This window comes from Equus przewalskii, chromosome 8, assembly GCF_037783145.1.
Source record: "Equus przewalskii isolate Varuska chromosome 8, EquPr2, whole genome shotgun sequence".
In the NCBI taxonomy this organism is placed as follows: domain Eukaryota; kingdom Metazoa; phylum Chordata; class Mammalia; order Perissodactyla; family Equidae; genus Equus; species Equus przewalskii.
In genome coordinates, this window is record NC_091838.1 from 42,954,409 (window position 1) to 43,026,497 (window position 72,089).

Here is a 72,089-nt window from a genome sequence, read left to right on the forward strand (position 1 = left end):
GGAAGGTGCCTTTTATAGCCTAATCTCAGAAGTGGAGTATCATTACTTATGCTGGGTTCTCTTTGTTAGAAGTGAATCCAGTTCACACTCATGGGGAGGGGAATTAAGCTTAATTTCTTAAGGAAAGAGTATCAAAGAATTTGTGGACATATTTTTAAAACCACCATATTAACTAACGATAATGGTTACCTAGTGGTTGTGGAGGAGTAAAGGGATAGGCAGATGAGCAATGGGTAGGAGAAATTTTTTCACTTGTATCTTTAATTGTGGTAAAATACAAATAAAAATTTTTACCATCTTGGGACCAGTCCAGTGGTGGAGAGGTTAAATTGGCGCACTCTGCTTCAGCGGCCCAGGGTTCATGGGTTAAGATCCTGGGCACAGGCCTACATATCACTCATCAAGCCAGGCTGTGACGGCCTAGCTTAACAACAGGGATACACCCTGAGAAATGTGTCATTAGGTGATTTTGTTGTTGTGCAAACATCATAGAGTGTACCTACATAAATCTAGATGGTATAGCCTATTACACACTTAGGCTATATGGTACTAATCTTATGGGACCACTGTCGTATATGCGGTCCATTGTTGACTGAAACATTCTTATGCAGCGCATAACTTAACATTCACATTGTGCAACCATCACCACCATCTACCTCCAGAATTCTTTTCACTTTGCAAAACTGAAACTCTGTACCTATTGAACAATAATTCCCCATTCCTCCCTCCTCCTAGCCCGACAACCACCATTCTACTTCTACTTCCATGAATTTGACTATTTTAGGTACCTCATATAAATGGAATCATTCAGTATGTGTCCTTTTGTGACTGGCTTATTTCACTTAGTATTTTCAAGGTTCATCCATGTTGTAGCAAGTGTCAGAATTTCTTTCCTTTTTAAGGCTGAAAAATATTCCACTGTATGTACATACCACACTTTTTTGTCCATTCACCAGTCAGCGAACATGTGGGTTGTTTCTACCCCTTGCTTACTGTGAATAATGCTGCTGTGAACATGGGTATACAAATATCTTTTCGAGTCCTCACTTGTATATCCTTATATTTAAAATCTTTTGCACCATTTAAATTGTATTAGTAATGAATTGCTGCATAACAAACCACCCCAACACTTGATGACTTATACAACACTGATTTATTATTTCTCCTGGTTCTGTGGGTTGGCTGGGTGGTTCTTCTGTTTGTTTACCTGGCCTCAGTCATGTGGTGGCATTCAGCTGAAAGATGTGGTGGGCCCAAAGGTCCAAGTTGGTCTCATTCACATCTGGCAACTGGTCTGGGCTCTTGCTGAGTTCTTCTCTACATGAACTCCTATCCTCCAGTAGGTTAAACAAATTTCCTTACATGGCTGACTCAGAGAAGTGTTCAAGCTAGGGGAACCAGAAGCTGCACGGTTTCTGAGGCATCGGCTCTGGAAGTGGCACAATGTCACTTCTGTTATCTTCTTGTGGTAAAAGCAAATGTCAAAGACAGCTCAGATTCAAGGGGTGGGAAACAGATTCCACCTCCTGATAAGAGTTGTGCAAAGAATTTGTGGCCATAGCCAATCTCCCACAGGAATATATTACCTACTCAAAAATATTAAATAAAAATGTTTATAAATAAATCTTAAGGAAAAATGTTATATTTTAAAAAGCAGAGAGCAAAATTGTATATGAATTATTATTTATATCTGTATCAGTATTGTTTTCTGGCTGCCTCCTTGATCACTCTGTTTTCAGTGTTTATTCCTGTCTCCACTGGAAATAATGGCTCAACTCAAAACGGCTTAAACGGTAAGGAATACGGATTATTTTACATAACACAAACATTTTCAGGAAGGATAGCTTCAATGGCTAAAAATGCATCTACTGATTAATGTCAGCAGGGACCTAGAGTCAGTCGGCACTTCAGCTTGATCCTCAGCCTAATCTCCCTCATGGCTGCAAGATGGGTGCAGCTGTTACCAGAGTCACATCCCGAAATGACAACATCCAGAGGAAGAAGAGTATGCATCTTCCTTGTGTCTCTCTGCCCTTCTCATCTTTTTATTTTGAAAAAATTTAAACTTACAGCAAAGTTGAGAGTGGTGACTAACTGTATACGCTACACCTCGATTCAACAATTGATAACATTTTGTCACATGCCACAATTGTTTAATCTCTTTCCATCACTCAGTGTGATGTATATATGAATATATGTATTTCTTCCTGTATCATTTGAAAGTAAGTTGCAGACATCATGACACTTTACCCCTATACAATTCAGCCTATCTTTCCTAAGAATAAAGATGTCTCTTATAGAACATCATCATCATCACACTTAAGAAAAACTAACAGCAATTCTCTAATATCACTTAATATTTAGTCCAAGTTCAAATTTCCTCAGTTGTCCCTAAAATGTGTTTTATAGCTCATCTTTTGCAAACCAGAATCCAATCAAGTTTCATACATTGCATTTGGTTTTATATTTCTTTGGTCCCTTTTAATTCAGAACATTCCCCCCATTTGTTTTCTCATGAAATTGAGTTTTTCTTTTGAATTATTCTGATTTGTTTCCTTATGATATCATTTATCTTGTTCCTCTTCTTTTGTGTTTCTTATAAACTTCAAAACTAGATTTAGGGGCCGGCCCCGTGATTGAGTGGTTAAGTTCACATGCTCCACTTCAGCGGCCTAGGGTTTTGTTGGTTCGGATCCTGGGTGTGGACATGGCACTGCTCATCAAGCCATGCTGAGGGGCCAGCCTGGTGGCTCAGCGGTTAAGTGCACACGTTCCCCTTCGGTGGCCTGGGGTTCGCCAGTTCAGATCCCGGATGCGGACATGGCACCGCTTGGCAAGCCATGCTGTGGCAGGTGTCCCACATATAAAGAAAAAAGTAGGGGCCGGCCCAGTGGTGCAGCGGTTAAGTTTGCACGTTCCACATTCCACTTTGGGGGCCCAGGGTTCGCCGGTTCGGATCCCCGGTGCAGACATGGCACCACTTGGCAAGCCATGCTGTGGTAGGCATCCCACATATAAAGCAGGGGAAGAGGGGCACAGATGTTAGCTCAGGGCCAGTCTTCCTCAGCAAAAAGAGGAAGATTGGTAGCAGTTAGCTCTGGGCTAATCTTCCTCCAAAAAAAAAAAAAGCCATGCTGAGGCAGCATCCCACATGCCACAACTAGAAGGATCCACAACTAAAAATATACAACTATGTACCAGGGGGCTCTGGGGAGAAAAAGGAAAAATAAAATCTTAAAAAAAAATCCCAAAAAACAACTAGATTTAGAAGCTTAGATTTATGGTAAACCTTTTTGGTAAGAATATCTCACAAGTGGTGTATTGTACCTTGTATCTCCTTTTATTAGTGAGGCAACTTTCTCAGCAGCCCCATAGTGTACTTTTCCACAAGCGTTGTTGGCCAGAGCAGGAAAATATGCACAGTCCTGGACAAATCACTGCTGATAGGAGTGGAAATACCACGCTGAGGTTCACTAATCGGAAGTACGTCTGTGGGCTGGGGATGGTGCCCGGCTCCTCTAGAGAAGGAGGGCAGATACCTGAACAAAAAGGGTTCTGCCAGGAAGGAGGAAGCAGGCAGCATCTTCTCCCTGACCCCTTCTGTGCAACAGCAAGTTCTGTTGGTACTACCTTTACCACATGTCTGATATTCACCACTTTTCTCCATCCCCACTACTACACCTCTACAAGTGACCGATAACTCTGGCCTGGTCTCCAGCCATAAGCTCCTAAATGGTCTCTCTGCTTCCAATCTCTTCTCCCAATAAACACAAGAGTTGTCCTTTAAAATCGAAGTTCGATTATACCAAACCCCTGCATTAATTCCTCCAATGGTTTCCCAGTGAACTGAAGATAAAATGCTCAAATCTCAACTTAGCCTACAATACATCACACAATTTGATCCCTGCTTACCTCTCCAGTCTCACGTGCTCCAGCCTCCTGTACACTCAGTTAGTGCCAGCTTCACAGGCTTTCCCTCTGTTCTGTGAATGTGCTGAAAACTTGACTGACTCAGGGCTTTTGCACATGCAGTTCCCTCTTGTAGAACACTATGCTCCCCCTCAACTCTTTTCCAGGCAGTAGAATATAGTAGTCGTTATGGGCTGAACTTTGCCCCCCTCCATTCATATACTGAAGTCCTAACCCCTGCACCTCAGAATGTGACTGTATTTAGAGAGAGGGTCTTTACAGAGGTGGTTAAGGTAAAATGAGGCCATCAGGAGGGGCCTTAATCCAGTATGACTGGTGTCCTTATGAAAGATGAGATTAGGACACAGACACAGAAGGAAGACGATGTGAAGACACAGGGAGAGGGCGGCCATCTACAAGCTAAGGAGAGAGGCCTCAGAGGTGACAACCCTGCTTGAACAGCTAGCCTCCAGAATTCTAAGAAAATAAATTTCTGTTGTTTAAGCCACTCAGTCTGTAGTACTTAGTTATGGTTTCTCTAGCAAACTAATACAGTAGTTAAGCAGGTGGATTCCTAGGTGTAAATCCTGCCTCTGCCAATTACTAGCTGTGTAATTTTGGGCAAATTACTTAACCTTTTCATGCCTTGTTTTTCTCTTCTGTACAATGGGGATGATAACAACAGTACCAACAGAGTGACAACCATCCGGTTTGTCCCAGACTGAGAGGCTTCCTGGGATACAGGACTTTGAGTGCTAAAACCTAAACAGTCACCCTAACCCAAAGGTGGTTGTTGTGAGATTGAATGAATACCCATAACATAATAGAAGAATACCTAGCACATAGTAAGCACTCAATAAGCAACAGGTATTATTACTATTATTATTAATTATATTTCAGATCTCAGCTTAACTATCACTTTCTCAACTACTTTTCCTGACTCCATAATCTAAATCAAGCTCTTTCATAACATCTGGTTCTTTTCTGTTAGTTGTTCCCCAACATCCATTCTCCTCATTTTCAATAATAATAGGACCCCCGACTTTTAACCGGGCACACGGATACCTGGAACAAAGACTATTTCCCAGCCTTCCTTGTAGAAGACTAAGTTCTGACCTATGGGATGTGAGCAGATGCAATACGTGCACATTCTGGGTGGTGTCCTTAAAGTAGGAGGTTCTTAACCTGAGAAGCCTGTGGATACAATTCAGGTGATCTGTGAATGTGAATGGGAAAAAAAAACTACACCTGCATTTTTACTAACTGCTAACTGAAATTTAGCCCTTGCTTTAATTATGAATATAGACAACAAAGCTCAAAACTATTAGCAGTAACTGTGATCTTGTTGCCAAGTGAACTGACATTTCACATCTCACAATAGCACTGCAGACGTCTAACATACTGTTACGTTCATCATCACTGTGAAATTTGAAATTAGACTCAGTGCTAGACCTTATTATTTCATGTTTAAAGAAGTACACATATTGCTATATGCCATGGAACAAAAATGGTTAGGACTCCTGTCTTAAAGAAAAGGGCCATGTCTTGCCTCTTACCCTCCACTCTTGCTGCTAGCTGGCAAGTGGAACTAACAGTGGGCCATCGTGGATATGAGTGCTATACTCTTCACGTGATGGAACTACCAAACTGAAGGAGTCTGGGTTCCTGGGACCTGGGAGTCTCCAGGAAACTCTAAATTACCCAGGTAGCTTACACCAAACTGCTACTCAAAAGAGGAATAAATGTCTACTTTGTTTACATCACTTTATTTTGTGTCTTTATTTGAGCAGCTGAACCTATATTCTTATTAATATAATAGCAGTTATCACATTTTTGTAATTATATATTTATTTGTGATGATTTTTGTTTAAGTATCTTTACTACTAAAGAATAAGCTCTTTGAGGACACGGAGTATATCTATTTGATCACTCTGGAATCCTAGCAACTGGTACAGTGTATGCAGAGTAGACTTTCAATAAATCTTTTAAAATGAATGAAATAATAGCATAAGAAAATGTTTATATCATGCTAGGCTAATCACATAATACTGTACAGGCAATATGTAAAAACAATCAAAAAGCCTATGCCTATAAAAAGGATGGAAGAAAACACCAAAATGTGAACAGTATCTATTTGAATTATAGGTTTTAGCACGATTTTTTCCTACATTTGCTTATATTTTCCAGATTTCCTTTAATTAGATTTAAAGTAGATTTTAGTACTCAATAGCATGCATATAATGAAAAACATGTAATGAAACAAAATGGACCAAGGAGAAGTCAGTTGATCCTTGAGGGCCTTGGAGAAGGAGGAAGAGGTATGTGGAGTATCTTGTCCAGGGAGGTTTAATAAGTTGTGGTCTGGTGTAGACCCTCTCAGACCCCTTAGATATTCAAGGTGTCATATAAAGCCAACAGGCCAGCCTGACTCTTAACATAAGGAATGAAAACTCGCTTTTTTTTTTTTTTTAAAGATTGGCACCTGAGCTAACAACTGTTGCCAATCTTCTTTTTCTTTTTCCTTCTTCTTCTCCCCAAAGCTGCCCCCTCAGTACATAGTTGTATATTCTAGTTGTGAGTGCCCCTGGTTGTGCTATGAGGGACGGCGCCTCAGCACGGCCTGATAGGTGGTACCATGTCAGCGCCCAGGATCTGAACCGGCAAAACCCTGGGCTGCCGAAGCAGAGTGCGCAAACTTAACCACTCGGCCCTGGGGCTGGCCCCTGAAACTCACTTCTTTTTTCTCCCCAAAGCCCCCCGGTACATAGTTGTATCTTCTTTGTTGTAGGTCCTTCTAGTAGTGGCATGTGGGACGCTGCCTCAGTGTGGTTTGATGAGCAGTGCCATGTCCGCGCCCAGGATTCGAACCAATGAAACACTGGGCCGCCTGCAGCGGAGCGTGTGAACTTAACCACTCGGCCACGGGGCCAGCCCCCTGAAACTCACTTCTTAACAGAGGCGATGAAAAAAATAAGAGGTGGAACAATATTCTGGAACATTTTAAGGCATAACTCCTTAAAACGTAGCAATCAACCAAAGGACAGTTTTTATTCGGCTAAAGCTTGGAAAGAAATCTTATTATATTTCATCCACAGTTACACAGATGGATCAGTTATAATCATCATGGAGAGAGTCATATACTCAAAGAAGACAGTAAGCAAATGCCACAGCTAAAGGCCAAGTTAACAAGTCATGCTTCTGTGGTCATTTATTTCTTACTGTTAATTTTTTGGTTAAGTGCTGAGCTTCTGCCTTGACTATAACCCTGGTTGAATAAAAGTGTATGCATATTTCAAATATATTGGTTTTGATATTCATGTGCTCATAGTTCTAAAAAAAGACGGCAGTAGTATCTATAAAAAAATTAATTTCAAGATTAGCAAATAATAGATGTTTAAATAATGTTAGTCGGTGACGGTGTTATCCATAGCATAATTTTAAAAGTTCTTAATTTTTCCTTTATTGCTATTAATTGGAATTCTGTCTTCAGGTTTATGTATCTACAGGCTCATAACACCTTTATAATGCATTTGTGATAACTAGAAATGGCTGTATTTTTCTTTTTCTTTTTTTTTTTTTTGGAGGAAGATTAGCCCTCAGCTAACTACTGCCAGTCCTCCTCTTTTTGCTGAGGCAGCCTGGCTCTGAGCTAACATTCGTGCCCATCTTCCTCTAGTTTATACGTGGGACGCCTACCACAGCATGGCTGCCAAGCAGTGCCATGTCCGCACCCGGGATCCGAACCAGCGAACCCCGGGCCGCCGAGAAGCGGAACGTGCGAACTTAACCGCTGCGCCACCGGGCCGGCCCCTTCTTTTTCTTTTTTTAAAGATTTTATTTTTCCTTTTTCTCCCAAAGCCCCCTGGTACAAAGTTGTGTATTTTTAGTTGTGAGTCCTTCTAGTTGTGCATGTGGGATGCCACCTCAGCATGGCTTGATGAGCGGTGCCATGTCTGTGCCCAGGATTCAAACTGGCAAAACCCTGGGCCGCTGAAGCAGAGCACATGAACTTAACCACTGGGCCACAGGGCCAGCCCCTGTATTTTTCAATACAGATTGAGTGGCCTGGAGACAAGAACAAATGAAATAGGTCCATCAGAAAGATGTCAACCTGGGTACTGGAAATACAATGGAAGAGAAGTTATAACAGCTAATGGTAGCCATTAAAAATAATTTTTAACAAAACCGTATAATCACGACACTCATACAGATATAAAATGAACACATGTCAAAAACTTCACTTAATTCATTAATTGAGAGAACCAGGAAGATGCTACAACCAGTTTGAAGGAGGATTCAAAGTACCAGACATATACAGGCAGTCAGGAATGCTTAAGTAAAACTGCTTAATAGATCCCAAACTGGCAAAACTGGTCGATATCCAAAGAACAATAATCAACTGAATCTCCTATGGACACAATTCACATATTTAGAACAAGAATCATCTGCATTACTGTCAATATTCTGTAACTTACAGAATTGTAAAATAGCTCAAAGACAATGAAAGGCACAGAGACCTCATAGAATCAGATAACCTGGACAATGTCTAGCTTTCCACTGAGACAACAGCAATGTTTTTGGTCCTTTTAAAAGTCTTCCTTAAAGTTTCCCCTATATAGATGACTTGTGTTGAGCACTTATTATGGGCCAGATACTGCCCCAAGTGCCTTTAACGTATTAATTCATTTAATTCTCACAAGAACCTTCGTAAGTAGGTTCTATTATTATTTCCATTTTATAGGCAAGGAATCTGCAGCACAAAAAAAGGTAAGTCTGTCACCCAAGGTCACAAAGATAGTAGGAGCTGGTGCCAGGATCTGAATCCAAGTAGTTTTGCACCAGCTATGCTGCCATGGCTTTGAGTATGTGAAGGAAAAAGAATTGATAGGACCAGCCCAGTTAGATATATTAGATATAGAAGAGAAAAGAGGTAAGGATGACTCCAAAGTGTTTCGCCCGGTTGACTGTGAGAAGGAGGACACTGTTCAGATAAATAAAGAGACTAAGAAGAGGAGCTAGTTTGGTTTGGTTTTTAGACATGTGGACTTTGAAGTAGTGGCAAGATGTCTACATGGAAAAGTCCAGCTGTGCAGGAGATCAGAACCGGAGATGAAGATGAGTGATTTCTTTTTCCTTTTTTTTTTTTTTTTTAACACATCAGGTTTAAACTGTGGTATCGAAAACACCAGTGTGTGTCTGTGATAGCTGAAGGATAGAAGCCCACAGGAAAGAGAGGATATTATGCAGGTGGGACTGAGGTCCTGCTACTGCATAGGCCACAGAGAGGCAGTCTCAGGGAGGAAAACCAAAGCAGGGTGAATCGGCCACAGTTCTTTAGTCCAGACAACAGGGCACTCTCCCTTGGGTTAAGGAGAAACATTAAACTGGAGTCACAAATGCAAATGGCCAGAGTTGAGGCTGAAAGGTAAATAGAGGCCATTATCAGGGAGAAGCATTATCCAATACTGCGCAGGAAAAGTTGTCAAAGCAGGAAAGGGTCATGATCAGATGTACATTTTCGAAAGAACCCAGTCTGGCTGCAGCATGAACATTTTGGGCAAATCTGGGCAGGAAGTGTCACTGGGATCCAGATATAGGCAGCTGTTGGCTTAGACGGGGTGGTGGCAACAAGACCCAACTCTAATATTTGACGGGTCTGAGGGTAAGAGTACTAAAAGAGGCTCACATACTGTGAGAACAAATATTTAAAAGTTATAAATCAATCTAGTAAACTGTCAAAATTTACCCTCCTACCTTGATAAATACATCGTCATAAGGATCTGGAAGGGAGGGGGAGAGCCTGGCGGGATCGACTGAATTTAGGCGGGGCTTTCCTGGAACCAAGGGGGAAAAGCACGGCGGCGGCCCAGATGCACAGGGCCACAGCGACACCTGCCTCTTCTCCAAGCGGCGTCCGGAGCCTGCCTCCCGCAGCCGAGAAGCGCGCGGCGGGACCTGCCGGGGGCGTGGCGAGGCGTGCTTGCGCACCGCAGGCGCGGGGTCGGAGGGCATGCGGCGTCCGTGTCATGGCGGTCTCCGCTCCGGGTTCGGCGTGTGGCCCCCTGCGGCTCGGCGTTCCGGGCCTGTGGGCGCGCGGGCGGCGGGTCCCAGGTCTCGCGGGCCCTGGACGGAACGTGGCGGCAGCCAGCGGACTGGGCGCCTCGGGCACTGACGCCTACTGCATGGAGCTGCTGCGGTGAGCGAGCCGGGCCTGCTCCCGACGGGAGGTCGGGGAGCAGCCGGAAGGGGCCCGCGTGGGCGCGGCGGGGCTCGCGGCCGGCCGGGGCGAGCGGACCGGCGCCTTGCTGGCAGCCCTCTGCGTGTGCGCTCAGGTGGGCTCCGGGCGGGGGGCAGTGAGGCAGCAGGAACTTTCACACGGGTCACAAAATAGTGGTAAACATCCTTGTCTGTCACCTTGCCTGAACCTTAATTTTTACCTAATTAAACGTTTTGCATGCATAGCATTTTTAAATTTGAAAGACGAGTAGTAATTAGTTTTAATTACAACAGTAGGTCACTTTGAGTCCTTCCTGTTTGTCAGGCATTATACAAAGTAGTTTACAAGTCGTTTGCTTAATCTTCCTTGCCAATTGTGATGGGCAAAGGTAGACTTGCGATTTAGAGTCACGTGGATTAAAGCATTTAGAACCATGTGTGGCACAAAGCAAGGGCACAGTGAGTACAGTATAAGCCACAGTATCTCATTTAATAAACGAGGAAATGGAAGTTTAGAGAGATCAGGGAATTTGCCTGAGGTTCAGTGGAATAGCCTCATAAAGTCAGGGGCTTGAGGACGGTTTTGTTCGCCCTGGTGACACTGGAAAGGCCTGGCACATGGGAGTCGCTGTTAATCGTTTGTGGAGTCGAGTTGGATGGATCCGGTCCCCCGGCACATCTGGGCAGGGGCCTGCATTGGAATCCAGGCCTGACTGCGGAGACATGACTCAGCCCTCGCTGCCCTTTTGCTGCCCTTGCTTCATAACTGTGGTAGAAAGGCTCCAAGTACTCGGTCTCCAGGACTTCGGAGAAGTGCTAGAATAAAGTACCTTGGATTTGATTGGGCTAGTAAATCCAATGAATTCCATTGTAGCATAACAATGTAAAATTCCCATGCATTTCAGTGTTTTGTTTTGTTTTTAATCTCTCTTTCATGGTGTTCCTCCCCCACCTTGTTGTTGATTATAGCAGAAGTAGAAATCAGGGCATTAAGAATTGTAAAAGCCCAAACTGCTAAAAGGTTGTAGTCATTTTTATATATTTTAAAGTTTTTTTATGATAAAAAATTGAAGTTACCAAAATGTATACCACTCATACCCACTTTTCGAGTGCAATTTTTCTCTGACACCAGTAGTATCCTGACTTTCCTATCCAGAGGTAAATAATCAGAATAATCACTCTTATAAATTTCTTATGTATTCCTCCACTACTATTGTATGGATATCACATGACAACTTTTATCAAATATATGTATTCACACATGGCCAGATACTTTTTGTTTGTTTGTTTTTTGAGGAAGATTAGCCCTGAGCTAACTGCTGCTTATCCTCCTCTTTTTGCTGAGGAAGACTGGCCCTGAGCTAACATCCATGCCCATCTTCCTCTACTTTGTATGTGGGACGCCTACCACTGCATGGCTTTTGCCAAGTGGTGCCATGTCCGCACCCGGGATCTGAACCGGTGAACCCCCAGCCACCGAAGAGGAACGTGCAAACTTAACCACTGTGCCACTGGCTGGCCTCATGGCCAGATACTTAATCTGTCCATGTTGGTATTTGAGTGGAGTGGAAGCTATTGATTTTAGAGGTTTATTAAAAAGCCTGGATTTTGCAGGCAGACTTGATCTGAGTTTTTCCTCCCAGCTCTGTCACTTGGAAGTTACTTACTTTAAGATTTGGCTGTTTCCTCATTTGTGAATTTCTACTGCTTTATAGCCTAGTTGTCAGGATTAAATGTGCGATGGTGTATATGAAAATGCTGGCACATAACAATTGCTCAGTGAGTAGTTTTAAAATAAAAACAAAATGAAATTTGAAAGGAAGATTAAAACTTTTAGCTTCTAACTGTCCATTGATCTTTGCACGCTTTGGCCTCTGAAATCACTTGTGCAGAATTGTTTTGGACTTATTACACAAAGCCTCCAAATGTCAGCAAAGATACCAGGCCATAACTTCAGGTTAGCCAGCCAGAGCTATCCTAGGAATCTAGGTTCCTGGGAAAATCTCACACGTAATCTCTCACATAGGCTTGTTGGAGTTTGGTTTTCAGGAACACTGCCTCAGGCTTTGGGATTAGTGCTATAATAAGGAGGTGAGGAGATGCTGGTGGTCATATCTGGAAGTGCAGTTGTTTTCCATCTTCCTCCAGCTCCACTGGGGAACCACTTGTTTCTTTGCGCCTTGATGCCACAGGTCTGTGGAACTAGCACAATTCTAACACCAAATATGCTTATTTCTCATGTCTGTCTCTCCCTACTAGACTGAAGTCTATACCTATCTTCAGTGTCTAGCACAGTGCCTGGCACATAGTAGGCACTGAATAAATGTTAGAATTAATGAATGAAGGTTACTGGCCCCATTGCTGTATAAAGTCATCATAATATGGCATTTCTTACTATCTGGAGCAGTTCTCAGGTAACTGGACCTTGGTTAGCCACTTACATATCCTTGTATACCAATACACAGTGATCCTGAGTGATGAAGAAATGGTTAAATGATCAGTATATCCCATTTAATGTAAAGAAATGGGTAATATTGTTGAGAAAAATTTCCAACCAAAAATTTTTAAAAATTGTTCACAGGACAACTCTTAGCTGTATAGAATATCTTATTTCCCCAGAGTTGTTACAGTTCTATTATGTCTTCATTTCATTTTCATTTCCATGCAAGAAACTCGAACTACTTCACATCTTGGTTATTTTTAGGAGATATGAAACAGGTAGCTTATCAAGCCTAATTTTGCAAATTAGGAAATAGACTTGGCTGGTATCATTTCTGTCAATAACTAGTGGAATGATGGAAATGAAGATTGTAGTTTTGATTCCTATTCAGTGTTTTCTCACTGTTTCATATTAACTTTTTTTTTTTGAGGAAGATTAGCCCTGAGCTAACATCTGCTGCCAATCCTCCTCTTTTTGCTGAGGAAGACTGGTGCTGAGCTCACATCCGTGCCCGTCTTCCTCTACTTTATACGTGGGACCCCTACCACAGCATGGCTTGCCAAGCGGTGCCATGTCCGCACCGAGGATCTGAACTGGCAAACCTCGCGCAGCCGAAGTGGAATGTGTGCACTTAACCACTGTGCCACCGGGCCAGCCCCCTCATGTTAACTTTTAAATGTTTTAAACACTTTTGAAGTTGAGACTTTTTATAGTAATATAAAATTTAAAAATATTTTTCTCTCTCTATATATTAAAAGTATAAACTCTAGAGCTGTTTGGCCTGCACTGTCCATTTTGTAGCTGAAACCGCTAAAGGTGAGATTTTTTTAGTAGAGCTGTCTTGTGATAGCAGGGTTACTTTTCATGATCTCTTCCTTTTGTTTGTGTGGAAGTTGGGAGAAATTGTGAAGGGAGTAGCTAGAAGGGCTTTAAGTTCTTTGTTAGGCACATGACAAAATGTGAACCACTTGAAAAGTGGGAGTAGTCTGAATTTCAGTACCTAAACTCCATGGAATGAGATTGGACCCATTTTATATTGAATACTCTTTTATAGGAAATAACGTTATAAAGTTCCAGTATATTACAATGAAAGTACTCTTGTCGTTAGGCAGTTTGTTAAGTACCTTATATTTAAGTCATTCTAGAATGTATATAGTAAAGATTGTATATTTTTTTAACTTTGTATTTTGAAGTAATTGCAAATTTACATGAAAATTACAGAAATAGTGCACAGAGCTCGAATACACTCTTCATCCAAATTCCCTCATTGTTAACATTCTGAACCATTTGAGAATAAGATGTAGACATGATGCACTATTACCTCCGTTAATATTTTGGTGTGTATTCCTTAATACACAAGGATTCTCTCTCATGTAACCATAGTACAACCAAGAAAATCAAGATATTAAAATTGATTCAGTATTATATCTCATCCAGAGATTCCATTCAAATTTTGCTGGTTATTCTATTATGTCTTTCATATTATCTGGGATTTTGTGGTGCATTTAATTGTCATAACTTTTTTCTTTTGGAGGAAGATTGGCCCTGAGCTAAAATCTGCTGCCAGTCCTCCTCTTTTTGCTGAGGAAGACTGGCCTCGAGCTAACATCCGTGCCCATCTTCGTTGATTTTATATGTGGGACGCCTACCACTGCATGGCTTGCTAAGAGGTGCCATGTCCGCCCCTGGGATCCGAACTGGCGAACCCCAGGCCACCGAAGCTGAACGTGTGCACTTAACCACTGCGCCGGCCCTAATTGTCCTAACTCTTTAGTTCTCTCCAGTCTGAAACAGTTTCTTAGTCTTTCCTTATCTTTCATGAGCTTGATGTTTTTTGAAGAGAAGAGGTCAGTTACTTTGTAGAATCTCTCTCAATTTGGGTTTATTTAATGTTTCCTCATGATTTATACGTTTTTGGCAGGAATATTTACAGAAGTGATGTGCTTTTATCAGTATCATATCAGGAAGCACATGATGTTGATTTATACTATTAGTGTGCTGTGAACTTTTTATTACTTGGTTGAGAAGGTGTCCTTCAAGTTTCTCCCCTCTAAATTTAATTAATAACAATTTTCATTAGTTAGTAATGCATATTTTGTGAGGGGATACTTCAATACTGTGTAAATATCCTGTTCCTATCAAACTTTTACTCATTTAATGTTTTCAGACTTTTATTGATGATTTTTGCCTGAATCAGTTATAGGTATAAAATGATAATTTTTTAAAAACAATTCCATCATATCTTCTAGATTTATCAGTTGGCATTGTACTGGTTCTCAAGTTTTTCCTTTTCTTCCTATTTATTTATTCATTAATTTATATTGGTATGGGCTTATGGAGTCCTGCTATAGGCTGGTACTATCGTTTTTTTGATGCTCAAATTGTCCCAGACTTGGCCACTGAGAACTTTGTCAAGGCAATTTCTTTGTCCTTTTGATAAGTCCCTCCATTCTTTGTTTCTTTACTTGCTGCTCAAGAAGATGTTTCAGACTTATCTTGTATTGTCTCTGCCCCAGTCCTGGAGTCAGTCTTTCCTCCAAGGAGTCCTTCTTTCAGAGGAGAATGGTGTTTAGAAACCGGAATCTAGGTATTAGGTGTGTTCACTGATTCTGGGGTTTTAGGGGAGTATCATTGCTTCTAGGCTCTCTCAGCAGATGCTGTGAGGAAACATCTGTGCAGGTGTGTGCACATTCACACCAGCACACCACCCCACACACCCCCTGTATTGTTTTTTCTCTTTATGTCTTATATATGTATTTATCTGTGTATTAAAAACTGTGAGTTCATACCAGTACTTGCTGGAACTATTTTCTTGATTTCTACTTCTGTAGCTCATTTGAATTCTTTTTTCCTTCCTCTTCTCCCCAAAGCCCCCCAGTGCGTAGTTGTATATTCTAGTTGTAGGTCCTTCTGGCTCTGCTGTGTGGGATGTCCCCTCAGCATGGCTTGACGAGTGTTGCCATGTCCACACCTAGGATTCGAACTGGCGAAACCCTGGGCCACTGAAGCTGAGAGTGCAAACTTAACCACTTGGTCACAGGGCCAGCCCATCATTTGAGTTCTTATTAAAACCAAAGAGATCCTGAAACAATGAAAACTATAAGTACTTTATAAGTCAAAATAAATTAATAGAGATTGATTATTTCTTCTTTTTAACTGATCTGGGATTGGGGGCAGATAATGTTTTTTATAATTGTAGAAAAACAGGTATAAAATATAAGAAATTTCAGGGCTATTTTGATTTGAAGCCTTGTTGTTTGTAGTTCATTTTGGTCAGTATTTTTTTGTGTGCAGTTTGGAAAGTAAAAAGTAACTATCTTTTTTTGCCTATTTGTTATAGGAAACGAGATTATGAAAGCTATTTATGCTCCCTGCTGCTCCCTGCAGAATCCAGAAGCTCTGCTTTTGCTCTGAGAGCCTTCAATGTGGAACTGGCTCAGGCTGGTATTAAAATACCTTAAACAATTGTTTGCAGAAATGGTGATATAATGTGTTTAATGCTGAACAATGAAGACATATAGTTGTAATTTGTATGTTAGATGTGTTTAAGGTCTCTGCTGATGATTTCTTTCTACTTTTTAGGCTTAACAATTCAATTCCAAAAATAAAATTAGCTAATGAACTTAATGTTTCTGGAAATATCATTCTGGAATTTTTTATTTCTTCTTCTTTTTTTAAAGAAAAATACGCTTTTATTGAAAATGCATTTGCTTAATGAGAGGAATGAAGCTTTTTCTCCCAATTATGCCCATGTATTTGTGTATAGATATTACTTTTTGCTGTAATGAAGTAGAATACCATCAATTTTACTGCTATTTTTCTTTTTTTAAAAAAAAGCAGATTGAACTCTCGAGAAACCTTGTCTGTATGAAAAAGGAGAGAGGCATTTAAATCTTGTTATAACAATGTCACTCAACTCCTTGAATTGCTTTTGGGTTATGTGCCAAAACTTGTTTAGTAATTTACAATTAAAAATATTTTCAACGATCTATCAGCTAACACCTCCATTAGGGCCTCCTCCAACTTTTACGAGAGAATTGAAAAAAAAAACACACTGGGTCTGTCACTCAGATATTACAGCCATTAGCTCTCAATGCCCCCATCTCTTTGAACGATTGTTCCATTGTTCACTGTTCGACTTGGCCAGTGAAGCTTCCACAAGAGTCCAAGGTGGGGTTTTTTTTTCACTTCTTCAGCAGACGGGGCACCAGTGTCCATGTTCAGAGAACTAGGCTGGTGTTACCAAGCCTCGAACGCGCGCCACGATTGGTGTCTCCTTGCTTGGTGATGCTGGCCTTGGAGTGTGGTGGGCATGGCACTGGCTTAGCCTCCGGGCTTATTTCTTTTTCTAAGGATATTATAAAACTATGCAATTAACATTGTCCATTTATCTGTTAATTGAATAAGTTAATCAGTTTTATTGCTTATCCTCTCCAACATTCACATAATTTACATGTATATAGCAGTTGTTCAAAGCACTTTTTAAATTGAGTTTTTAGCTTTAATGTGAAATGGGGAATGGAAGCAATTATATAGCAAACCTAGATCTTAGATCATACTCACTTTTGTCTGAAGAATTAAAAGAAGGAGAGACTCTTCTTTTTCTTAGTATGGAAAGAATGTGTGCTGATACAACACAAATTGAAATGGAGGATGGACATGAGAGAGTTGAAGTAGAGTGGCCTTGATTTTCTCAGGAGGGGTCAGTTATTGACAGTGAGGTGGCAGAGGAGGGTTTGGAGTCTTGAAGAGGGTGGCAAGTTTTGGCATGGCTTCTGTGGTGAATATGATAGGAAGTGAACTAGGGATAAAAAAACAGATCTGAGGATAGCACTGAGGCACAGCTGCAGTTAGACTATGAATAATCTGCAGAGTCTAATAGACTCTGGCTATTTTTCCTTGGTGTGCTTCTGGAAGTCATGGGTCCATACTTTTTTACCTCGTCTTTTTTCAGATATAAACTACACGTCAGCATGTTAGGTTAATCCCAATTTAGCAGTAAAGAGTCCCCATTGTGATCTTCCATTGTAATTTTAAAATGATTAAAATTCCTGGTTTTTTTTTTTTTTTGAGGAAGATTAGCCCTGAGCTAACATCTGCTGCCAATTCTCCTCTTTTTGCTGAGGAAGACAGGCCGTGAGCTAACATCCATGCCCATCTTCCTCTACTTTGTATGCGGGACACCTGCCACAGCATGGCCTGACAAGTGGTATGTAGGTTTGCACCCAGGATCCAAACCTGTGAACCCTGGGCCACTGAAGTGGAATGTGCGAACTTAACTGCTGCACCACTGGGCTGGCCTCTAAAATTCCATTTTTAATAAATAAAGCCTTAGGGTTCTTCCTGAATTCTCTCACTTTGTAGGAGTATCTTGTTGGTTTTTTATGCACACAGTCTTACTTGTTCCTTCACTCAATGACCATTGTCTAAAATGTGCCAAGCATTGTCTTAGGTACTGGGTGTAGCATTGGATAATGCATCCAAGTCCCTGCAATCAAGGAACAAACAAGTACTGTGTAATGTTTCAGGTGGAAACGAGTCCTGTGGAGAAAAGCTGAAGGGATAGGGAAGGCTGGGTGTAGCAGGGCTTCCTATCTTATGTAGGGTGGTCGGGAAAATCCTCACTGAGAAGGTGGTATCTGAACAAAGATTTGAAGAAGGCAAGGGGGTGAGATATGTGGGCAAAGAGTATTCTAGACAGAAGTAACAGCAAATGCAAAGGCTCTGAGGTGCAAGTGTGTCTGATCAAAGAAAAGGCCAGTGGTACAGAAGAACGGGGGAAGTAGGGTGTGTAGGAGGAGATTAGGTGGAGTTACCTGGGCCAGAAAGGTAAGGTCTTGGAGACCATTGCAATCCCTTGGCTTTTACTCTGAGATGGGAGACCATGGCAGGGTTCTGAACAGAGAAAGGCATTATCTCTTGGCCATGTTTTAAAAGGATTACTCTTTTTTTTAGATTTTTATTTTATTTTATTTTTCCTATTTCTCCCCAGAGCTCCCTGGTACATAGTTGTCTATTTTTAGTTGTGGGTCCTTCTAGTTGTGGCATGTGGGACGCCGCCTCAGCATGGCCTGATGAGCGGTACCATGTCTGCGTCCAGGATCTGAACCTTCGAAACCCTGGGCTGCTGAAGCACAGTGTGCGAACTTAACCACTCTGCCATGGGGCCAACCCCAAAAAAGGATTACTCTTGATGCTTCACTAAGAATAGACCATATGGGAGCAAAATGGCAGGGTGAGCTGACCCGGGATTCTCTCCCCTCCAAAATACAACAAAAGATTGGAAGAACTGAATTTCAGAGAATAAACATAATGCCAGCTCGTTAGAGACCTACAATACCAAGAAGGCGGAGATCATAAACCTTGCTTACAGCCTCGGAGGCTCTGGAATGGGTAGGAGAGAACATTGCTCCCTCCCCTAGAGTCTGTGATTGCTGTGGCGCTGGTCGGGAAGGAGCGGGGGAGGGGCCGCGCGACCAGGGGATCATCCAGGACTCCTGCCACTGATTCAATGGAGACCTGCTGACGGGGGGAAGCTTCTGTCCACAGGGACCCCATAAATCAAGGGCCTTGGGAGACCAGAGAACAGAACTGATCTGAACCCTGACCGGCGCGTGTGAGTAACAGCCCCTTCCAGCACACCCACTGGCGCAGCCATCTTGCCCCAAGGTGGAAAGCTCATAACGCGCGGCTCTTGACCCCCATCTAGAGGCAACAGGCTGTAACTGCAACTGAATTCTACCACCATGAGAAAAAACCGCTCCTCTACCATCCAGCAATTTATAAAAGCCCCAGACCAGAAGGAAAACAATAAAAACATAGAATTAAGTCCTGAGGACTTGGAATTAGGTAAACTAAGTGATAAGGAGTTCAGAGCAGCTATAATCAAAAAACTCAATGAGGTAGAGAGAAAGATAGAGAAACAAGCCGAGTTCTGGAGTTACTTCACAAAAAAGATTGAAATCATAAAGAAGAATAAAACAGAATTACTTGAGATGAAAAACACAATGGACCAGATAAAACAGAATACGGATTCCCTGAATGCCCGTGTAGACAACATAGAGGAGAAAATTAGCATAATCGAAGATAGACAGGCTGAATGGCCCGACAGAGGAAGAAAGAGAACTAAGAATTAAAAAAAATGAGGAAAATCTCCAAGAGATAATGGATTCAATGAGCAGTAAGAACATAAGGATCATAGGAATTCCCGAGAATATGGAAAAGGAAAATGGAGCAGAAAGTGTGCTTAACGAAATTATTGAAGAGAACTTCCCAAATCTAGGGATCAACGGAGAAATGTGTGTAGAGGAGGGTTTTAGATCTCCTAGATTTGTCAATGTAAAAAGACCTACTGCAAGGCACATAGTAGTAAAGTTGGCAAATAGGAATGATAAGGAGAGAATACTCAGGGAAGTAAGGAAAAAAAGAGAATAACCTATAAAGGAGCCCCTATCAGACTGTCAGTGGATTTCTCTACAGAAACCCTACAAGCTAGAAGAGAATGGAGTGATATATTCAAAGCTTTAAAGGATAAAAACCTTCAGCCAAGGATACTCTATTCAGCAAGAATTTCCTTCAGATATGAGGGAGAAATTAAATCTTTTCCAGACAAACAAAAGTTAAGGGAATTTGTAACTAAAAGCCTTCCATTACAAGAAATCCTCAAGAAGGCTCTCATACTTGAAAAAAGAAAAAAGGGAGAAAGGGGACACAATCCACAGACTAGGGAGACCGATGGATAGAACCAGAACAGGATAGCAAATATTCAATTATAGCATTAGGGTAAAGATATTGAAACTACCAAAACAAGGATGATCTTAGCACTCTAACTACCAATTAATAAGACGAGTTGGAATAAAAAATGAAAATAATTATTTAGGAGGGGAAGAGCAAAGGGTCTAAATCAGTATTGGTCAAGTAAGTAAGAGACCACCAGAGAATAGACTATATTATACACGAGATTCTAAATACAAACTTCAAGGTAGACACTAAAATAAAGTACAGAACAGAGTCGCAAATCATAAATAAGGAAAAATCTAAGAAACCCAGCGTAAGAAATTGCAGTATTAAATGGGTAGTCTAAAGCAAACAGGAAAAGAAATGCAGGAAAACAAGATAATGAGCGACAGATTAACAGCATTAAGTCCACATGCATCAATAATCACTCTCAATGTGAATGGATTGAACTCACCAATAAAAAGACACAGAGTGGCAAAATGGATTAAAGAACACGATCCAACAATTTGTTGCCTCCAGGAAACACACCTCAGCCCCAAGGACAAACACAGACTCAGGGTGAAGGGGTGGAGGACAATACTTCAAGCAAATAGCAAGGAAAAAAGGGCAGGTGTTGCAATTCTCATTATCAGACCAAGTGGATTTCAAAATAAGACAGGTAAAGAGAGACAGAGGGACAATATATAATGATCAAAGGGACACTTCATCAAGAAGAAATAACGCTTATAAATATCTATGCACCCAACACAGGAGCACCAAGATTCATAAAGCAACTATTAACAGACCTAAAGGAAGATGTTAAAAACAACACAATAATAGTAGGGGACCTCAACACCCCACTCACATCAATGGACAGATCATCCAGGCAGAAAATCAACAAGGAAATAGTGGAGCTAAATGAAAAACTAAAACAATTGGACTTAATAGACATATATAGATCACTTCACCCTGAAAGAGCTGAATACACATTCTTCTCAAGTGCACGTGGAACATTCTCAAGAATAGACCATATATTGGGAAGCAAGGCAAGCCTCTACAAATTTAAAAAAATTGAAATAATAACAAGCATCTTCTCAGATCATAGTGCTATAAGGCTAGAAATTAATTCCAAGAAAAAAGCTGAGAAAGGCACAAAGATGTGGAGACTAAACAACACACTACTGAACAAGCAGTGGATCATTGAAGAAATTAAAGAAGAAATAAAAAAATACCTGGAAACAAATGAAAATGATAGCATGCCATACCAACTCATATGGGATACAGCAAAAGCTGTATTAAGAGGAAAATTCATCGCAATACAGGCACATCTTAACAAACAAGAAAAATCCCAAATAAGCAACCTTAAAGCACACCTAACTGAACTAGAGAAAAAAGAATAAATGAAGCCCGAAGTCAGCAGAAGGAGAGAAATAATAAAAATCAGAGCAGAAATAAATACTATTGAAACGAAAAAGGCAGTAGAAAGGATCAATGAGACAAAGAGCTGGTTTTTTGAGAAGATAAATAAAATTGACAAACCACTAGCCAGACTTACAAAGAAAAAAAGGGAGAAAGCTCAAATAAACAAAATCAGAAATGAAAGAGGAGAAATAACAACAGACTCTGCAGAAATACAACAGATTATAAGAGAATGCTACAAAAAACTATATGCCAACAGAATGGATAACCTAGAGGAAATGGATAAATTCTTGGACTCCTACAAGCTCCCAAAGCTCACTCAAGAAGAGGCAGACAGTTTGAACACACCAATCACAAGGAAAGAGATTGAAACAACAATCAAAAACATCCCAAAGAATAAAACCCCAGGACCAGATGGCTTTCCTGGGGAATTCTACCAAACTTTCAGAGAGGATTTAATACCTATCCTTTTCAAGCTATTCCAAAAAATTAGGGAAGATGGAACACTTCCTAACACATTCTATGAGGCCAACATCACGCTGATACCAAAACCTGACAAGGACACCACGAAAAAAGAGAACTACAGGCCAATATCACTGATGAACATAGATGCAAAAATTCTAAACAAAATATTGGCAACCAGAATTCAGCAATTCATCAAAAGAATCATACATCATGATCAGGTGGGATTCATACCAGGGACACAGGGATGGTTCAACATCCGCAAATCAATCAATGTGGTACAGCACATCAACAAACTGAGGAATAAAAACCACATGATCATCTCAATAGATGCAGAGAAAGCATTTGAAAAGATCCAACAGCCATTTATGATAAAAACTCTGAACAAAATGGGCATAGAAGGAAATTACCTCAACATAATAAAGGCCATATACGACAAACCCACAGCCAACATCATATTCAATGGGCAAAAACTGAACACCATCCCCCTGAAAACAGGAATTGAGACAAGGATGCCCTCTATCACCACTCTTATTTAACATAGTACTGGAGATCCTGGCCAGAGCAATCAGGCAAGAAAAAGGAATAAAAGGAATCCAATAGGGAGGGAAGAAGTGAAACTCTCGCTCTTTGCAGATGACATGATCTTATATATAGAAAACCCCAAAGAATCCATTGGAAAACTGTTAGAAGTAATCAACAACTACAGCAAAGTTGCAGGATATAAAATCAATTTGCATAAATCAGTAGCATTTCTATACTCCAATAATGAACCAAGAGAAAAAGAACTCAAGAATACAATGCCATTCACAATTGCAACAAAAAGAATAAAATACCTTGGGGTAAATTTAACTAAGGAAGTGAAGGACCTATACAATGAAAATTACAAGGCCTTTCTGAGAGAATTGGATGACGACATAAGGAGATGGAGAGACATTCCATGTACATGGATTGGAAGAATAAACATAGTTAAAATGTCCATTCTACCTAAAGCAATCTACAGATTCAACACCATCCCAATCAAAATCCCAATGACATTCTTTACAGAATTAGAACAAAGAATCCTAAAATTCACATGGGGCAACAAAAGACCCTGAATTTCTAAAGCAATCCTGAGAAAAAAGAACAAAATGGGAGGCATCACAATCCCTGAGTTCAAAACATACTACAAAGCTACAGTAATCAACACAGCATGGTACTGGTACAAAAACAGGTGCACATATAAATGGAACAGAATTGAAAGCCCAGAAATAAAACCACACATCTATGGACAGCTTATCTTTGACAAAGTAGCTGAGGGCATACAATGGAGAAAAGAAAGTCTTTTGAACAAATGGTGCTGGGAAAACTGGAAAGCCACATGTAAAAGAATGAAAATTGACCATTCTTTTTCACCATTCACCAAAATAAACTCAAAATGGATCAAAGACCTAAAGGTGAGATCAGAAACCATAAGGCTTCTGGAAGAAAACGTAGGCAGTACACTCTTTGACATCAGTATTAAAAGGATCTTTTCGGACACCATGTCTTCTCAGAGAAGAGAAACAATGGAAAGAATAAATAAATGGGACTTCATCAGATTAAAGAGCTTCTTCAAGGCAAATGAAAACAGGATTGAAACAAAAAAACAACCCACTAACTGGGAAAAATTTGCAAGTCATATATCTGACAAAGGCTTAATATCCATAATATATAAAGAACTCTCGCAACTCAACAACAAAACATCAAACAACCCAATCAAAAAATGGGCTGGAGACATGAACAGACATTTCTCCAAAGAAGATATACTGATGGCCAATAGGCACATGAAAAGATGCTCATCATCACTGATCATCAGGGAAATGCAAATCAAAACTACACTAAGATATCACCTTACACCCGTTAGAATGACAAAAATATCTAAAACTAATAGCAACAAATGTTGGAGAGGTTGCGGAGAAAAAGGAACCCTCATACACTGCTGGTGGGAATGCAAACTGGTGCAGCCACTATGGAAAACAGTATGGAGATTCCTCAAAAAATTAAAAATAGAACTACCATATGATCCAGCCATCCCACTACTGTGTATTTATCCAAAGAGCTTGAAGTCAGCAATCCCAAAAGTCTTATGCACTCCAATGTTTATTGCAGCACTGTTTACAATAGCCAAGAGGTGGAAGCAACCTAAGTGTCCAGCAACAGACGAATGGATAAAGAAGATGTGGTACATATATACAATGGAACACTACTCAGCTGCAAAACAGAACAAAATCATTCCATTTGCAATAACATGGATGGACCTTGAGGGAATTATGTTAAGTGAAATAAGCCAGCTAGAGAAGGATAATCTGTGTACGACTCCACTCAAATGAGGATTTTAAAATTATGGACTAAGAACAGTTTAGTGGATACCAGGGGAAAGGTGGGGTGGTGGGGGTGGGCACAGGGGGTGAAGTGGTGCACCTACAACATGCCTGACAAACATTAATGTACAACTGAAATTTCACAAGATTGTAACCTATCATTAACTCAATTAAAAAAAAAAAAAAGAATAGACCATATGCCACTGGGATCTGAATACTAAACATTGCTAAGAGACCCACCCAGCACCAAGACCGATAAAAAAAAGACTTTTTATTTGGAAATAATTTCACACACAAAAGAATAGTACAAAGAATACTCATATACCCTTTTGTTAATGTTGTGCCCCATTTGCTTTATCATTTGTCTCTCTATACGTATGTATGTATATATATATATATATATATACACACACACGTTTTTCTTTTTATGAGTCATTTCAGAATAACTTGATTATACTATGGCCCTTATCCCTATAAACTTGAGTGTGTATTTCCTAAGAAGAATAATATTCTCTTATAACCATAGTACAGTTAGCAATTTGAGTAAATTTGACTTTGTTAGAATGCTTCAATCTACCATCTGCTTTCTAGTTTTGTCAAATGACCGAATAATGTCTTTTTTTTTTAAGATTTTTTTTTCCTTTTTCTCCCCAAAGCCCCCCAGTACATAGTTGTGTATATATTTTTTTAGTTGTGCTTCCTTCTAGTTGTGGCATGTGGGATGCCGCCTCACCATGGCTTGATGAGTGGTGCCATGTCCATACCCAGAATCTGAACCACTGAAACCCTGGGCCACTGAAGCAGAGCACGCGCACTTAACCACTCGCCACGGGGCCGGCCCCCGAATGATGTCTTCTATGGCATTTTCTCCTCTTCTGTACAGGATCCAATGTAGCATTATGTATTGCATTTCGTTTTCATTAGTTTCCTTTAATCTGGAACGTGTCCACAGTCTTTCTTTGTCTTTTTGACAGTCACAATTTTTTAAAACAATACTGTTCCTTTTTAAAAATAGAATGCTTCTCATTTGGAGTTATTTTTTCTCTTGATTGTATTATGCATTCCTAGCCTAATGTTTACTGCCTAAGTGGGGTATGTCCTTTTCAGGTGATCGTAAGGAGGCATGAAATGTCCATCTGCCTCTTATTGGTGATACTAATTTTGGTCACCAGTCAAGATGATATTTTTTTCCTTGCTACTAATAAGCAGTCTGAGGAGACATTTTAAGGCCATAGTCTCCATCAAAATTTACCTCCTAGATGTCCAAGAAGTACATGAAAAGGTGTTGAATATCACTACTCATCAGGGAAATGCAAATCAAAACCACAATGACACACCACCTCACACCTGTTAGTATAACTTATCAAAAAGACAAGAAATAGCATGTGTTGGTGAGGATGTGGAGAAAAGGGAACCCTTGTGCACTGTTGATGGGAATGTAAATTGGTGTAGCCACTATGGAAAATATTATGGAGGTTCCTCAAAAATTAACAATAGAATTTCCATATGATCCAGCAATTCCACTTCTGGATGTTTACCTGAAGGAAATGAAAACACTAACTCAAAAAGATATCTGCACCCCCATGTTCCTTGCAGCATTATTTACAAGAGCCAAGACATGGAAACAACCCAAGTGTCCATCAAGAGGTGAATGGATTAGGGCTGGCCCCGTGGCCGAGTGGTTAAGTTTGCGCGCTCCGCTGCAGGCGGCCCAGTGTTTCGTTGGTTCGAATCCTGGGCGCGGACATGGCACTGCTCATCAGGCCACGCTGAGGCAGCGTCCCACATGCCACAACTAGAAGGACCCACAACGAAATATACAACTATGTACCGGGGGGCTCTGGGGAGAAAGAGAAAAATAAAATCTTTAAAAAAAAAAAAAAAAGAGGTGAATGGATTAAAAAAAATGTGATGTATAGATAACAGTGGAATATTATTCAGCCATAAAAAAGGAAATCCTGTCATTTGCAACAACATCAATTGACCTTGAGGGCATTATGCTAAGTGAAATAAGTCAGACAGAAAGACAAATACCTTATGATCTCACTTATATGTGAAATCTCAAACAAACAAACTCCTGAGCTCTTAGATAACAGAGAACAGATTGGTGGTTGCCAGAGGTGGGGATTAGAGGGTAGGTGAAATGGGTGAAGGTGGTTAAAAGGTACACACTTCCAGTTATAAAATAAATGGGTCCTAGAGATGTAGTTAGTATAGCATGGTGACTGTAGTTAATAATACTGTATTTGAAAGTTGCTCAGAGAATAGATCTTAAAAGTTTCATCACCAGAAGAATTTTGTAACAATGTGTGGTGATGATGTTAGCTAGACTTATTGTGGTGATCATTTCATTATATATATATTATATCCCAGTTAAAAAAATTTTTACCTCTGAGGGGGCTGGCCTGGTTGCACAGTGGTTAAGTTTGCATGTTCTGCTTCCACAGCCCAGGGTTCGCCAGTTCAGATCCCAGGTGTGGATATGGCACTGCTTGGCAAGCCATGCTGTGGTAGGTGTCCCACATATGAAGTGGAGGAAGATGGGCACAGATGTGCGCTCAGGGCCAGTCTTCCTCAGCAAAAAGAGGAGGATTGGCAGCAATGTTAGTTCAGGGCTAATCTTCCTCAAAAAAAAAAAAATTTTACCTCTGAGATTTAGCACACATTGGTGATTCTTGCCTGAACCTGACAACACCATTCATAATCAGTAGTGAGGGAGGGAGACAGTGTAATAATCTTTTTAATAATTACTTAGTGAATGAATGAATAAATTTATTTAAAGGTACATATAGTAAAATTCACTTTTTGTGGAGTACTGTTCTATAGGTTTTGAAAAATGCATGGTTGTGTATTCACCAACATAGGCCACAGAACAATTTCATCAACCCAAAAAAATTCCCTCATGTACCCCTTTGTAGTCAACTCCTCCCCTCCCCTGTAATCTTTTGCATATTCTTCTGGTTACATTATAAGGGCTGTGAGTATGCAGAGCATGGGATAAACTACTGCCTTTTTGAGCCATAATTTCCATATTTGTAAAATGGGTGTATTGGTGTAATGACCCCGTGAGTTCGTGAGGATTGTGATCAGATAATCTCTGGGGCAGTACCTAGCACAGGGCCTGGCAGACATTTGATAAATTTGATAAATGTTGGTTCCTTACCTGCTTCCTCTCAAATCTGCCGGTTCTATTTCCTAGGTTATCTTCAGACTTGAAAATATTTTTACTATTACTAACCTATTAAGGATTGTTTTTCTTCTCTTCTACTTATTTTTAAAAAGCTTTTTATTACGGAAAATTTCAAACATATATAGAATTAGAGAGAGTAGTATATGAACCGCCATGTGAGCCATCACCCAGCTCCGACTGTTCCTGACTCATGGCCAATCTTGTTTTTCCATCTCTATCCCCACCCACCCCATCCCCACTTCCAAGTTATTTTGAAACAAGTCTCATAACTCTTTCCATTTGTGAATATTTCAGTATTTATCTCTAGAAGATAACTCACTTTAAAAAAATAACCACAATACCATTATCATACATTAAAAATTTAACAGTAGTTCCTTAATATCATTAAACATCCATTGTTCACATTTTCCAACTTGTATCTCTCTCCAAATCAGGATTCAGAATAAGGTCCACATGTTGCACCTGGTTGATCTCTCTCTTAAATTTCTTTTAATCTGATTATTCTCTCTCCCTCTCTTTGTTTTGTTTTCTTGCAGTTTATTTCTAGAAGAATATCTCCTATTTTTGAATGCAGACCTTGCAAAAATTTTTGAATAAGCACCAAATAATTTGCAGCTTTTACTTAGGAAATTCATAGTGCCAATGATTTAACTGATGTATACCTTCAAGGAAAAATTAAAATACATGTATAGAATTAAGCTTTGTTTTTGACTGAATTATGTGATTATGAAGTCACAAATACTGATTTTTTGAGACCGTAAACAGCATTTATTGAAGTTTTTTGTTTTAAAGTTTTTCTTTGTTTTTCTTTATCTTTTTTTCTTTTTTGAGGAAGATTAGCCCTGAGCTAACATCTGCTGCCGATCTTCCTCTTTTTGCTGAGGAATATTGGCCCTGAGCTAACATCCATGCCCATTGTTCTCTGCTTTATATGTGGGACACCTACCACAGCATGGCTGGCCAAGTGGTGTGTAGGTCCTCACCTGGGATCCAAACCAGCAAACCCTGGGCCACTGAAGCGGAATATGTGAACTTAACTGCTGCACCACTGGGCCAGCCCCTTATGAAAGTTTTTAAACCCTATTTACAGGTTAAGGACTTGGTCTCTGAGAAAACAATTGGACTGATGCGAATGCAGTTTTGGAAGAAAACTGTGGATGATATATACTGTGACAATCCACCACACCAACCTGTGGCCATTGAACTATGGAAGGTAAAAAATAAAAAATGCTACTTTTAATTTGTAAGACTGTTATTTGAGCATAGTTTTGATGCAATTTGGATAGTGGTGATGGGGGAGCTATCCTGAGAATATTCTTAGGCTTGTGTAATGTTCAGATCTATGTTAGTTTTTAAAATTTTATTTATTTTTATTATTTATTTATTTATTTTTTTTGAGGAAGAGTAGCCCTGAGCTAACATCTACCACCAATTCTCCTCTCTTTGCTGAGAAAGACTGGCGCTGAGCTCACATCCGTGCTCATCTTCCTCCACTTTATATGTGGGACGCCTACCACAACATTGCTTGCCAAGCAGTGCCACGTCCGCACCCGGGATCCGAACCGGTGAACCCTGGGCCACCAAAGTGGAACATGCAAACTTAACCACTGTGCCACTGGGCTGGCCCCTGTAAATAGTTTTACATTAAAGCAGTTGTATGGATCTCTCATTCATAAACAGCCATGCAGAGTTTAGAAATATGCTAAAACTATGAAAGGAGGAAGGGAATTAGGTGCTGTTAGTCTCTGATCTCTGTCCCCATTGTAATATGTTGAGTGCCAGAAGACAGTTTCTGTAACAGGAGCCACTGACAGTCTTGACAGTGGTACACCTCTTCTCAGGTCTGCATACCAGCAGAGGCAGGCCCTGTTTCTGGGCCCCAGATTGACTTCACAGAGCCCCAGTAAGGATGGAAAGCCAGGCTCCCCCGCGACCCCCACTGGGGACTGAGAAGAAAAAGTGGATGGGAAGCTGTGAGTATTAGATTAGTTGTTTACCTCCATTCATCCTACTTCAAGAACCTTGACCTAGGTGACTCAGTTTAGAGAAAGTTTCTCTGAAATCCAGAAACCTGTTTATTTTTTTATACACAAACTTGGCTGCAGTAGAGGTTTGTGTTAAGACTTGCATTGAAGGTTCTGGCCTTTGTCAGGAAATATCATGGAAGATCTGAGATTCCTTTGACACAGATTTATCTTGCCTTGGCTTCTCTTAAAAAAACAAGATGACATATCTGAATTACAGAATGTTTAGATATATGCCAGTTTTTCCAATTTTAATAGCTACTTAAATTTTGATTTTGATGTTTTCCAGCTTTCTGATATGACTGGTGTTGAAGGTTAATATGAATATTTGAAAGAAGCAGGTGGTGTTCAGAGCAGTTGTCCCTATTGCCTGTTCTCTGTTCTGCTGGAGCATATGCTCTTGTGCCACTGTCCACTAAAACTTTCCACTGGTTCTTTGAAGGCTGTCAGGTTCTTAAGAGGATTAAATAGGGAACCAGTGACAATGTGTTGTCCAGAGGGCACTTTCCTGCCACCTTGTTTCATTGGTGCTTTTTGGTAAAAAATAGTTGAATATCTGTAATTTCTTATACCTATCATATGGGCTTCTCCATTTCTCTGTGTATTAATATTAGATGCAGTTTGAATATATGTTTATAGCCAAGGTTTTTATTCTATTTGACTTCTGTTTTCAGAGTTCTTGATGTTTTATTCAGCAGGTTTGCAGCTGCTTATATATGTTTATTTTTTCCTTGATCTCTGATTTCCTTCAGAATCAGACAGAAGAACTACATTTTGTGACCAAGGAACCGCAGCCATTATAGCCTCAGCCTTGAGTAAATAGGAATCTGACTTTTTAATGATTAAGTATTTTTTAAGTACTTTTATGTTCCAGGAATGGTGCTTGATGTGTGGTTACAAAGATCAAATGTGCTCTTTGCCACTCAGACACGTAAAAAATAAAACATGATCAGAACTGTGTAATGACTGAGGAATCTCAGGCTGGTTCCTGGGACTGGGGAGAGGAGCCTGTGGGGAGTCCTGCTATGTAGTAGTCATAGTGCTGGGAGCACCTCAGAACCAATTCCACACTGCCCTTTTAGCTTCTGTTAGATTTCTCCCAGGCAAAGTGGGCTCCGCTCTCCATGCTTCCACCCTTTGTTGCATAAATGTGCATTGATGAGCATGCTAGACTTTACATTTTATTATCAATCACATCTTAGAGTCTTAAAGTATAGGATATTCCTAAGACTTTGTTTCACTACCATATTTATTTACTGTGAGAATATTCTTAGTGTTGGCAAGAAAACTGTTTTTAAAACTTACTTGGAAATAATTTCAGACTTTCAGAAAGGTTACAAAATTTAAAATAGTACACTTCTTTACCCTTTATCCAGATTCACCTATTGTTAACATTTTATCCTATTAGTTAATCATTTGTGCAGTGTTCACTCACATGTGCATATGTGCTCGTGTGTGTGTGTGTGTGTATTTTCACACTCATAATTTTTCTCCTGAATAATTTGAGTATAAGTCACATACATCATGGCCCTTTATTCCTAAATACTTTAGTATTTCCTGATGTTCTCTTATATAACCAGAACAGAAATTGACTTTTGTAAATTTAACTTTGATAGGACACTTTTATCTAGTTTTCCATTTATATTCTAATTTTGTCAGTTGACCCAATAAGGTCCACTATAGTATTTTTCTGTCTGGTATAGGATCCAATCTCGGGTCAGGTGTTTAATTGTCATGTCTCTTTGGCCTACTTTAACTTGAAACATTTCTGTAGCTTCTCTTTGTCTTCTATAACATTGATAGTTTTGAAGAGTATAGACCCTCACTTTTTCTTTTAGAACAGTCCTCATTTTGGATTTGTCTGATGTTTTCTTATGGTTAGATTCAGTTTATGCAATCTTGGCCAGAATACCACATAGGTGATGTGTTCTTCTCAGGGTATCACACCTGGAGGCACACTTTGTCCATCTGTCCTTGCTTGGCATTGTTAATTTTCATCACCCAGTCAAGATGTTGCCTGGTTTTCCCACTGTAGAATTAGAATTCCCCTTGCAACTAATCAACTTTAAGACTATGCACGTATCATGCTCCTCTTCAGTATCTCCCTAAACTTAGCAGTCATTGATGGTTCTTATCTGATTCAGTCTTTACTATTATGACTGTAAAATGATAATTTCCCAACTCTAGCACTCTGTCCACATTACCAGTTGGTTCTTGACATTCTGCTATGAGCAAGAGCTCTTAATCTCCTGTATTTATTTGTTTGTTAATTATTGGTGTGGACTCATGAATTCCTGTTTTTTCTAGTAGTTTGTAGTTTGTTACTATACTTAATTATTTTGGCTTCAGATTGTCCCAGATTTGGACAGTGGGAGCCCCTTCAAACTGGCTCCTGTGTCCTTAAGCCATGCACCCCTGTCATTCTTTTGAGCACTTTCTATTTTCTGGGATAGTGAAATATTCTAGTATCATCTTGACTCTCCCCTGCCCCATCTCTGGAATCACCCATTTCTCTAGCGCCCTGTTTGCTTTGGGGAGAATGGTGTTAGAGACCAAGATCTGGGCACTAGATGTGCTCTTTCCTTCTGGAGCGTCTTACTTGTTAAGAGAACGCTGCACTCTGCAGATTATTTTCTTTGGACTTTTAGTTACTCTTTTCATTTTTGGAGAAGTGGTTATTTTTGCTAAATAGAATCTTTATCCTATGGAAAAAAGTTTGTGTGTCATACGCATAGAAGTCAGAATGCATCACCTAACAGAAGCTCGGTATTTAATTCTTGATTGAAAGTGGAATCATTGAATTACTAATAGTATAAGAAGAAAAGCTTAGTGGAAAAGTTTTGGATATATTATCTTTACTTGGAAATGTTTTGAAATGTTTTGTAGGGACGTTTTCTTTTTCCCTGATATTTCTTTAACACAACTGTCCATCTGGTGATGAGTTATTACAAATGTTCCCTTACTTAGTTTTGCATTGGTTTGTTTATTTTATTCAGGTCTCCAGAAGTCATTTCTAGTACTTGCTAAAAACTTACAACACTCTTGTTTTTTTAGGCTGTCAAAAAACATAATCTGACTAAAAGATGGCTTATGAAAATCGTTGATGAAAGAGTAAGTTGAAATTGCTCAAGTCTTAAATTTTTTCTTCCTTTTTAGTCCTTAAGCTAATTCTCCAGGGAGGAAGTGTTTTAATCTATGAATTATATTTTGGAGGAAGGAAAGTTTTAGAGAACTGTGCCATTTTATCCATTCTCTATCACTGTGTGCTGCCCACCTTAGCCACCTGCCCCTGCACCTTGAGACAGATAAGACAGAGACAGGCACCCAGGCAGAGGTAGGTGTATGCACACCCATACTCTACTGTTTTGGTTTTTTTAAATGGAAGTTTTCAGACTTATTCAGAAGTAGAGAGAAAGTGTAATGTACTTTGATGTACCTGTCACCCAACTTTAACAGTGATAAACATATCTAATCTTGTTTCCTAAATATTCTACCAACTCCCCTCACCGAGCCCCATTGGATTATTTTAAATTAAACCCCACACATCGTATCATTTGATCTGCAAATATATATGTATCTTCAAAACATAAAAACTTTTAAAAACATAACTACAATACAATTATCATACCTTAAAAAATTACAGGTAATTCCTTAATATCATCAGAACTTGAGTAGGTATACACGTACCCTTATGTATACCCAATACTTAGATCTCTGTCCCAATAGTAGAGGGAACAAAGAAAATCTGATGGTTCTAGTGAGGAAACCTAAACCAGGTTCTTGGAACTGAGTTCTAGTTCCAACCAAGCATGCAAATTGCTCTGTGGCCTGGGCTAACTTGTATCATCTTTCTGACACGTTGTTGGCTCAGTGTCCTCATTGGCCTGATATTGATCACCTACTGTGTCATGAAAGTGTAAGTTTAGTTAGTTTATTTGGATACAATCTATTAATAACTATAGGCTATAGTTATAATAATACAAGCCAAAATGAGAGAGAATGATTTCAATATTTAAAAAAATTGCTTAGTTGGCCTATAGAGTTAATTAGCATTAAGAAGATCTGTTTTTTCAGGTGTCTTCTGTTTTTATGAGGTAAAGAAAATTAGAGCACTCAAGACAGAGATAACTTTTTTGTTTAAGGGAAAATAACATTTGGCATTTGTAGAGAGAGGTGTTTAACAGTAAAGGACTGGGCTCAGTCTCCCCGCATTGATCTGTAGATTCATTGCACTCCCTATACAACTTCCAGCGGCCTTTTTCTGCAGAAATTGAAAAGCTGATCCTAAAATTCATAATGAAATGCAGGGTACCCAGAATCACCAAAACAGTCTTGAAAAAGAACAAACTTGGAAGACTCTCATTTCCTGATTTCAAAGCTTAACTGCAAAGTTACAGTAATCAAATTGTGTGGTATTAGCATAGCATAGACATATAGATCAATGGAATAGAATTGAGAGTCCAGAAATAAAACCATATATTTATATTCAGTTGATTTTTGACAAGGGTGTGAAGATAATTCAATGGGGAAAGAATAGCCTTTTCAATAAATAATACTGGGACAGCTGGATACCCACAAGCAAAAGAACAAATTTGGACTCCTACCTCACACCATATACAAAAACTAACTCAAAATGGATCAAAGACCTAAATGTAAGAGTTAACACTGTAAAACTCTTAGGAGAAAATGTAGGTATAAATCTTTGTGTCTTTAGGTTAGGCAGTGATTTCTTAAATATGATACCAAAAGCATAAGCAATTAGGAAAAAAAATAGATAGGGACTGGCCCTCTGGTGTAGTGGTTAAAGTGCAATGCACTCTGCTTCGGCAGTCCAGGTTCGCAGGTTTGGATCCTGGGCGCAGACCTACATCACTTGTCAGCCATACTTTGGCGGCAGCCCACATACAAAATAGAGGCAGATTGGCACAGATGTTAGCTCAGGGTGAATCTCCCTCAGCAAAAAGAAAAAAAGAGGTAGTTGGACTTCTTCAAAATTAAAAACTTCAAGAAAGTGAAAAAACAATCTATAGAATGGGAGAAGATGTTTGCCAGTTATATATTTGCTAAGGGTCTACTAGTATCTAGAATACGTAAAGAAGTCTTGCAGCTCAACAATAAAAAGACAAATAACCCAATTTAAAAATGGGAGAAGGATTTGAGTAAAGATTTCTCCAAGGAAGATCAACAAATGACCATTAACCCCCTAACAAGATGCTCAACATATTTTCATTAGAGAAATGCAAATCAAAACCACAATGAGCTACCACTTCATACCCCTTAGGATGGCTATAATAAAAAAGACAGACAATAAAACGTTTGTGAGGATGTGGAGAAATTGGAAAGCTTCATACATTGCTGATAGGAATGTAAAGTGATGCAGCCACTTTGGAAAAATAGTTTGGCAGTTCTTTAGAAGGTTAAACATGGTTATCATAGAGCCAGCAATTTCACTCCTATGTTTATACCCAAGAGAAATGAAAACTTATATGTCCAAACAAAACTTTTACCACAAATGTTCCTAGCAGCATTAGTCATAATAGTCCAAAAGTGGGAACAACTCATGGCCTGTCAATGAGTGAATAAACTAATGTATATCCATATATTGGAATATTAATAATTTCTTCAATTAAAAAGAATAAGGTACTGATAGATGCTCCAACATGGATGAACCTTGAAAACCTGCTAATTGAAAGAAGCCAGGTACCAAAAGCCACATACTGTATCATTGCATTTTTATAAAATGTCCAGAACAGACAACTCCGTGGAGACGGAAAGTAGAGTAGTGATTTGCCAGAGCATGTGGGGAGGGGGAAATGAGAAGTGACTGCTTAATGGATATGAGGTTTCTTTTTGAGGTGATAAAAATGTTCTGTAATTAGATAGTGGTGATAGTTGCACAACTTTGTGAATATATTAAAAGACACCAAATTGTATATTTTAAAAGGGTAAATTTTATAGTATGTGAATTATGTCTCAATTTTTAAAAATGTAAAACATTTGGACGTATTTTTTTTTCTGGGATCATTGCTAGTGCCATTTTCTCCTGATTTAAAAAATGGAGGAAGGAGCAGGTTGCATTGGCAATAGAGTCTTTGTAGATGTATTATTATAAAAATGGCTAGATGTTCTTGCTGTACGATTTACATTTTTCTGTTTCTGGAATATAGTGTGTTCAGGTAATCAACCTTGTTACTTTATTGAGCATGGTTTCTTTTTGGATACGGAGTCTGGATGATCTCATTTCTTTTTCTAAGCACCTTTTCTTTATTTATAGAATGGGCTTAACAGTCAAAATGTATGGATTTGAATCCTATCTCCACCATTTATTAGCTATATGCCCTTGGGCATATTATTTAATGTGTCTAGGACTCAGTTTCTTCATCTGTAAAATAGAAAAAGTATTCATTCCTTATCTTTGGAGGGAGTTGTTAGGATTAAGAAGACAGTGTCTGAAGTGCTTGAGTAAGAGCTCGGTTAAGTCAGTTTCTCATGATACTTTGAACTTTAGAAGGAATTAAAAATTAAGACAACACAATGTCCATGATGTTTTGTTCATTGAGATTATTCCTGAGGTATTATTTTGAGGAGTGATTTGTAGGTATTGAATGTGTAAGACTTTAATATTTTATCTGTATTTTAATCTTATTTTGTGCTAAATATATACTAATATTTTAATTCTCTATTATTCAGTTCTTTAGGGCAAAAAATAGTGCCTTTTCTTTATAAAATATTGACAGTCAGCAAACTTTATTTGCATTTTGTTTGACTGTAGGAAAAGAATTTGGATGACAAAGCATATCGTAATATCCAGGAACTGGAAAGTTATGCTGAAAACACACAGAGCTCTCTTCTTTATTTAACACTAGAAATATTGGGTAAGTTTTTTTTTTTTCTATTTTATACTCCTCTTTTTCAAAGAAAACACCTTTCAGACTTCACTCTTTCATAATTTGACAATCTAACCAGTTTAACACTGAAGTTTTTCTTTGCACTGTCTATAGAGGAACAGCAATTTTTTTTTTTGAGCAAGAAAGGGAATATATGTCTTTCTTTGAAGTACAGGCTAATCCGAATACTCAGACTCTCAGAAAAGTACTTGAGCTACCTCATGGGAATACTGTAATTAATGATCTGGGAATTACAGGTGATTCTGCTTTGTTTTTTGAGGAGGATTAGCCCTGAGCTAACATTTGCTGTCAGTCCTCCTCTTTTTGCTGAGAAAGACTGGCCCTGAGCTAACATCTGTGCCCATCTTCCTCTACTTTATATGTGGGATGCCTGCCACAGCATGGCTTGCTGAGCAGTGCCATGTCTGCACCCCTGATCCGAACCAGCGAACCCTGGGCCGCTGAAGTGGAATGTGTGAACTTAACTGCTGTGCCACTGGGCCGGCCCCTTGATTCTGCTTTTTTATAAGAGCATTTTGTACGGTTTGGAAGGGCTGTGGCCTGACTCTTCCTTCCCTGTCAATAGTACTTCCCCATGTAAAAAAAAGGAAAAAAGTGGAAGAAATAAAACTGCATTTCTAAAAGTTTTTATGAGGTTTTTCTTTTTCTTTCCTTTTTTTTAAAAAATAAGTAATTTAGATGGTATTTTTCCTAATCTGACTTTGTTCTACGTTGGTGAGATCTTATTGTAACGAGGAAATTATTTGGGCCAACAGCAATACCATCTCTTTTGAAGAAGGTAGTATATCTTTATGTCACCCTAAAGGAATAACACCAGTCCCTATTGAATTTCCCAGTTCTGTTCAGCCTGCACATTTGGTGACATGTTTGCCAGCACAATGAAAGGAGGGCACAGAGAGCAGAATGTTTGTTAAGCGCATACTTAGAATGAGGCCATATGGGAATTGCATTGAGGAGAAGAAATGAAAGACTTGTAGTATTTTTCCATGATAGCTGATTAAAATTCTAAATGTGTTCTTGATGTGTTGTAGTCTGAGGAAAACTCATTTAAAAGTTGAGGTTCAGAAACCTGTTAGTGGTAAACGGTCAATTTGTCTTTCTGCCCAGTTTTGCTCTCATAAATCCCATTTTTGAGATATAAAACGTAGGATAAACAACTGCTTTTACATGTGTAGGTGATTTCTCTAAACTGCTTTCATTGATTTGTTATGCATTTAAAGAGAAAAGAGTAGTCCTGTTGTTTAATTTCTGAAATCATAGGTATAAAGGATCTTCATGCAGATCATGCTGCAAGTCACATTGGAAAAGCACAAGGCATTGTCACTTGCTTGAGAGCAATGCCCTATCATGGTAGCAGAAGAAGGGTGTTCCTTCCCATGGATATTTGTATGCTGGTAAGGCTGTTACTTGTACCCTCTAATAATTTACCTCGGGAATGTGGGGATGTCATCTCTTGGTTCTTTGCTTAGTCTGTTCAAGTAACTGCTTTGAAACGAATGTTAGTGCTTTTTTTGCTCCAGAGTTATCAAGTCAGAATGGTATCAGTCAGGCATTTGAGGTCTGTGGTAGAGCTATGAGTAAGGAGTTCCAGAGAACCTCACTTGGTGTAGCTTCATGTTGATGCTTTACTGCCTTCCAGGCAATTCCAGTAATCATTCCTAGTGTTCACCTTAACCCGTTCTTTATTTTATTTTAAAGGAGGAAGTAATCCATTAAAAAAGAGTATTGTTTATGAGAACTTTTGTTTTCTGTATGAGATTCATTATTGTCTGTTCTTTTAAACTTATTATATGTTTTCTTGTATATTTTTGTTCTACCTACAACTGTTGTTAATTAACATCCTGTTGCGTATTCTTCCAGGAGTGTGTGTGTATGTATGTGTATCTCTGTGTTCACACACACGCATATTTATACACATATGTATATTTTTAAAATAAAATAGGCATTATACTGTACATACTGTTCTATCATCTGTTTTCTTGAGCTAAGTTAGTTTTTCTTGTTTGTTTTGTTTTTTTAAGATTTTGTTTTTCCTTCTCCCTAGAGCTCCCCAGTACATAGTTGTATACATTTTTTAGTTGTGGGTCCTAGTTGTGGCATGTGGGACGCTGCCTCAGCATGGCCTGATGAGCAGTGCTAGGTCCGCACCCAGGATCTGAACCCTGGGCAGCTGAAGCGGAGTGCGCGAACCCAACCCCTTGGCCATGGGCCTGGCCCCAAGCTAAGTTAGTTTTAACTTTGCTTTTGCATTCCTAATATAATGTATATTTTCCCACACAGCATGGTGTTTCACAAGAGGATTTTCTACGAAAGAACCGAGATAAAAATGTGAGAGATGTGATATATGACATTGCCAGCCAGGCCCACTTACACCTAAAGCATGTAAGTAGCCTCTTTTTGCCAAATTGTTTAGGAAACTATCATTTCTAGGTATGGCTATCCTTAGAGCATTGTTGTAGTATTCTCTACTTGGTGGTCTGTATTCTGTCTCTCACTGAAATCCTGGTAGATTTATCTCAGGGACTACTGTAAACTTTCTCCAGTTTTTAAAAATCACCCTTTCTCCTTTTCAGCGGATGCATATACCCTTTACTGAGTCAGTCAAGCCTGAGCTTCCTCAGCTGGGCTCCCTCTGATCCATCTGCTCACCGTTTCTCTGTCTCTCAGGGAACAGCGTGTCTCTCTGCCTTGCCTAGGGCAGTGCCTCTGCTACCTCCTCCAGGACCTTGCATCCTCGGCAGTTCCCAGATGGTGTTTTCAGCTGGCCTCTCTGATAACTTGCCCCTTTTATCTTCTGGTTTGTTGCTACTGCCTTCTGAAGTTACAGGCAGCCTGTGAACCCTTCTTTTTCTTATTTTTCCCTCCCAATTAACCTCTTTTTGAATAATTGGTTTGCATTCATTGTTACCTCAAGGCCCTCACCACTCTGGCACTTTTCATTGTGCTATTATTTAGCTTCCATCCTGCCTTCACTAGTAATAATCTCCTTATTGCCGCATTTAATGAATGTCTGATTTACAAAGAGTAGATGTTTGTATATTTATATATGTATGTGTATGTGTATACGTCCATGTCCACATCCACGCACACACACCCACACACAACAGAGGTAGCATCAACCAAACATGATAACTGTTTGGATTGTAGCAGGATCAGGAAGAAGGAAAGTTGAAGCCTGCACAGAGCTCAAGTATAGATGGTGATGGTGCCATTCAGAGACTACAGTGAAAAAGCGGTGCTATACAAGATGCTGATCAGTAGACTTTGGACTAGCTGCTGGACCTCATTGAATTTAAAGGGATTAGAGGACATTTAGGAAGATAGGCTATTGAAGAATGCAGGATTGTGACTTTGGAAGGTCAGAACTGGAGATAGAGATTTAGGACTCATCCACATAGAAGGCTTATGGTTAAAGCTCTTAAGTTTGGATGGTGTTGCCCAAGGAGAATGTGCATCTAGACAAGAGGATGGATGAAGGGCAGAACCTGTGGGCCTTCCTCCATTTCTCAGGTAGAAGAGGAAAGGGCTATTTATTAAGAAGAAGGAAAGAATGAGCAAAGAAGTGGGAGAACTGAGTCAGTGTCTTGGAAACCAAGGGAGGAGCAAAGTCCAAGAAAGGGGAATGTTAAAGTTTTGCATGCTACATAGAGATTGAAGAGAAAAGATGGGTATGGTTATTAGTAAATCGTAGATGGTCTTGAAGAGAGCTATTTTAATGGACAGGGGTAAAACTAGAGTGTAGCGGGTTAAGAAGTGAGTCAGTAAGTAGGGGCGGCATCTGACAATATAAATGAAGACCTGGAGACAGGAGTGGGCTTGGTGAGTGTTGGATGATCGGCATCGGCCTGAGGGGAATTAGGGTAGGGCTTCACAGTCCAGAGTGGTCGGGAGTTGGCTTGGATAGATGAGGTTAGAGTCAAGATGTGGGGACCTTTGAATTCCAAGGTGAATAGTTGAGACTTGATCTAGCAGGGAGTTAGGTTAAAGTAAAAATAAAACAATGACTGAAGGACATTAATTTGGCTGGCTGTATGGAATGAATTAAAGGTTGGGGAACACAGAAGCAGGAAGATCAGCCAGGAGGATCTTAGGTTCGTGTAAACAGGAGAGAATGATGATTTCAGCTGGGGAAGTGCTGGGACTTAACGCAAGTTATTTCTTCATTTACCGCTTAGCACGGAGCTAGAGGGTCGCAGTTATGTTATAAGGTAGAAAAGGCCAAAGCCAATCTGTAAAAAGAATGGAATTCCTCATGTAGAACTTTTTCCTGAGTCCTTTAGGCTTAGAAAGTTAATCCTAATCGGCAGGAGATGAGAGCTGTTTTTTACTTTTGAGAGAGGCACTAGCCCTGTTGTTAAACTGCTAGTGTTGTTTCATGTTCACTTTCAGAGGGAACAGGTTTGTTTCCAGAAATATTTATGTTTCAAACCAGTTTCCTTTTGTCTTCCTTTTTAGGCGAGGTCCTTTCACAAAAGTGTTCCTGTGAAAGCATTTCCTGCCTTTCTTCAGACGGTAAGTGGATTAACAGAGAAGACTGTTTAGTTAACGAAGCAGATGCGTGTGATATCTTTTTCTCTTTTATAAGGTTCCCAATGCAGTTCTTTACTTTGGAGTCTTTGTTTTTGTTTCCCTCCCTTACTGTGGGTTTTGTTAGTTGCCTTCTGACTAATAATGGTGATGGTCATGCCTTATTTCCCAGAGGCAGGTGAGTGGAGTCATCATTAGTGCTGACTACAGCCAGACTGCATCGGTTTGCATCTGTTTTGCCACTTACTAGCCATGGAACCTTAAGTTCCTTAACCACTGTGTTCCTCAATTTCCTCAGATAAAATAGAAATCATAGGAGAAACTACCTTATAGGATTATTAGGCTACTTACAGCTATCTAAGTATTACTTATTCTATTAATTTTTTTCTCATAGTGACCGTATTGTAGCACTGGTTCCTGAATAGTCGTTCACAGACCAATGGAATAACCTGGAAAGCTTTTAAAAAATAGAGATTCTTATTAAATAAGACTCTTGGGATTGAGGAGCGGGGTATTCCTAGGAGAATCTGCGATTTTAAAAACTTCTCCAGCGGCCGGTCCTGTGGCCGAGTGGTTAAGTTTGTGCACTCCACTGTGGTGGCCCAGGGTTTTGCTGGTTTGGATCCTGGGCACGGACATGGCACCACTCGTTAGGCCACGTTGAGGTGGCATCCCACATGCCACAACTAGAAGGACTTGCAACTAAGATATACAACTATGTACCAGGGGGGATTTGGGGAGATAAAGCAGGAAAAAAAGAAAAAAAAAGATTGGCAACAGTTGTTAGCTCAGGTGCCAATCTTTAAGAAAAAGAAAAAAGCTTGCCCACAGTTGTTAGCTCAGGTGCCAATCTTTAAAAAATAAAAAAATTTGAAAAATAAAATAAAAATAAAAACTTCCCCAGATGATTCTGATGTGCAGCCAGGTTTGGGCACCATTGTTGTAAGATACATAAAGAAATGAGAATAGCTTCCAATTATTTAGCATCTATTATGGACAGGCTCTGAGCTAGGTCATTTTTTACAGTATTCCTAGACATCCTAGGCACGGTTTACTTCATTTTATACATAGAAACCAAGGTTAAAAGATTTGCGATCTTTGAAAATTGAAATTTCATGCACTTTGTACAATACCAAACGTATCTTCTACCTTTTTCCCTAAAATATATTTAAAGATTCATTTCTGTCCCTTCACATCTTCTGTCCTGAGTCTCAGATCTGACTATTTGAAATCATTTTGTTTCTTTACTGGGTTTGCTTATTATAGAAGTAATATATTAATGTTTTAGATGTTCACTTAATATAAGAGGAGGCAGAAGAAGAACTCAGAATCCTCTCACAGTTCCATCCTTTCCAGAGATAATGTCTGTTCATCTTTCTGGACCTTTTAAAAAGTTCATGTAATTACATGTATGTTTTTTGTATAAATGGGGTGTCAAGCATCTCTTTATGTGTCAATGAAAATTGTTCTATATCACTGTTTTTGATGGTTATTTGGTCTTCATGGTTATTTGGTGATGTGCCATCACCTGTTTTAACTTTCTCTCTAAGTTAAGCTCCATGAAGGTTAAGGACTTTGGTTTGTTCACTTCTGTGAAAATGGTTGTTCTCAACTCTGGATGCCCATTAAAATCACTTGGGGAGCTTCCAGAAAAAACCTAAAACAATGTTGGGTCCCTCCCCAAACCAGTTAAATCACAGTATCTAAGAGGTTGGATCCAGGCATTGATACTTTTTAAAAACTCCCCCAGTAATTGTGAAATGCAGCTAGGCTTGAGAACCACTGACTTGGACTAGTGGTTCACATGATGTGGTCCCTGGACCAGCAATAACTGCCTCACCTTGGAACTTGTTAGAAATGCAGGTCTTGGGCCCCACTGCAGCCCTACTGAATCAGAAACGCTTGAGGCTGGAGCCCACCTCTCAGTTTCCATTCTGTGCCACGAGAAACTGAAGGGACTACATGGTGGTTCCGGAGGGACTGCTTCTATCCTACATCTTCATTCCAGCTGGGGCACATTCTGTTAATTATGTTGTTCAAAGAAAAGGTTTTACTGTTTAAAAAACTATTTGAAAATGACTAGTCTAGGGTCTAGTATGTTCTCCATAGATGAGGTTTTAAGCCATATTCAGAAATTGTGATGTCTGAGAATTTCCCAATGAATTTGTTACCTTGAACAGTTTATTTACCAGTAGACAAACTTTCCTTTGAACCAAATTTGTGAATGTCCATTTGAACTCTAATTTTGAGGTCACATTTCATCTGTATTTTAAGGGAATCTTCTCCTGATTATAAAAGGAATACGTTCTCATGATAGAGATTTGGACAATCTAAAAAGAATATTAGAAGAAAATAGCAATCACCTGTAATTCCAGAACCCAGAGATAAATGCTATTTATTCTGTTTTTTTAATGAATTTTTGTGTATAGTTGAAATAACACTTTATATGTCAGTGTTCTATTTATCAAGCATTTAACCACATCATTAAAAATATCTATAAATACAGTATTTAATGGCTGTATAGTATTGTATCATGTCCCTGTACCTTGATTTCATTAGCTTCCTTAAAATTGGGTAGTATAAAACTGTTAAAATGAACATAATAGAATTTGTAAAGATGGAAAGTTGATCACAATATATTAAGTGATAGAAAAGCAGGTTACAGAACATGATGAATAACACAAGCTCTTTTTGTCCACAAAGAAAGAACGTGTGAAAGAAAGTACACTAAAATATCTTCAGTTTTTTATTCTTATAAAATGTTTAATATTTGATATCTACAAATGAATATGATATATTTATATATGTATGCATGTATTATAAAGCATAACATAGTGAAAACCCATGAACTCCCTCTCAATCCAGGAACTAGAATATCACTATTAAATTGCACTCATGTGTTTTCCCCATCTCATCCCCTTGCCTCTTGCCTTGCTCCTCCAAGAAGCTATCCTGAATTTTGTATTTATTATTCTCTTGCTTTTATTCGAAAAAAGCTTTCCCCCATTTTATGCATTCCTAAACAATACATTGCTTAGTTTTGGTTTTGAGCTTTATAAAAATGGACCAATTTCTGTTTCTGTCTTCTAGGTTACACACAGACACACGTTTCTACGATTTATCCTTATTATTGCTTCTAGCTATAGCACATTCATTTCACTGCAGCATAATATTTCATTGTGTGAACAGTTTATCTTTTTTTTGTCAAAGAAAACTTCTGGGTTGTTTCCAGGTTTTTTGCTAATATAACACAAGGCAGCTGTTCACATTCATGCACATATCTCCTGTTGTACATATTTATAAGTTCAGGGTTTAAAAAGTGGGTATTTTTTTGTATGTACACTCATCTGTTTATAAGCATATAGAAAAAAAAGTCTGGGAGAAAATATAATCCTTTTTGTTTTCTTTTTGCTCATCTGTATACTCTAGAGAATCCACAGGCATGATCTCTGTTGGAGTCACAGGTTGTGCTGCAGAACTCTGGGGGGAGCTGTGCACATGGACTGAGAAGGGAGTGGTGCCTCTTACAACTGTGCGGTGCAAAACCAAGCGGCTTCTCTGTTTAATAAAAAAGTTACTGAAATAAAATAATTTATAAATTAATAAAAATAACTGAAAACCATAAAATAAAGAGCACTGCTCATCGTCAATGTTTCCCATCCTGCCCACATCCCAATGAAAGCTTTATCAAGTTTTGTGTGATGGGGGAAGCATGGGGTGACATTTATAGGGACCTATGATTGTTCTCCATGGTTGTAAAATCTTTTCTAGCAAGAACATGGAGACCCATAAACTTTGTGCACAAAATAATTTTTTAAACAAACAACTTGAGCTTCCCCTCGTGGCACAATGCGTTTCTTCGGGCAGGGAGTGGTGGTGGTGTCTCTTTTCCTTGGTTGAAACATCTCTTTTGTATTCTACAGAATCTAGTAATAAGACTTGGCAAACTAATTTCTCTAACCTTTTACATTTTGACCAGAACACAATAACTTTTGATGAGAGTTGGCTTGAGAGTTCTAGTACTAGCTCTATGACCCTGTTTTACTGATCTAAGAGAAACTTCGTAGATGTCTTTATTTTCCCTCTTCCTTTTAAAATTCTCATTTAAATTCTTAGCGTGTGGAAGACCATCTCAGGAAAACTAAGATAGCCTTAATACTTGTAACTTTTCTATAGTTTCTTTTAAAGACGTAACCATTCTATGACCCAGTGACCATTATTCTCTTTTTCCAGGTTGCTCTGGAGGACTATTTAAAGAAAATTCAACAAGTGGATTTTGATATATTCCACCCATCTTTACAGCAGAAGAATACATTACTTCCATTATCTTTGTATATTCGGTCATGGAGAAAAAGATATTAAAATAATTTTATAATATTTGTATTAATTTTACTTTTATTCATTTTACAAAAGTATACTAGTTAGTATTCTTGTTTTGCAAACAATAGGAACTGACTCTCTACTTAAGGAGAAACGAATTTATTCAGTGGATGTCTGTAGCTCACAGAATTGATGAGAAGTTGCTGTGGGGATAGGGTGCCAAGATACTGCTGATATTCTGCCTCAGGCACCCTCATTGTCACCACCAGCCCAGACAGTGTCTGCTATACCATCTCTGTGAAGTCCGAGCCCCAGGAGGGAGCATTGGTTTAGCTGTGCTTAGGCTGCAGGCCATGCTTCAGCCACCAGAGGGCAGGGAGAAGGAATGTCTCCTCCATTCCTTGCCCTTGGAAAAGGGGGAAAGGGCTCAAGTAGTGCTGGGTTTGCACGCTGAGCAGCCAGAACTCAGGTGTGCTTTACAGCTGGGTCACAAAGAATGAAGTTAATATTTGAAGAATGTCAGTCACTATGTTGAGGGCTTTATATTCCTAACATTTAATCTTTACAGCTCTATGGAAATGTATCCATGATGATAATTGCTTTAAAGTAAGACAGTTGGCTGGCAAGAGCTGGAATCCTAGTTTGACTTTTAAGTTTGGCTGATACGAAAGCTTTTACTTTTTTGTTAACCCCACTGCTTTCCTGTCTGTCATCCAGTATTATCGTGATCATGAACAAAATGGTATTGAACAAAATTATATTAACAAAGTGTGTATTAATATAAATTATATTAACAAAATTGTATTGAATATTGATTAATGGGATAGTACATTTTTAAAAACTAGTATACTAGTTGAGCTTCCTGGTTATAAGCTCTGTGCTGTATACTTTTACCAATGTTCTCATTTTGTCTTTAAAACTCTATGAAATAAGGAATGTTTTTGGTAATTAAAAAATTTAAATTGTAAAATACATGCTAATTACAAAAAACCCCAAAATTGTTTGCATTGCTGCTAATTGGCAGATGTGGACTCTGAATGGGTCTCTGCCTCCCAAGACCAGGATTATGCTACAGTTTCCTTTTCCTGCCTTTTCAGTAGTCTTGCCTCTGGCCCACTCACACCTCTGGGGACTGTTCCTCTATCCCATTTCTCTTAAGCGTTTGGTTTCAGCTATGAATTAGCACCTAGTTCAATTGTGACTTAGTGATGGCTTAAAATATTTCATTTTTGCAAATAGAACTTAAACTGAGGACAAGAACACGTTGTTTTATTCATCTAGGGATCCCCCAGTACTTAGAATGGTTTCTGATTTAGAGAAAGTAGAGATTAACAAATGAGAGATTAATAGATGTATAATTGAATGAATGTGAAATGTGGTTGATGGTGATGCTGAAAGAATATCCTCTTGTTTAATTCTGTGGCTTTAGAAAGCCTTTTAGCTTATCTGGAAAAGGCAAGTACAAGGAAATGGGACACATTTCCTCTTGGGATTCTGAATGATCCAGGGTTGAAGAGTTCATTAGAGATAGTCTTTGTTAGTAGTAAGCATTGTCTGTGGGTCCTCCCAGGTTAAATTTGGCAGCAGTTAGCTGCTAAGCATCTTGGTTGCTATCTAAGGGTCTTTAAAAAAAAGAGTTTAAACACTCAACTGGATTACTGGATTCTTTCCTGGCTCAGAAGCCAATTTACTATTAAGTAAATAATTTCAAAATATTTTCTAAGCTGTTTTAAATTTGATGCTTAGAGATTTGGAAGAACTGAAGTTTCCAGCGTCCCAGATGTAAGCTGAAGTTTAGTTCAGAGACAGTTACTATAGTATTTCCTGGCATGAAAGATACTCCCTTATATGGTGCAACATTCTTTTTCATTTTTCAAATCTGTTTTTTTATTAGAGCATTTTAAAGGAGTCAGATATATTTTCAAACCATTTAAGGTGTATTTTAATATGAATTGGTGGAGAGTAACAGATAACAAATGTTAAGTAATATTTTACTTACTATCACTTACTATTTACTTATTATTACTATTACTTATTAATTAAGTAATAAATTACAAATTAATCTCAATGTAGGTAAAGTTGCATACCATTATAAAATGTTTTGGATAGTTCCCAATCAACTGACAATATTCTTTCTCTCCTTTTGGTTAAAGCTTTCCTTTTGATGAGGTTAAATTACTCTTGAGAAATACAACAGCAGCTAACACTTACTGAGCGTGAACTGGGACAGGTGGTGTGCTCTGGACAGTAATCTTTACAGAGAAAGTAGGTCTTCATTTTCCAAATGAAAAAGCTGCCTCAGAGATGTTAAGTTCAAGGTCACACAGCCATTAGAACTAGAGCTGGATGCCAAACCCCTGTTAGTTCAATGCCAATGCCCACAACCCATGTATTTTTGCCATTCTTGAGATTGTAAAATAAACTGCCAAGTTTAAAAGCTCAAGGGCACAACTTTTTTCAGAAGTAAGTATTACTGCATAAAGTTTAGGTGCAAATTGGGTAAAAAAGTAGTTACTATATAAATTCCAGCTACAAATTAGGTGAGAGAGAAATAGGCAACTGAAATAGATATTAAGTTCTGGTCACTGGGTATATTCAGGAAGGGCACGTCACCACTTTTGAGGTCAAAGAAGGTTTCCCAGAGGAGGTGGCCTGTGAGGAGTGCCAGGAAGGTTGGATAGGAGCCAGGGTGTGGGATGGGGGTGTAGATGTTGTGGGGAGATCCTGGCTGAGGAAGTAGTGTGAACAAAGGCCAGGAGACAGAATGGATAGCCTATGTCAAAATGCTTAATTTTTTGGTTTTTAACTTAGTAGAAAGAACAGAATGTAATGTCCAGAGTTCTTAGGAAAGTTTGTGAATAAAAAGTGGCCACATCCCCTGGTCTAGTGAAACATTTTGAATTAAGATCAAAGACTTGGGAGTTTATATTTTGCCATTTTAGCAAATCCCTAGATGCCCTTGGGTGGTTTTAGCTCATATAAATAGTACTTCTCTGAAGACTCTGGCCTAATCAGTTGCCTGGTCCAGAAAGATCTACAGAGTTGTAAACATTATGCAGATGGTTATTGAAAACATAAAAAAGTTATCCTTATTTTGGAGAATAAACATTGTAACACTGTTTGTTACCTGTAAGGAGGACTAAGCAAGAAACCACATACACCTAGAATTGAGAAGGATATCAGAGGTGGAGCAGAGGAGTTGGGAGAGTGACTGTGAGAATATATTAAATAACTTGGACCCTTCACTCTACCTGCATTTTTCTATAATGAACATGTATTTCTTGGGTAACTGCAAAGCTACTTCTTAAAAATTAAGACCCTTTGAATGAGAGAGAGTGGTAGACAGGGACTGTGATTAAATTTGTGGGACAATGAATAGGTGGATGGACGTGAATTTTTCTATCAAATCTATATATATTAGTTGAGTTTGTTCAGTGACCAAAAGCAATAATATTTGGCACAAATGATTATGTAACTCATTCTGTAGTATAAGCTGAATAAAGCAATTTTAAAAGTTTATATACAGAGCAGTAGAATATAGTGCTATGAAGCACTTAAGAGTGTGGGCTCTGGGGGATCCTGGCTGCCGGGGTGCAAATTCCAGTTCCACCACCTAATAGCTGGGTTACTTCAGCAAGTTATGTGAACTCTCCCATGCCTCAGTTTCTCCATTTGTAAAATAGGCAAAATCTTAATATCAACCTCACTGGTTGTGAGGGGTAAATGAGTTAATATATGTAAAGTGCCTGGAACAGTGACCTACTTGTAGTAAACGATAAATAGTGTTAATGTTATTATGCAAACTGGCATCCTGACCCAAATTAGGCTTGCAGGCATATTTTGTTTCGCAGGCATAGCATTTGAAAAAGAATGAGAAATTGAATGCCTTTAGACAGAAGTGTACTCTCCACTTGGCCACAGGTCCCAGCATGAGCTACCATCCCACACCCAGCCTGATTCATACGTTCATGTTACCTGCTTAGTCTATAAGCACTTCAGTTTGTGACTAGTGGTTTATTAGAATTTGTGGATGGTGGATTAATAACAAGTGATTGCCAGCTCAAGGCTAGTTCTGCAAAGCGTAGCCCTGCTTTCTCCCCAAAAGCTGACTGCATTTTAACCATTGTTCACTCGTCTGTCCCTCGCTTAGCCAAGTTCTCTGAGTGCAAGACAATGTTTTATTATTCTTTGTATCCTCTGAACCTGCCGTAGATCCTGATGCTGCTCCATAAATCTTTGTGGTCTGAATGAACAAGTTGTAGTATTAGGTGGGATGGTAGCCTCTCAGGGAATGTTACTGGGTTGGGGCTGACATGTGAAGGATGAACTGGAAGTGTGTGTCAAAGATGTGACTTTGGCAGTGCATACGGCATTTAAGAAACTAGTTGTCCACAGGAAAAAAACACTTTCTTTTTCTTTTTTTGTATCTATATTAGGCGATGGATGTTAACTAAACTTATTGTGGTGATCATTTCACAATATATGTAAGCCAAGACATGCTGTGCACTTTAAACTTATATAGTGCCGTCTGTCAATTATATCAATAAAACCGAAAGGAAAAAAAGAAACTAGGCTGTCAGGTGTGATTGGAAAGCAGGGTATGAGGAAGAAAAAGTGATGCTGGAAAGATAAATTGTAGACACATTAAGGTGTTTGGATGTTAAGAATGGCATGAAATTTGATAATAAGTATCTCATAAATGTTCCATAACATATTTTGTGTATATGCTTATGGATATTATTGGCATTTTTTCCTAGTGTGATCATGTCTTTAGATAAGCAGTACCTTTGGAATCAGATATGAGATAGAATGTCTTTATCCCTATTTGATAAGTCTGTGGGTTGACTTTTTATTACCCTGTACAAATACTGTTTTCCTTTGAGTCACCCTTTTCTCATTAAACAGTCCTGCCTTGGTGCACTGTGTGTTTTCCCTTTTATTTTTAATCACAATTTTTCCAGCTGCTTAGTTATATAATAATATCCTGTGTGTTTAAACACAGGCCTACAGATTGAATTTCTCCGAGAACAAGTTCAAGAGCTTTTTAAAACGACAAGATCTTGTTTATGGGTGCTACAAAGATTCTTTTTTTTTTTGGAGGACTATTAGCCCTGAGCTAACTACTACTGCCAATCCTCCTCTTTTTGCTGAGGAAGACTGGCCCTGAGCTAACATCCATGCTCATCTTCCTTCACTTTACATGTGGGATGCCCACCACAGCATGGCTTGCCAAGCAGTGCCATGTCCGCACCTGGGATCCAAACCGGCAAACCCCAGGCTGCCGAGAAGCGAAACGTGCGCACTTTACCGCTGCGCCACCAGGCCGGCCCCGCTACAAAGATTCTTTAGGAACTCAACATTAATGATTTGAGAAGCTATTTCACTACATCTTCTATTCATTTCTTGTTGCAGTGGTTTTATCCTATGCTAATCTTCTAAGTTGACTAATAAGTTGAGAAAGTTCTCACTTAATCAACATAAAGACACTTCCTCCACCCGGTTCTTGTAAGCTGTTCCATGTAGTTGTTAGAAACAGATTTGTTTGACTCTTGGTTTAGGGGAATGTATACTCTTTCCTGAGAGATCATTTCAAAAAAATTAATGTGTTTATTTTCTTTTTACACAAGCAACTTACATGTGCTCATTGCAGAAATCTTGGGGGGAAAATAAATACAAAACTATAAAGGAAAAATATTTTTTATTTATTTGTTTATTTTTTTGAGGAAGATTAGCCCTGAGCTAACATCTGCTGCCAATCCTCCTCTTTTTTCCTAGGAAGACTGGCCCTGAGCTAACATCCCTACCCATCCTCCTCCACTTTATATGTGGGACGCCTACCACAGCATGGCTTGTCAAGTGGTGCCATGTCTGCACCCGGGATCCGAACTGGTGAACCCCAGGCCACAGAAGTGGAACATGCACACTTAACCCCTGTGCCACCAGGTCGGCCCGGAAAAATATTTTTTAAATCAACCATAGTTTTACCAGGTAAGAGATAACCACCATTAGCATTTTGGTCTGTATCCTTCCAATCTTTTTCCTTGGCATACATATAATATAGAAAATTGATATATTCTGTATATGATTTTTTAGTCCACATTTTAGCTTAGTAATACAAACATCATATTACTAAAATATTAGTAAAAAAATTAGTAAAAAAACAGGTCATAGGAAAATATTCGTAATAATTTTTACTCAACAGAACGTAATTTAGTGGGATGGTATCTCATTTTGTAATTATAATCCAAATGTACCTATGGCCTCCAGCCTTCTGAAGTCAGCCTTTCCTTTAATAACCGAATCAAGTTGTTCAGGCCACCATCCCATGTAATATTCTGTGAAAAGCCTGCATAATAACCTTTGCCAATATTTGTAAGGATTTCCAGGGTGGAATGGAACCTTAGGATTTATGTATTTCTATCACTTCTCAGTATAGTTTCATTTGCCTTTATCTTATGGACGAATTTAAACATCATCTATATATTTAAAAGCCATTTGTTTATCCTTTGATTTAATTTTTTAATATTCTTTGCCCACTTGAAGATTATAAAAAACGTTTCTGCCATGATTTATTTTAGTATTTTGTGTTTTGATTTCTTACATTTGGATCCACATGGAATGAATTTGAAGCAAGATGTGAGGTGGATCTGCAGATGGTTGCCCAGTTGAACCAGTTCCCTCAGCCATCTTGAGTATATACTCAATTTCCATATATATTTGAATCCAAAGTGTATTTTAAATAAATTAGAGGAGGTCACTTTTTAAGGAAATGTTCTCATAACTCCTTTTTATTAAAAAATAAAAGACTCTTCAAGAAGTGGATAATCACTCTCCAGTTGATCATTCTTCATAAATCTTTTTTTTGAAAAATTACTGCTTGGGGCCGGCCCCATGGCTGAGTGGTTAAGTTTGCGTGCTCTGCTTTGGCAGCCCAGAGTTTCACTGGTTTGGATCCTGGGCGCAGACCCAGCACTGCTTGTCAGGCCATGCTGAGGCGGTGTCCCACATAGCACAACCAGAAGGACCTACAACTAGAATATACAGCTATGTACTAGGAGGGTATGGGGAGAAGAAGAAGGAGAAAGAAAAAGATTGGCAACAGATGTTAGCTCAGGTGCCAATCTTTAAAAATAAATTTAAAAAATTACTGCTTGTCCAGAGTGGCATATTCTGGAGCATCAATCAAATTTTAGTCAATCTGGTCAGCTTTCTGTTTCACTGTCTCACTAGAAAACTTTAAGAAAGACATTTTTTCCTCCTTGGTTTCCTCTTTCTTCTCTCTCCCTCTCTCTTTGCTTCCTCAAACAGTGAAAAGGTAACAGAAGAGAGGAAGAGGATAAACCTGAAGCCTGTAAACCACACTGCAAGTTAGCGTGCCTCTGAGCAAAAACTTGACACAGTACACAGTTCTAAATCATCTTGACTATCTGTTTTCTTTTTTTCTCTTGGTTTTGGACAGGAACAAAATAAAATAGGATTTTCATTTTGTTTCCTGAAGGGTTAGCTCAGATGTGAACCATAATAAACAAGAGAAGTGGCATCCTGGGCCCTGAGCTCGACCTAGGAATATGAGGCAGGCTAATAATTGAGCTCCATCCAAACTAATATTCATTTAAGTACATTTTCAAGATTCATGTCATGTGGATGGAGCTGGTACCCTCGAGGACTGTTTTCCCCACTCAAGGCACTGTCTTCTGTGGAAGTGAGACCAATTCACATTTAATAGTTATGTGAGGAGTTGCTTGTCGGACCTGAGTTAATGGAAACAGATTTCTGTGATGTTCAGTGTCCTGTACGGACTGACGCCCCACACAGCTGCTCTGCTCACTTCTTAAACTAGCTCTGGGGGAGCTAATTCTTATTCTCTGCGACTTTTTCATGTGCGTGCGTGTGTGCATGAGAGAGACAGAATGGATGATTAGATGAAATTTATGTTGTGTTGCCTGAATGTCAGAATCAAAATTAAGTCAGTGTGTGCTTCAGGGTGTATGGACTCTGAAAGACCCACCCAGCTGGGTCCTGGTGAGAAACCAGAGGTCAAAGATAGGTGCATATTTTTCTCCTACCAGAGGAAGAGTCACGATTTCAACTAATCCCCAGTGCAGGTGCACCGGTCCTGGCTCGTGGACTGTTCCTAGGAAATACACTTAGAAGCAGCAGGAGGGGAGAGGAAAAGGAAACTGGGTCAGGCGTGGCTCTGAGGGATGACTGCTTTGCTGAAAGGCCGCTCTCCTGTCCTATCCACGGAGCCATCCACAGGGCACCAAGAGGCCTGAGCTTGGTTCTGCAGTTACCCAGAGTGCCCAGGATTTGGAGACTTTGTTATCTGAGGCAAAGGGCATTTTCCTGTCATTGGTAAATTTTCTCCCACTGTATGTGTGCTTTAGTTAAAGTAAGAAATTGCCCTTAGAAGTGGAATGTAAATAGTATTATTCAGTTAGGAAAAAGAATTTAGGCTTACATTGAGGAGCTTCCAGTAGAGCAATATGTTGGCCAGTCTTTTGTGAAAACATCTGTGAATGTGAAAACATCTTTGTAAATCCAGATATTCGTAACTTTGGTTTGCTTAAAAAGTGAACGCCTCCCCTGTCTTGGGTTGCTGCCCCTACCTGAAAAAGAAGAAAGGAATTATCAGTCATGGCAGATAAGATACAGGCAACATCAATCCCAATGAAAGTAAAATAAATTTCATTTGAAATCTTTGCTTTTGATAAACTAACTCCAATAAAATCCATATTTATATCTAACTATTTAAAATGTCCTTGGGTCTGATTAGTGGACTTTTCTTTGTCGTAAAATTTGCTTATAACTCTTGGCATCTGTTACATGGACAATTGAAAAGAATATGTATTCTGCTGTTGTTGGGTGAAGTGTTCTATAAATGTTGATTAAATCCTGTTGCTTGTTGATGTTCTATGTCCTTGTGGTTTTATGTCTAGTTGTTCTATCAGTTGTTGAGAGAGGGGTCTTGAATTCTCCATCTCTAATTGTGGATTTGTCTATTTCTTCCTTTAATTCTATCTCAGATTTGCTTCACATATTTTGTAGTTCTACTGTTTGGTGCCTCTATCATATTTAAGATTGCTATGTCTTCTTGGTGGATTAATCCTTTTGTCATCACATAATGTCTCTCTCTGTTGCTGGTGAATTTCTTTGGTTTGAAGTATACTTTATTGATATGATAGCCACTCCTGCTTTCTTTTTATTAAAGTATGTATGACTTGTCTTTTTCTATCTTTTTACTTCCAGCCTACTTACATAGTTATATTTAAGTGAGTTTCTTGTAGACAGCATTCAGCTGGGTCATATTCTAATCCAATCTGCCAATCTCTGTCTTTCAATTGGTGCATTTAGATCATTTACATTTAATGTAATTATTGGTGTTAAGACTTAAATCTGCCATTTTATTTTTTGTTTTCTGTTTGTTCTATTTCTTGTTCTGTTTTATTTTTCTTGCTTTTTGTGGATTACTTGAACATTTTTTTTGGATTCTATTTTTATCTAAAGTGGGTTTTTTTACTTTAACTTTTATTCTATAATTATACTATTCTGTACATTCTCCTATGGCTGTAGTGTTTTTGAGTGTATCTCTTTGTAGCTTTTTTAGTGGTTGCTCCAGGTATTACTTTATATATGCAAAACTTATTACAGTCTAATGGTGTTAATATTTTATCAGTTCAAATCAAGTGTAGAAACCTTACCTCCCTTTACATCCCTTTGCTCTCCTCTGCTTATAATATAATTATTTTAAATATTTTCTCTACATACATTTAAAATCACATCAGGCAGGCTTATAATTTTTGCTTCAACCGTCAAACATAATTTAGAAAACTTAAGAGAAGGGAAATGTATTTACTCATAATTTTTACTCTTTTTCTTGTTCTTTCTTCCTTCTTGATATTCCAAGATTCCTTCCTTTTTCATTTCCTTTCTGTTTAGAGAACTTCTTTTGCCATTCTCTTAAGATAAATCTGCTGATGACAAATTCTTTGTTTTTCATCAGCCGATAGTCTTGGTTTCTCCTTCATTCTTCTTTTTTTTTAAGATTTTATTTTTTCCTTTTTCTCCCCAAAGCCCCCTGATTCATAGTTGTATATTCTTAGTTGTGGGTCCTTCTAGTTGTGGCATGTGGTACACCGCCTCAGCGTAGCTTGATGAATGGTGCCATGTCCACGCCCAGGATTCGAGCTGACGAAACACTGGACCGCCTGCAGCAGAGCTCACGAACTTAGCCACTTGGCCACGGGGCCAGCCCCGATTTTTCCTTCATTCTTGAAGGATATTTTCGTGGATGTAAAATTCTGGGTTGACAGGTTTTTTTTTTTTTTTTTTAAAGATTGGCACCTGAGCTAACAACTGTTGCCAATCTTTTTTTTTTTTTTCCTGCTTTGTTTTCTCAAACCCCTCGTACATAGTTGTATATCTTAGTTGCAGGTCCTTCTAGTTGTGGGATGTGGGATGCCACCTCAACATGGCCTGATGAGCAGTGCCATGTCCGCGCCCAGGATCCAAACCCTGGGCCGCCGCAGTGGAGCACACGAACTTAACCACTTGGCCATGGAGCCAGCCCCTGGGTTGACAGTTTTTATTTCAGCATTTGAAAAATGTTTGTGCCACTTCCTTCTGGCCTCCATGGTTTCTGATGGGAAATCTGCTATCATTCAAGTTGGTTTTCTTGTATATGTAAGATGTTGTTTCTCTCTGTTTTCAAGATTTTTTGTCATTAGTTGTTTTTTTTTACTTTCTATTATAGGTCCAAATTTTATTATATTAAGTAGGCATAAATTTACATTTAAATAAATATAAGAAAAAATACTGTCTTTAGTTTTGAGAAGTTTGACTTGATAGGGATTTCTTAATCCTGTTTGTGATTTACTTACTTCTTGAATCTGTAGGTTTATGTCTTTAGCCAGATTTGGAAGCTTTTAGCCATTATTTCTTCAAGTGTTTTTTCAGTCTGATTGTCTTTCTCCTTTCCTACTGGGATTCAGATGACTTGAATGTTAGATTTTTTTGTTATGGGCCTATAGGTCCCTGAGGCTCTGTTCATTTTTTTTTTCAGTGTGTTTTCTTTCTGTTGCTCAGATTGGGCAATTTCTATTGCTCTATATTCCAATCCACAGATTTCTTTCTTCTAACCCCTCTATTCCGCTGTTGAACCCATCCACTGAGTTTTAAACTTTAGTTAATTTTCATTTTAAATTTCCATTTGGTTCTCCTTTATATCTTCTATTTCTTTGCTGAGACTTTCAATTTTTTCTTTTTTCAAGCATGTTCCTAATTGCTTGTTGAAGCATTTTTAAGATGGCTGCTTTAGAATCTTTGTTAGATAATTCTAATATCTCTCTCATTTTAGTGTTGGTATCTATTGATCTTTTTTCTTTCAAGTTGAACTTTTCCTAATTCTTGGTGTAATGAATGACTTTCAGTTGAAACCTGGACATTTTGGATATTATGAGACTCTGGATCTTAAACCTTTTGTTTTAACTGGCTTGTCTGAGACTAATCAGGTAAGGGAAGGGAGGAACACTGCCTTGTTACTGCCAGGTGGTGGGAGAAGTCCAGAGTCACTGCTTGGCCTCTGCTGATCCTGGAGTGGGAACGGGCCCCTAGTTACTACTGAGCAGAGATGGGAGTTCTGGATCCCACTAGGCATTGACTAATACCACCCTGGTTGGGAGGGGTTGGAATGCCTTGTTACTGTTCCTCATGTGGCCCCTATTGACACCACAGGAAGGTGGCCCCATTACCTCTGGGCACTGGTGAGTCTTGACTCTACTAGGCCTCCTCTGTCACCACCCAACAGGGATAGGGAGGGGTGCCTTGTTACTGCTGAGTATGGGTGAAAGTTCAGACTCCCTATGTGGTCTCCGCTGACACCAAGTGGGTAGAGGCCTCGTTATTGTCAGGTGGGGATGAAAGTCCCAGTTCCCTATGGCCTTCTCTGATACTACCTCAGTGTGTGTGTGTGACTGGGGTGGGGGTGAAGGAGCAATTATAGCCTAGTGAGGCAGGAAGTCTGGGCTCCCACTCCCCCTTTGCTGGTGTGGGCAGAAGTGGGGCTACTGTTTTTCCTGTGGTTTTTAGCTGGAGTAAGTTGTAACTGTCTAAAAGTTTTAAGTCTTATTAGGCTGCCCCTCTCCTGGTCTTTTGCCTAGAGAAAACAGGCTTTTGCTGGGAATTTTTTTTGTTTGCTCCTATTGGCATTTCTAGGTTGGCAGCTTCTTCAGCTCCAAGTATTGGATATATAAGGCTAAAAGAAAACCCAGGGAACTCATCACCAGGTTGTACCTTGGATCTGAAAGTCCCTAGCCTATCTGCTTTCTCATGTCCTATATATAATGTCCAGGCTTTTTAGTTGTACTTAGTGGGAGCAATAGGGAAAAGTATATCTACTCCATTTTCCTGGAAGCACAAGTCAAGATGTAATTTTAAAATATTAGATGACTTCACATTTTTGGAATTGCATAGAAATCTATTTACCACCAGTATGGAAAATCCGCCACTAGAATAATGTCTGGCACATGGTAGGGATTCAGTGAGTCAGTGAATCCCCACTTTACCAATCATAAAATTTAGGGAATTAAGTAATTTCTCCTAAGTCACATAGTTCGTAATGGGAAGAACTGGGATTCAAACTTGGGCAGTCTGAGTCCAAAGCTCAGATTCTCAGAAGCATCACCAGGGCACTTGTGAAATTCAAGGCCCCTGTTGTTCTCTGATGACAAAGGATGAGTGAGAGGGAGCCCCCACTTGAGACAGTGACAAAGTGACAACATAACACTTTTCTACTGAATTAACAATGTCCTTTTATTCTGCAAGCAAATGCCCAATGCTGTCATCTCTCCTTCCATTCACTGCCCAACTTCCTGCCTAGTGTCTTAACTACTTCCCAAATTCCTATGCAAAGGGGGTTCCACTCCACTTTCTGTTCTGCAGCTACCTTTTTTCCATCCCCAAAGACCAAATGCAATAGTGTCTTCCCAATTCTCATCCATTTAAAATTTTCTGCAGTGTTTCCTAATGTTATTCACCACTTCCCAAACTTCTCCTTACTCTTGACTTTCATGACCCTCCACTTTCTTGATTTGCTCTCCATCCCATTGATTGCTTTCTCTCTCCTCTTTTTACTCCCATCCTTCCAATGACAGAATTCCTCAATTTTTCTTTTCTCTTCATTGTCCAGTCTCATTCTCAGAGAGCTTGTCTAAGCTCACAGCCTCAACAAGGCTGGTAAATACACTCATTCATTCATTCATTCATTCAGTGTTCATTTACTGAACACCAGCTGTGTACCAGGCATTGCTCTATAGCAGGGCACAAGGTAAACAAGATGGCTCTTTTTAGGGAGTTTATATTCTAGTGGAAGACAGTAACCAAACAAAAACAACAAATCAGTTAGTTACAGAGCCATATAGCATTTTGACAATATTAATCAAACTTTTAAACTTTTGTAAGCATAATCTCAATTATCTATTAGATTCTAAAATTACTGAGGGTAAGAATTTTGTTGTTTCCATAAGACTTACGCTATCACTTTGTACTTATTTGTATGATGGTTTACTTTAAAGATGTGCTTTCACATAGTTGGTGATTTAAAAAATCTGTTGAATGATTAAATATTAATTTTTTTAAGAACTTAATTTATAAATATCTCACAGCAGTTTAATGTGTTCTTGATGTTACACAATGACTTTGAAACCTGCCCAGCCACATACCAGCTGTGCAGTCTGGGGCAAGTTACTCAACCTCTCTGTACCTTCGTTATTCTCGTCTCTTTCACTCATGAACCTCATACCCAGACAAGGACTCAGCTCAAGGCATGCACCTTGAGGGACCTCTGTATCTTAAGGGGAGGGCCTCTTTTTTGATTAAATGAAATTAAATGAGTTAATACCTGTAAAGTGCTTAGTGCCTGGCATTTAGTAAGTATTCCATGTATGTTTGCTATTTTAATCTATTTATGTACACACTCTATCTTTCAGAGAATATGAGGTCATTAGATATTATCTGTTGAAATCTTACTGATGTTAAGGTTTAAGTTTGGACTTTTACGTCTTGGATGCTTTAATGACTTTGTTATCAAACAAATAAAGAGAAGAAATGCATTTTTACCTCTTTCAACTTCAGAGAATGAGCTTCTAAAAGTAAGTGCTGAGTTTCTCTCTACTCTAGATTATGAAATATATATAATATATACAAAACAAAAAGAACATAAAATCTGTTAGTTCAGAAGTTATATTTAAAATAAATAGTCCAGGTGACGGATAATTAATATACACTAAAACTGTTAATGTCACACAAAGGATTAAAATGTATCAACAACCAGAAGTTGGGCAGAGAATTTCTAGTGTCATAATTCACTTCTATAGCACTTTGCTGTGCATTTCAACTGCAATTAAAAACAGAAAATCCTCTCTCCCACACTACCCCTTTTCTCACGTTTGTGGGTTTTTTTTTTTATTTGTGAGGAAGATTGTCCCTGAGCTAACATCTGTGCCAATCTCCCTCTGTTTTATGTGGGATGCTGCTACAGCTGGCTTGACAAGCCCTGCTAGGTCCGTGCCCAGGATCCAAACTTGTGAACCCTGGGCCGCTAAAGCGAGCCTGCGAACTTAACCACTACGCCACCAGGCCGGTCCCTAGGTTTGTGGTTTTGAAGCATATCTCCCATGGACTTTTTCCCTCTAATCACCTTCCCTATATTATTTGTTTAAGTCAGAGGGAGAAAATAATTTTCAAAAAACAATAATCAGGGAAAAACAATTTCTCCAATAGGGAAACAACATTGGTGATAATCCAGATCACTCAGAAGTTAAATCCACCCTCCTTGCTGGGTGAAACCAGCTAGCTTTGCCTCTGTTACTGCCATGTGGTTCTTTGAAAGCCTAAGGCAGATTCCCGAGCACAGCGCCCCCTCAGCCAGCCACCTTGGCAGAGCCGCATACCACCAACGGCTGTCCTGGGGGCTCCTGGGCCTGCAGGGGGATTTAAGAGGTTGACCATTCACCAGGGCTGACCCATGGACCTCTTCAGCTTCTCTGCGAGGGCATCACAGGACCTGCATCTGGTTCAGTGGGCACAGGGAAAATGGCTCATGTCTGGAAATAGCCAGCCTGGCCCCATTTGGCAGTAAGTAGTTCCCAGCAGAATTCCTCTACAGATGAGTTTGGATGGTGGTGGAGACATGTCCCTCCTACCTTAAAAGGTGGTGGCTGAGTGGCCTGTGGGAATCCTGAGGGCAGCAGGCTGGAGTCATTCCCCGTGCTGGGCTTAGCTCCAGCAATGCCCCAGGGCATCTCAGAACCAGCTGCGTCAACAGTGGTGGCCCTACACCCTGAACCACGTTTGAGGCTGAGAGCCTATTAAGGGAGCTTTTGGTGAAGAAATCAGCTGCATTGGCAGAGGGTTTGGTGCCAGGCAGAGGGGGTTTGCCTGCTGCTCGCATCCACGCCTTGCAAGCCGCCTTTTATTCTGCGGATTAATTTTGTCTTCGAGGGAAAGAGCAACAAAAGATGCCAGTTTCCACCTCAATTTTTAACTCCCCATCCCCAGAAGTTAATGTTTGCATGTATCTCTGCACCAGCACAACGCCTGTCCCGATGCTCAAGGATGGTTTCCTTTCCTTCCATATCTCCTGTCTTCTCCGACCCTGGCCATTTACCAAGCCCCAGGGCCTTCATGTTGGGGTATCCCACTTTGCAGCCCCACCTAGACCTGCCCAGGGCTACTCCTCACACCAGAACCCTCTCGGCCCCCATCAGAATCTAACTATCTTTTGTTCCATTTCCTGAAAGACTTAATTTTCATGGTTGAGGCTATGGTATCCTTTATACAAATCTACATTTTGCAGTTAATGAGTAGCATTGGGCACCTGTTGGTACCAAGTTAACCCTGTGACAGAGGCCTCAGACGCCAAAGCAAAGCCACCACTGATGCTGAGATTCCTGGGTATCTGGCAGTTAGAGAAGGGGAGCTGAATTGACTGTGCGGCTCAGCTCACAGGTCTCCTATCAGCACTCAAAAACTCTGACCAGCATTTCCTTTTGGAGAGACCTTTGTGACGGGCCCAGCCTCTTTCCAGAATTTTCCAAGGCAGAGGATTTGTTGCTCCTGGCTCTGCAGAAAGGCTGGGCAATGCAGCTAGATAGGCGTGGCTGGGACACAGGTGGCCGAAGTGGCTAGTTCTACCTCTGCTTCTGCCTCCACCCCCGCCCCTGCATGGACTGGGGAGGAACTGAGGTGGAGATAGCGGCGCACTCCCCAGAGCATGCCCGGGTCCCGTCCCAGCCCAGCAATCCCGCCTCAGCCTCCTCGCTGGCTCCTCCTCCGCCTCTCCCTCCCAGGTGCTTCTTTCTTTGCCTGCCCCTTAAGTGTGGTCCTCTCCCAGGGGTGATCCGTCTTCAGACTCCTCTCGCTCTTTCCTGCCATCCGATCCACTACCATGGCTCCCTCTAACATCCTCACTGGGCATCTTTTTGCATAATATTTAAAATAAAAATGGGTCTGAATCTGGTCAAGGCTTCCAATTGACAGGACACACAGAGGACAGAGGAACATATGAAGGTGCACCAAGGGAGCACAACCAGCAGAATCCAAAGCGGCGGAGACTCTGTGCTCAAACAACGTCGTTTCTTCAAAAGTAAACCACAAGGGGGTGGGGAGAATCCACAAAGGAAAAGAGACTTCAGAGCCTATCAACCAATGCTAGTCTGTGGTCTAATTTGAATCCTGATTCAAATAAAGTGATTTTTAAAAATGGAAATTTGAACCTGACAGTATTAATAATATATCATTGTTAACTTTTCAGGCATGATAATGGTGCTGTGCTTATGTTAAAAAGAGTCCTTATGTTTTGAAATTCATACTGAAATATTGAGTACTGTGAAGGATATGATGTCTGGAATTCACTTCAAAATAATAACAGGGAGAACTGGGTGTGGGTTGGGATGAAGCAGGATTGGCTGTGATTTGATCATTGTTGAGGCTGGGTGATGGGAACATAGGGGTTCATTATACTCTTTCTACCTTTTTTGTTTTAATTCTCTATAATAAGTTTAAAAAAATAAAAGGAAGAGAAATAAAAGGAAAGAATAAATGAATATATTCCAGCTGATTAGTCTCAACATTGTCAGGGCTGCATATGACTGTGTGGCTCCTCTGGTGGCCTCTGACCCCTGACTGGATTGGTCTTTACCTGGGACTGGGGTTTCTAGCTCTCTGCACTTCCCCTCCTGAACATCAACAAAAAGTGGTCCTGAGTTTCCAACCACCTGAAGGCGTTTTTCTACCTCCTCCAATCTCGATATATCTAAAACTGTACAGCTCCGTGCTCTCTCTCCAAATCCCCCATTTCTATTAATGGTTGAGCATTTCCTCCACCTCTGTCACAGACTAGAAGCCATTTAGCCTTCTTTGACTCCCCTCTCCTCTTCTCTCTGTACATCCATTTAGTCAGCAGGTTCTATGGATTCTTCTTGCACAATGTTTTTCAGACTTACCTCTTCCTTTCCACCCTCATAGCTAATCCCAGGTGTGGATTTTCTCCTGTATACATTTACTTCTTTACCAGTTTCCTGCCCTTAGTGTCCTCCTTCCAGCCATCCTACCTGCCCCTGACCATTAGAGAGTGCCTTTAGATCAAGGCCCTCATTAGTATGAAGTCGAAAGAGGGGTGATCATGATTTAGACTCTGCAAACCCCAAATTCCTTCCCTCACAATCTCAAAGGAGTCTCATTCGAAGAAAATTGGAATGATCATTCTCAGGCAGCCAGCAAAAAGGGCCCTACACCTCAAATAGAGTTTAACATGGGAAATACTAGTTCTCAATTGTTAAGCAAATGCATCCTTAACCAGTTGTTGGTAGATCAACAACACACCAGACCTGGATGATCAACAGGCAGAATTCAAGGTCAAAAGGATCCCATTCAAGTGGGTCAATAGACAAATTAAAGAGCTCAAATGACAGAAGAAGGAAGATCCAGAGATTTCGGCTAATTTCTCTAGTAGAGCAATAATACATCAGATTTCCTAAACCGAGGATGCAAAATTTGACAAATGACTTTCGGATTTGTTCATTCATTCATTCATATGAAGTTGTTCAAAGGTGTACAAAAATAAATCATTTTTAGTTTTACACTTAAAATCATCTTTATTAGGGCCAGCCCTGTGGCCTACTGCTTAAGTTGGGCATGCTCCACTTTAGTGGTCCAGGTTCAGTTCCCATGTGTGGACCTACATCACTCATTGGCAGCTATGCTGTGGCAGTGACCCACATACACAATAGAGGAAGATTGACACAGATGTGTTAACTCAGGGCAAATCTTCCTCAAACAAAAGGAGGAAGAGTGGCAACAGATGTTAGCTCAGGGTGAATCTTCCTCAGCAAAAACAAAAAACAAATAAACAACAAAAAAAAACTTTATTGAGGAAAAATCACATGAAATAAAATTGACATCATCCAGGAAAATTTGGGCTATCAGGTCATCATGACCAAACACACAGCCTCAAAATGCTTTGAAATAAAAATAATTTTTTTGCAGCCCCACAACACACATTTATTATTTTATCAGCCTAGATTAGCACCCCTTTTTTTTATGAGGGATTTTTCTCTTCCCCAAGTCAACCATAAACATCTCTTGGGGGCAGGGGCAGGTAAGTGACCCAATTAGGGTTTTCCTAGAGTTTTCTACTTAGTTCTGGTAAGGAGGGGTCCTCTTTCCTCTTTGGAGGAGGTTAAGGATATAGCCATTTAGGATGTGAGTCTTATATAGCCAGCCAGCCAGCCAGCCTGAAAGAATGAAGCCAACATAGGGAGATTTGAAGGACTGGAGACCATGATTCCAGGCACACCTGAGGCGAACTGCACTCCTACCTCTCTAGTCACTTGAGCGTAGAAACCTTTTTGCTTACTAGCTCTAGGGGTTTTTGTCAATTACCATAAGAGAATCTTTGACAAACAGATCAGTGGTAGCATGAGCAGAGCAAGGTAACCACAAGAAATCCACGCAATTAAGGAAGAGAGAGCCCATAGATGTGTGGTTTTATTTCTGGGCTCTCAATTCTGTTCTAATGACATGTGTGTCTCTTCTACCAGTTCCATGCTGTTTGGATTACTATGGCTTTGCAGTCTACTTTGAAGTCAGGGATTGTGATGCCTCCAGCTTTCTTCTTTTTTCTGAGGATTGCTTTGGCTATTCAGGGTCTTTTGTTATTCTATGGACAGCTAATTTTCGACAAAGGAACCAAGAGCATACAGTGGGAGAAAGGAAAGTCTCTTCAATAAACACTGTTGGGAAAACTGGACGGCCACATGGAAAAGAATAAAAGTAGACCATTATCTTACACCATACACAAAAATTAACTCAAAATGGATTAAAGACTTGAATGTAAGACATGAAACCGTAAAAATCCTAGAAGAAAATATAGGCAGTATACTCTTTGACATTGATCTTAGCAGTATTTTTTGAATACCATGTCTCCTCAGGCAAGGGAAACAAAAGAAAAAATAAACAAATGGGACTACGTCAAGCTAAATAGCTTCTTTGTGGCAAAGGAAACCATCAACAAAATGAAACGACAACCCACCAACTGGGATAAAATATTTGCAAATCATATATCCAACAAGGGGTTAATTTCCAAAATATGTAAAGAACTCATACAACTCAACAACAAAAAAATGAACAACCCAATCAAAAAATGGGCAGAAGATATGAACAGACATTTTTCCAAAGTAGATATACAGATGGCCAACAGGCACATGAAAAGATGTTCAACATCACTAATTATTAGGGAAAAGCAAATCAAAACTACAACGAGATATCACCTCAAACCCGTCAGAATGGCTATTATTAAGAAGACAAGAAATAAATGATGGAGAGGATGTGGAGAAAAGGGAACCCTCATACACTGCTGGTGGGAATGCAAACTGGTGCAGCCACTATGGAAAACAGTATGGAGATTTCTCAAAACATTAAAAATAGAAATACCATATGATACAGCTATTCTACTACTGGATATTTATCCAAAGAACATGAAAACACTAATTCAAGAAGATATATGCACCCCTATGTTCATTGCAGCATTATTCACAATAGCCAAGACTTGAAGCAAACTAAATGCCCATCAATGGATGAATGGATAAAGGAGATATGGTATATATACACAACAGAATACTACTCAGCCATAAAAAAGATGAAATCATGCCATTTCAAGGGAAAGACCTTGGGGGTATTATGCTAAGTGAAATATGCTGTCAGACAGAGAAAGACAAATACTGTGTGATTTCACTCATATGTGTAAGATAAACAAAGAAACACATAGATATGGAGAACATATTGGTCGTTAAAGGGGAAGGGGTGAGGGGAGGGTGGAAGGGGTAAAGAGGCACGTGTGTACTGTGACAGATGGAAACTAGACTATAGTTTCCATCTGATGTAGTCTATACAGAAGCCAAAATATAATGATGTACACCTGAAATTCCCACAATGTTATAAACCAATGTGGCCTCAATAAAATAATTTAAAAAGGGGCCAGCCTGGTGGCGCAACGGTTAAGTTCACACATTCTGCTTTGGCAGCCTCGGGTTCGCGGTTTTGGATCCTGGGTGCGGACCTAGGCACTGCTTGTCAGGTGTCCCACATATAAAGTAGAGGAAGATGGGCACGGATGTTAGCTCAGGGTCAGTCTTCCTCAGTAAAAGGAGGAGGATTGGCGGCAGATGTTAGCTCAGGGCTAATCTTCCAAAAATTTTTTTTTTTAAAAAAATAATAATTTAAAAGAAAGAGAGAGGGAGCCACTTGCTGGGGTCTCCCAGAGGACAAGTGGAATGACCCCAACTCTTTAAAAGCTCTAAAGAAAGGTAATGACTCAAGTCTCTTAGAAATTCATCTGGTTACATTATAAAAGGGGTCAATTTTTAAATGCAGTCTTAGTGGTCCTGTTACCTAATGTTACATCAAGAGATGATTCAAACTTTGACTAGAAAGAGGCAGGGTTTTTTCCACACAATTCCTGATTTTCTTGAATTCTTAATAAAAGTTGTGTATCTCTAGGCAGAAGCTCTCCAATTCCAGATTTTGCACTAACATTAAATTGCCATTTCCCTCAATTTCTTCCTCTGCGCATGACCTCTCAGGGGAGCTGTGTTGCTTGCAGGGTGAATTTCAAATACCTCAACTCGGCACTCAGGGCTTCAAGAATTGGTCCTGACCTTCAACTTCATTTCCCACAGCTCAACAGAATGAATGTCTTGCCTGGGTCCTGCCGCTCTGTATTCCTTCACACTGGCCATGCTCACTCCCTTTCCAACCTCTGTTTCAGCCACTAACTCTGAATCATCCCTCCTAACGTGTTCTCTTCATCTTTCTCTCTTTTCCTTCTTTCAAAAAAATTGAATGCTCACTGTGTACCAGGTACGGTCCTGAGTGCTGAGTATAAAATGACTCATAGCACATGCTTTTGTCATTGGCTTTGTGATGGGCTGAGTCGTGTCCCCCACAAACTCACACGTCGAAGTCCTAACCCCCAGCCCCTCAGAATGTGTCTGTATGTGGAGAGAGGTACAATGAGGTCATGTGGGTGGGTCCTAATCCAATATGACTGTGTTCTCAAAAGAAGACATTAGGACACGGACACACCACAGAGGGAAGACCATGCGCAGATACCTGAGGAAGATGGCCATCTACAAGCCAAGGAGAGAGGCCTCAGAGGTGAACCAACCCTGCTGATACCTAGCCTCCAGAATTGTGAGAAAATAAATTTGTGTTGTTTAAGCCCCTCAGTCTGTGGTACTTTGTTATGGCAGCCCCAGCACACTAAGACAAGGGGCTTACAATCTAGGGTGGGAGACAAACGGAAAAAAGAAGCAAATACAATAGAGCCTTGTAAGTGCTATGACAGGAGCATCTACCCCAAGTGTGGGACATGAGGGGGAGTGTTAGGGATGTTTTCTAGGGGGAAGGTATTCTAGGTTGTAAAGATCTTGAGAAGAAGATGCTCAGAGGCAGGCCCTTAGGGACAGTGGCCTTGCCTGTGTATTTCACTTTCCCACTTCCATAAGAGCCAAAGGTAGCCTGTAGCCAGCCCACTGGCCTGCAAACCAGTCTCAGATGTGTGCCTAACCTGGGGAGATGAGCTTATGGAGAGTGATCACCTGAGTCAAGCACATCTCCCTTGGCAGGTGGAGCCAGCAGGGGAGGAAGAAGCTGAGCACTCCTGAAAGAAGGCAGCGAGCAGCAGCCATGAGATGGCAGAGGCCACTCCTGCACTAAGGCCCTGAAGCACAGGAGAGGTCAGAATCAGCAGTCGGTAGGGGGGTAGGGGCGGAATGAGCCAGTGGAGAGAATCAGAGGTGGAGGTGGGGCTGCTGCAGTGGAGAGCACCGTAAGGCTTCCTGCTGGGACCAATTCCCATGAGGAAGGCTCTGGCTCTTCACTTCTTTCCACAGGAATTGAAGGGAGAGGACTTCAAGTGTGGCTAATTAACTTTGAGACATTTGTCCCTTTTCATGTCCTTCTTCCTGGATTCAGCACATTGGAGGAACTAGTTAGATGACTGGGAACCAGAGGGAGGCAGAGGCCAGTGCATCTTGCTCACCATGCTCCCCGGGCACAGGGCCTCTGCCTTCCCTCTGCCTGGCAGGCCTTTCCTCCCCCTCCCACCCTTTGGATCTCTCCGGAGCATCACTCCCCCCAGGTAATCTTCCCAGACCTCAGGGCACACACACCTTCCCATGTACCCTGGTAGTGTGTGTCACAGTTGTGATTATTTTGCTTTTGTTTGAGATATATTGAATAATTATTAGTAATTAGTATTAATTATTATAGACCATAAGCTCTGTGGAGGACAGAGTCTACTTCTGCACTTTGCATCTCCAGGACTTAGCCTGGTGCCTGGTAAACAGTAGGTTGTCCGTACATATTGACTGAGTGAAGGACTAGATTCTGATCATGCATGTAAAGGAAGGTTAGGCAATCTGCTCAAAGCCACACATCTAACAAGCGACAACTGGGAAAGCCAGATGAGTGCTACTTACCCAACACTTAGGCAAACGTACTCCCCACCACCAACCCCCTCCCCCGCCACTGCCCCACTATAGGCCCTTTCTCAAGAGAATGGAATGCATTATGATTGATTAATTGACAGATGAAAGTGGAGGGGCCAATTCACTGCAAATGCAGCACTTCATTTTTAACTAACGACAACGTAAATCTTTGACGGTTTAATCGTATAAACCCTAGAAGAAAATGCTCTAAGTTGAACTTAATCAAGAGAAAATTCTAATCTCGTAAAGCCCCTGTGGAGATGAAGGAAAGCAGTTTTCAGACTTTTTTTTTTGGAGTCTCAAGTCCATAGTGATTCAGATTTCCCTAGTTTTCACCTAATGTCTTTTTATTGTTCTGGGATCACATCCAGAATACCACATTACATTTAGTCATCACATCTCCTTGGGCTCTCTTGGCTGTGATACTTTCTCAGACTTCCCTTGTTTTGGGTGACTGTGACAGTTTTGAGAGGTACTGGTCAGTATTTTGTAGGATGTCTCTCAATTGAGATTTGTCTGATGTTTTTCTTATGATTAGATTAGGGCTGTAGGTTTTCGGGAGGAAGATCACAGGAGTAAAGTACCATTCTCATCACATCATATCAAGGGTACATCAATATGACTTATAACTGATGATGTTGACCTTGATCACCTTGCTGAGGTAGTATTTGTCAGTGTTTCTCCACTGTAAGGTTATTCTTTTTGCCCTCTTTTTTCATACTGTACTCTTTGGAAGGAAGTCACTGTGTACAGCTCACATTTCAGGAGTGGGAGTTAGGCTTCACCTGCTTGAGGGCAAAGTATCTACATAAATGATTTGAAATCCTTCTGCATGACAGATTTGTCTATTCTCTCCCATTTTCTTATTTATTCAATTATTTATATCAGCATGGATTAATGGATATTTATTTTATAATTTAAATTATTATCCAACAGTATTTCATTTTTGTTGCTCAAATTCTTCCAGGTTTGGCCATTGAGAACTCTTTCAATTGGCTCCTGTGTCCCTTCATTGTGTGTGCATTTGTTTTCTTTCTCCCTCTCTCTCTCCCTCCTTTCTTCCTTTCTTTCTGGAGCACTTCCTTACTTTCTGGCACTACGAGAAGCTCCAGGCTCATCTTGTATGTTTTCTGCCTCAGTCCTAGAATCAGCCATTTCTCCAAAGAGCCCTGGTTTCTTTTATTAGAGAATGGTATAGAAAACAAGATCTGGGTGCTAGGTGTACTCATGGCTACTGGAGTGTTGTTGCTTCTAGGCCCTCTCAGTTGAAAGAGCAAGGAAAAATATAAGTGTATATTAAGCCATGTATATATTATACATATATTTAAATATTTCTGCATGTAACCTTGTATATCTATATTAAGATAAATATGAGTTCCTACTATGTCTCCCAACTAATCCTAACATAGCAGTAACCTCCCACACCAATAGAGGGAAACCTGGCTCCCACTATCTGCTGTCATTTACTTAGTTGCTGAATTTCAGTACACATGTATAGTGGTTTCAGAACCACTTATACCTCTGTGAGAAACAACTATATCAACTAGAACACAGTCCTTATGTACAGTTACTTTTGCCTTTAGTCTTACAGACTCTATTCATTTCCAAAGTTAATTGTTAGCACCTTTTTCTCCTACCCCCTACAGTGAAGTTGTTTCTCACATTTGTAATGCAGTCAGATGCTTTTGTCACATTTTACATTTCGTCCTGGGATTCTCCCAACCTCCTAAATGATTTGTTAAAGAAATTTGCATACATTACATTTCATTCTTTGTACTGCAAAGTTCTACGGATTTTGACAAATGCATAGTAGCATGTATCCACAATTTTAGTATCATATAGAATAGATTATTTTAAATCAAATTTCAGACATCCTATCATCAGTAAATATTTCAGTATTTACCTCTAAAAGATAAGAATCTTTAAAAAAAGATACCATTACATCTTTAAAAAAAATAAACGATTTCTTTCTTGTTTTTTTTTTTTAAGATTTTATTTTGCCTTTTCTCCCAAAGCCCCTGGTACACAGTTGTGTATTTTTAGTTGTGGGTCCTAGTTTTGCTATGTGGGATGCCGCCTCAGCGTGGCTCGATGAGCGGTGCCGTGTCTGTGCCCAGGGTTCGAACTGGCGAAACCCTGGGCTGCTGAAGTGGAGTGTGTGAATTTAACCACTTGGCCACAGGGCCGGCCACATGATTTCTTAACATCTGGTCTGTGTTTAAATCTTCCTGATTGTCTCATAATTTAAAAACATTTAATGGTTTGTTTAAATTAGGATTCAAAGAAAGCCCATACATTACCCATAATATTGTTCTTTATATCCTCAGTCTCACCTTGATTTGAGTCCAACACCTGGCCACAGTTAACTCGTGATTTGGCTAAAATATATACTCAAACTAGTGGATTTGTATTCACTTTCCATTGGGTGCCATTCAACTTCTTTTAGTACCAATTTCTTGGCTTGGTACCAGTTCAGTTGACTTTCTAGGTAATTGGACTCAAACACTGAGAGACTTCTTTAGATAACAAACTCCTCAGTAGGTGAGACAACTAGAAATGTAATCCCCCCTCACGTCATACCTAGACAGGGAAGTTCCCTTCTGCCCTAAAACAACACTCAGATACCTATCATGGGACTTAGCTTTTCTAAGAAACTTTCACAGAAATAGAACTTGAGGAAGAACTGGGGAGTAGATGGAATATACTTGGAGGCTGTCTTACTTTTATAGTATTTTAAAAAGGTGTAGTATATAGGCTCAGTCCCAAGTAAATTTGGTTTAAATCTACTTGATGACTTTTGTACTAAAAACTTCATTGCTTGGCCTTGAATCACACTTGATAAATGTACAAAACATTACAATACCATATGAAAACTCCTTAGGGGTATTTGGCTAAAGACAGATCTCTGATGGCCCCTAATAACTGGTATCAGATTTGCAGCACAAAAGCCTGTTGGCTATCACGTGCACCTGGACGGAGATCTGCTATCTTGGTAAACTAATGCCTACCTTCAGGATCTTCCAGGATCTGCTTGGCCCATAAAATTCCCTTAGATAATGTTATTCAGGAATGAGAAAAACTAGATCTTGATCTGAGTTCAAAACCTTTACTCAAAAGGAATCTGGGGCTTTCTCCGATGCCTTTTCATTCCGCACTTTACAAAAGGCCTGAAGAATGAGAAAAATCCTACCAGCCATGGTTCAGAGAATAGCAAGAAAGCTAGACAGTGTCACCAAGGTGATGGAAGACCTCATCTAGGAGGTTCATAAAATTGAACACGTGGTAGTTGAGAATAGAACCTTCTAGATACTACACAGGCCTCTCAAGGTGGAACATATGCCATCTTAGAAAAAGAATGTTGTACTTGCAATCCTACAGACCTCTTCAGACTCTTTAACATTATTGAAAAGATCTGAGAAACAAATATGGAAATCAGGAGAGCAGGTAATTTAGTTAATATCCCTGTATCTGGTTCTACAGGCTCTGCAGATTGGGGATAAAATCTGCTCTCGGCATAATTGAGTAAACTTGGCTCTTGGTTTAGAAATGACTGTATACCCTTATCATAATC

General features: G+C 39.7%; 1 protein-coding gene across 17 annotated transcripts; it reads left to right on the top strand.

The window, feature by feature from the left end:
* The first annotated feature begins 7,469 nt into the window (after positions 1-7,469).
* Positions 7,470-50,390, top strand: NDUFAF6 (NADH:ubiquinone oxidoreductase complex assembly factor 6). 17 transcript variants are annotated; one of them, XM_070630687.1, is made up of 11 exons: positions 9,931-10,105; positions 15,906-16,009; positions 17,639-17,774; positions 28,785-28,907; positions 29,536-29,667; positions 32,773-32,829; positions 36,491-36,593; positions 37,887-38,020; positions 38,907-39,008; positions 41,082-41,138; positions 45,387-50,390. In XM_070630687.1, the coding sequence occupies exons 6-11, from the start codon at positions 32,809-32,811 to the stop codon at positions 45,513-45,515; spliced, it is 546 nt and encodes a 181-aa protein (XP_070486788.1). In that variant the 5' UTR covers positions 9,931-10,105; positions 15,906-16,009; positions 17,639-17,774; positions 28,785-28,907; positions 29,536-29,667; positions 32,773-32,808; the 3' UTR covers positions 45,516-50,390. The 17 variants fall into 17 exon arrangements, with proteins under 17 accessions (XP_070486773.1, XP_070486776.1, XP_070486787.1 ...); XM_070630686.1 differs by lacking the exon at positions 17,639-17,774 and having other exon boundaries at positions 9,862-10,105; XM_070630684.1 differs by lacking the exon at positions 17,639-17,774 and having other exon boundaries at positions 9,901-10,105; positions 15,906-16,005.
* The last annotated feature ends 21,699 nt before the right edge of the window (positions 50,391-72,089 follow it).

Bases quoted from the DNA above. Each gene is read 5' to 3' on its own strand.
- NDUFAF6 (XM_070630672.1), top strand. From the start codon at position 9,780: ATGCACAGGGCCACAGCGACACCTGCCTCTTCTCCAAGCGGCGTCCGG. The intron at 16,006-28,784 runs GCTGGTATTAAA...CCCTATTTACAG, and splicing joins TCAATGTGGAACTGGCTCAG to GTTAAGGACTTGGTCTCTGA. The intron at 38,021-38,906 runs GTAAGGCTGTTA...TTTCCCACACAG, and splicing joins CCATGGATATTTGTATGCTG to CATGGTGTTTCACAAGAGGA.